The sequence below is a fragment of the Capricornis sumatraensis genome, chromosome 14 (genome assembly GCF_032405125.1).
Source record: "Capricornis sumatraensis isolate serow.1 chromosome 14, serow.2, whole genome shotgun sequence".
Classification (NCBI taxonomy): Eukaryota; Metazoa; Chordata; class Mammalia; order Artiodactyla; family Bovidae; genus Capricornis; species Capricornis sumatraensis.
The window spans coordinates 11827223-11892500 of record NC_091082.1 but is presented as its reverse complement, the minus strand read 5'-3'; the positions used below and the strand labels follow the sequence as shown (position 1 = coordinate 11892500).

At 45.7% G+C, this 65278-nt stretch overlaps 1 protein-coding gene across 1 annotated transcript; it reads left to right on the top strand.

Moving 5' to 3' along the window:
• Window positions 1-5700: 5700 nt before the first annotated feature.
• Window positions 5701-33835, top strand: LEMD1 (LEM domain containing 1). The gene is made up of 5 exons (XM_068986381.1): window positions 5701-5782; window positions 6358-6480; window positions 9244-9314; window positions 32655-32731; window positions 33637-33835. Exons 1-5 carry the CDS (start codon window positions 5701-5703, stop codon window positions 33833-33835), a joined length of 552 nt encoding a protein of 183 aa, XP_068842482.1.
• The last annotated feature ends 31443 nt before the right edge of the window (window positions 33836-65278 follow it).

The following is a 65278-nucleotide window of genomic DNA, read 5'->3' as shown; positions in this document are numbered from 1 at the left end:
GCAGAATCCCAGGGACAGGGTAGCCTGGTGGGCTGCCGTCTATGGGGTCGCACAGAGTCAGACACGACTGAAGTGACTTAGCAGTATGCACAATAAATCTCGTATACAAGACCTACAGGATACCAGAAAAGGAGTGCTTAAGATAATAATTTGTCAGCATCTAAGGGCTGCTTTGTCGTCATAAGAGAACTAGAGGATAGATTCATTTCGGTTTTAAGAAGCAGCATAGAGAACAGGGTAGATGGGTAGCTTCCTAACTTCGCACAGCAGTGAAATTCTGCCTTTAAAAGCAATCTTCAGAAAAAAAAATTAAAAAAAAAAAAAGCAATCTTCATAGGAGCCCAACATGTGAAGCTGGCAGAGACAGACTCTTCCGACTGCCCTGGAGTGTGGCTGCTCTGTACTCACCACCCGCCTCCACAGCAGCTTGGAGGGAACCTTGGGGATGGAGTATGATATCTTGAAAACCCCTGGGAACTATCCATCTTGTCTTACTTCACATAAGCAGCATTTACTAACTTGGCTGCTGAAAGAAGTGACTGTATGCACTCGATCTTATTGAAAACGTATTTGCTTTGTGTTTATAAAACGGCAATTAAGCAACTTTCTTCTCTTTGTTTCGCCCAAATTTGGTTTTGTTTTTTTCCGTTAGCCTTGTTCATGCCTTGTTCTCCTGAGGAGAAGATGCTTCTGCCAGAGCCCTCACTGCATTTGGTTAAACAGTTGTTCATTCCTCTGTCGTCCCCGTTAAAGAGGCCGCTCTTTGAAAGCAGACAGTCTGCCTTACCCACCTTCTCATCTTCGGTCTTAGCAGGGTGTCTGGTGTGCAGTAGGCGTTCAGGAACTGATGTCCCAAGGGACCCGAGTCTCTAGCTACTCAGCCCTCTCTCCGTGAGCCAGCCCCAGCTCGTGGCCTCTGTGGCTGATCCACGTGGACTGTGGGTGTGGCGTGTCTTTCTCCTGCTTCACAGCCTAAGGCGGAGCACCTACCCTGCCCTCCCCTCCCCTGCCCCCCTCTTCCCCTGCCTGACTGTCACGGGCTCCAGGAATATTAGTTAATTTTAATATTAGCCTAAGAAAGATTCATGAGGAAGGCAAATTTGCTCTTAAAAGTGTAATTAATTCCAAAGCCAAATAGAGGAGAGTTATGGATTATCTGCTTTGCTGCTGCGTTCAAGCGATGTGGAGAATCAAGAGTTGACTAGATGAGCAAAGAATAATCATTTAAGTGTCAGTGCTGTGTAGACCAAACTCCAGATGCCTCCTTGTGAAGTAGGCTCATGGCTGAGACCAAAGATTTAGGCTGAAGTAGTCCCCGTGCAAGGGAGGCAAAGAGAAACCCTCCAATCAGACATCCTGTCCAGTCTGTTCCAGCTCCTAAACCATTCGCAGACCACGTGCCTTTCTCTCTAGTCCTCTCGCAAACTGGCCTGGTCCAGTCTGAGTCAACTCTTTTCTGGACTGTTTCAATAACTTCCCTAAGAGGCCTCCGGACTCTGCTCTACGAACTCATTCTCTACTCAGGCTTAAAGTGAAATTGCATCAAATGCATAAATGCATTGTCCTCAACCCAGTGTCAAACACAGTCCTGCCATGCACTGCTCGTGAACTTCCAAATGTGCATAGAAGTGAAGGGTTAACTCCTTGGCATGGGCCACAGAACTCTTCACAAGTCGGCCCAAGCTGTCCACCAGGCTCATTTCCTTCTTGCTCACCATATCCCAGAATGACGGTCCCCAGCTCTCTTTTTATAGGGCAAACTATGGCTTGTTCTAGAAGGCTCAGCCCAAATGAAACTTTCAGCCCTTAGAAACTTCCAATTCTGGGTTCCTGGAGCACTCTGTTAACAGTTTCTCTTAGTTTCTTGATATTATTTGCTTTCTTTTCTCTTTAAGGGAATGAGCTCCTTAAAAGGACTGTGGGTTTTGCATCTTTGTATTTTCTCTTCTCTGTCTCCCTAATTTAGGCCAAGCATAAGGTCTATCCCTTAGGAGATGACCAATACATATTTGTTGAAAGACATTGGTCAGTTCATAATTTCAATAGTGATGCCAACCAGATTAGCTCACTGAAACAAACTTCCTCCTTCGTCCCTCAGTCAATAGTAAGTGCAGCTTGAAATATCTGAGAAAATGCCTCAGTTCTCCACTTCCTTGTACCTGCCTAGCTGAGGCTCAGAGGCAGGTGGCTTTGGGAGGAAGGTTGGGAGAGAATGGCAAGCGATGCATACTTCAGCCTGACAGCTGCTGATCCTTGCTTTAGTTGACTTCCCCCTTTGCAAATGGTTATTGGCAATTGAAACTGCATATCTACTCTCTGCTCCCCTATGTAAATTGCATTTACATTTAAATTGTGCATTCTTCCAAAGGATGGGGTTAGTAAATAACATCAGATTAAGCTTGAGGAGAGGAAATTGTGCCCCATGTCAAACCTGAGACTGAAGTGACATCTGGCTTTTAGTATTTCCGTTATTTCAGTTTAATAACAGCATGTGGCATTAAGGGAAAAGAAATTGGATCTACATTTTAATGAAAGGAGGAAGCTCTCAGGGTTTAGATACCTTATCATGTTGAATACCTAGTCGATTGGCAATTAAAACTTGTTTCCCTGGAGAAATGGAATAAAACATCTTTGCAGCCATGGAGAGAATAACACAAACAACAAGCTCATGACCAGGACTTCACAGATAAAACCAAGGGAAATGGGTGATGTAAACATAAACATCAAATATTTCAGGATATCGCAGAGTACAGAAATTTTTAAACAGAATCACACTGAGAATAGAATCATGCATATGCTTCAGACAGAATGGTTTGCGAATAATAGGGGGATCAACACAATCACATCATCTGATTAAATTCTTTGTCAGCCTAGCTTGTTTTAAGTTCCAGAAGTCTGACCAAGAAAATATTTTAGAAATGCTCGTGTCATCCCAAGAGTCTGTTTAAATGGAAGCAGTTCCACCTGCTGGCTGCTTTCTTTGTTCAAAGCAATTCTGGGAAATGTAAATAAAATGCTTGTGCATCCTAATAACCCAAGCCTATCATTTGTTTGCTTTGATTGGAAACAAATGTGTCAATTTTCAAAGTCTTTGTTTGGTAAACCCAGTTTCAGATGTTGGCAAATGTTTGCATTGTATGTTTGTTTGGAAACTGATGCTTTATTCACAGACTTGGGAGCCAGAGCCCTTGGAACCACATGCACACAGAGATGTTCAGTCCTCTCCCAGAACCTGCACAGTGTTGACATGACAGAGTCCCATGGGCAAGTGTAAGTGGGGTGGAGACTTCTAAGAAAGACACTGGTTGTAGCAACTTTCTGCGATAGAGGTCATGAAAAATCAACACAACAGAAAACATTTATATACTACTCACTATGTGCCAAGCACTTCATGTGCCAAACACTTCATATGCCAAGCACTCAGTGAATCCATGCAACAGCCCTGTGAGGTAGGTACCACTGTCTTCTGCATTACAGGTGAAGAAAGGAGACGCAGTAAGGTTAGTAACTTCCCCCACCCAGGGGCACTCAGCTGGTAGGACACAGAACTGGAATTTGACTCTAGCCAGGCTGGCTCCACTGTCCTCTTAAGCCCTCCTAGTGATTTCCTCCTACCCCTGGTATTTAATGAAAGTATTGTGTTTTCACGAAAGCATTGTGTTTTCACAAAGCTATATTTTGTCTTGCATAATTGTTTTTAAAGTCTCAGCAGTATTTTTTGAAATGCCCAAGCTAATAGTCTGAGGGTTCTTTCTTAAACAAAATTAAGCAACAACAACAAAATCTAGCCACTGCAATATGGATAATAAATAATATCTGTGCCAGAGGTCTTTCAGGAGTGTGCAGAGGATGAAATGAGATGATATGAGAGTGCTTTGAATAGGCCAAAACCATCAAAGTTCTGAAACACTGTTTACCAAAATACTCATTTCCCTACATGAGCGGTTCCTTAACAAGTTAATATGAGTTCCTTCTACCTTCCCATTTTCCCTAGAGCATATGGCCAAATCACCCATCTACTACTGTGAGTCTTTTGATGATGGCCTGGACACTTGAGTCTGTCTGACTTCTCCTTTATCTTCCCAATTTCTTAGCACCATTTGGTTTGGTAACAGACCCTTCTCACTTCCTATGCGTGACAGTCTCTCTGCATCCCTTGACATTTTACCATGGCAGTTGGCCTCTGAAGTTGACCAGCGCCTCCTTCTGTTTGAAGTCAGGTTAAATTCATCATCTGACTTTCACATCAGTTTGTTGCCAGGGGGATTTCTGATGTCACATGTCAGTACTATGATTACCATAATACTTAACAGGCAAAAAGGGATTGGTTACTAGTGGAAATCCTTGGGTGAAACTCACCCAGCTTTAGTAACCACCCCAACTGCAGAGACTTTGGACAACCATGTAAACGGGTAAGTGAATTAATCATTCAACTGGACTCCATTTGAATTTTTCTTCCATATGTGTGTTCCCTTTAAGCAGTTGTCTCCTGTCACTTGAAATTGATGAGGGCTCTTTGGGAGGTTATTTTTGGGAAGGTGGTGAAACAACAGACAGCTGTTCTTGGGAATAAGTGTCATAGGATCTGCCTAAGCTGGCTTCCAGTTTAAAAACTATCTGAGGCGCATCCTCCTTTTCCTTCACACCATTAGGTCATTTACTAGTGGCCCTTAAAGTGTCAACTCAGCTTTCCAAACACATAGGAAAGAAGGAAACTCACATCTACCAAGTACCTACTATGTGCCAGAATGTGACTCTGGTCAAAGTATAGCTTTCTTGAACCAATAAAGTTCAAAGTCCTTACTTAAAATTGGTCCAAACCCTGATATGCTGAGTGATTGTCTTGAAGTCATTTTCGCTGCAATATTAAGAAGACTGGAAACGTGATAGAGACGAGGTATAATAAATAAAGCTTTGACAAAGGCATCTGTCTTTTCGGAGTTTTATTAAGTAGGTAGAAGGTCCGTTTTAGGGGATACAAGAATCCACAAAATAGAGCTGATCGAACCTGAGGTTGTGTAGATTTGGAAAGCCATATCAAGAATTGCCTAAGTCTATATAAATCAATTTGTGTGCCAGAGAATGAATAGCTGACTTTTTTTCAAATGCCAATTCAGCAATTACAAAGTCTGCTGGCAGCTAATTAAAAACTGCCATCCCGTTATGTTCAGAGTTGAATTACGAGTGTGAAAAGATACTATCTGCAGTACTTAGTGCTCTGCACTCTCCGTGCTGTCATCAAAAGGAGGGCAGGAATAAATAACTTTTATTTAACTCACTAAAAAATCTCTCTCAGCTCTTTCATATTTAATTAACTTATCTTCTCAGAGCTTGTGTTTTACTCAGAGCTCCTAAGCAGTGATCGAAATATTTGTTCATTTCGTGTAGAAGATTTTTCTTACATTAGTTGAGTAGACAAGTTAGAAATAATTGAACCCCAAAGACACTGGGGAAAGTGACACTCTATCAAAGCTTTGCATTGAGGCCACTAAACCTGGAAGAGATTGACCACAGAAAAACAGCAGAAAATGGTGGGTTTTGCTTTATTGACTATGCACCCCCGCAACTGGGGAGCTAGGGCTGTAAACACTTCTGTGGACAGGTAAAGTTTTAGTTCTCATTTACAAGTCTCATGTATAACTTAATGTTTTGCTGTCTCAAGGATTCCACTGTCAGAAGAGAGACCAAACTTTTGTCACCATGGTGGAGGTGACGTGTCTGAGTGATGCCGAGTTACAGAATAAACTCAACACACTGGGACTTTCACCTGGCCCAATACTACGTACGTATGCGGCAATTATTAGACGCTACGCAGTGATTACTTGTGAGCTAACTCCAAAGGCTGAAAATCATTTGTAGTGGAAGGAACATATGCAATAAAAAACATTAAAATAGAAATAGGAAAAAAGTTTAAAACCCAGAAAACCACATGGAAGGAAGGGACCATAAGTAACCCAGTTCTTATTCACAGGTTAGTGAAGAGAAAGTATTGGTATTTTACAACCGTGAGAAGCTAGTTACTCTTGATTATATCACCCTGGGCTCTTTTTACGTTTCTAGAATGTGCACCGTGGCAACAGTTTATGTCCTTGTCCGTATTTCCCATAAAAAGGATGTACTGCTTTGTCAGTCTTGTTCTCCAATGTCCATGACACCTAACTGTGGCCAGTGCACAGAAGCCCACCATAAGTGTTGGGGGAAGGCGAGGAGTGAGCCCAGTAGGTATGGGGTCCACCTCACTGTAAGAGCCACAATTTCCCAATAATGTAAGAATAAAAATCTAGGTTGTGTAATATTTTGAATCCAGTGAGATCACATACACAGAGTGACTTAACTGCTCCCCACATTCTTTCTCAGCTTCCACCAGAAAAGTGTATGAAAAGAAGCTAGTGCAATTGTTGGTCTCAACTCCGCGTGCACCACCCAAGAAGAATCGACCCAGAGAACTGAGCAGAGCTCGGGAGGACGATGGCAGTGAAGGTACCATCAGAAGCTGACCTGTAGGTAGCAGTCTCACACTCATTCACGCCTTGCACGCTATGATTTGTGCAGCCTTAAATGACATGCCAGGTGACCTGTGAAATACCCCTGTGGCCTGTTTACACACAGAGCCAAAAAATAGGCCCCTGGGCTGCAAAAGGAATCTATTAACTCCACATCTACAGTCATGCCAGTGACTCAGCGGGTGGACTGTTGGAGAAAGGACTGGTCAATTTGCACATTCTGTTGCTAATCAGAGCCAACTCTGTATTTGATTTCTAAAACCAGAAGTTCCGACAGGTAATTTCCTAGTCTCCTTTCAGGTCTCAATCTCTGCTTTGCCTCAAGCAATAAATTTGACAATTATTTTCTTCAGACTAAATGATGACACGTCCATTCAGACGCATGAATCAGCCCTCCTGTGCCTCCTGCCTTCCTGACTTCGTGGGGGTGGACCACAGCTGGTCTCTTCCAGGCCCCAGGATGCATAGGGAGTGGGGAACTCTGGGATCCGTGGTTTTTCTTTTCAGGGACCCCTGCCCCATGTGTACAGTTCTCCTGCAGGAGTGTCTAGTTTAGGTTCTGAGCGGGTGGACTTTAAGATTCCCACAATGCATTCTGAGGCTTTTTTTGTTGAATAGACATTTATTAGGAGCCCTATGTGAACCACAGGAAAATAAAAGGAACTATCATTCATTGAAGGCCATCAGTGCATTTCTGGCCTAATATACATTATCACATTTAACCTTCACAATACTTAGGTGAAGTTCAGAGAGGCCCAGTAACTGGCTTAACGTATAGCTAGGAAGCGGCCCCAGAAAATCAGCTCCCAATAGAATGTGCCATGAAGAACAAGGCCCACCCGTCTCCATTATCACTACGCGTCCAGGTCCTGGAACAATGCTGTGCATACAAAGGGAATTCACTCTACACTTTTCTTGTAATTTCCATTATGAGGATAAGCATATGACATATTTATCCATGTCTGACCTACGAAAAATGGCAATTTCATATAGTTCAAAGTAAGAACTCGGGAAACAATGTACATGCCTGGGGCCCCCGAAGAATCCCCTGGAATACCTAGTGTTGGTGGTGGCACAGACCCTGAGGCTTTCCCTGAGCCCGGCATGACCTCGTGGAAGTGGCAGCGGAGTTTGGGGACAGACCTCACTGGCCCCTGAGCAGAGCAGTTAGCATGGGGGTCCCTCAGGACAAACGGCCACTGCAGAGTTTTTCTGGAGGCGGGATGTGTTCAGAGTCTTGATCCAGATCTGGGGCTACCTCGGTACCCTGCCAGAGACAGGAGCTGAAGGGACCTGATCAGCCTTCTGATGAAATGCAGTGTCAGCCTAGAAGATTCCAGAGAGGAAGGCTTGTACGCTCACTGCTCGTGACTGCCCAGGACTGCAGGTCAGAGCTACACAGCCAAGCTGCTGTGTTCTCAAGCCAAGCCATCCCGGTTCTCAGCAGGCAGTTTCTCCCCAGAGGTGCATTCATGCGAGGTCTAGGAGGGAGCTGGACCTGCGCTTTGCAAGCTCTGCTATTGCTTTACCGTCCGCCCAACACTAGCCGACTACAGGCAATCAGGTCAGAGTGGAAGCTCTGCTTCAGTCCTACTCTCGTAATGCAAGAGGCAATGGCCGGTGGGTAGTACAAGCAGAAAACCTGCCTCTCAAGGTCAGGTCTGAATCAGACGCTTGAATCTGCCCATTGGAGGAGTTTCATAGACCCTGGTGCAGTTAGAATGCAGGGTTGTCATGGAATTCACGAGGTCTTGTGGGCATTCGGCCTTGGGCGTTTTGCAGAGGCACACAGCCCTGGGGTGGGGTTGTGGTGGAGGGGGCAGGGCAGCACCAGACCTGAGGCTGAGCATTAGGTCGTCTGAACAATGAGCGGGTTCGGTTTTTCTTGTTGTCACTCACTGTGCTGGCATTCGGTGGATCTAACCTCTTCAGGGGCCTCCCTGGTGGCTCAGAGGCTAAAGCGTCTGCCTGCAGTGTGGGAGACCTGGGTTTGATCCCTGGATGGGGAAGATCCTCTGGAGAAGGAAGTGGCAACCCACTCCAGTGCTCTTACCTGGAAAACCCCATGGACGGAGGAGCCTGGTAGGCTCCAGTCCATGGAGTCGCAAAGACAAGACTGAGTGACTTCACTTTCAGTTTTCACAACCTCTTCAAACGTCCCGAATATTTTTGTCTCGGAGGACTCATGTAAAATCCTCTGCAAGAAAACCTCTGCTGCATGTCCAACAGCACACAGCTGCTCCAAGTTGATCAAAACAGTTCTCTGCCAACTGAAGCCGAGAGTTAACAACTACCTTTTCTGCTCATGGCGGTTCCCCTGATTTTAAAGCCTTTTTAGCACAGACCGGGCCTTCCCTCCCCTGGGTGCTCCTTTGAATACAGGACAAATTCTGCCCTGTCTTGACGATCAGAGATGCATGAGGCTTACAGCCGCTTTGAAGGGGCAACGATGATACCAAAAACACGCCCAGATGAGCAGCCAGCTCCGGCTCTGCAGCGTGTTTCTCTCAGAGGCACACAAAGATGACCGCAGTCTCCCAGGGAGGAGCCTGCAGCGTGCTTGTGTGTTCCACAAAGGCCAGTGCAGAATCTGCCCTCAGAAGGCGAAATGAATTTTCTTCCCCTCACAAGAATCTCTTGCCCTGTGATTGAGAGGATTCACTCCTGTGATTGGTGTATATTTCCTTTGCTAGCTTGTATGTTCTCATGGCTGATTTTCCTTTTGTTTCCCATGATCCAGAGTTTAATGCCACTATCATTTTGAAAAGAAATATCACACCCTCATCAGAAAAAAGCAAGGGACCCAAAAATGTATGTACAATTCTAATGAGTGAATACTTTTACACATATATTAAATATGGGAAATAGCACTTTTCATGTGTATTAGCGGAGGAAATAGCTAGTCCGCTACACTCAGTTATAATGGTAAAATCCCAGTGTTTTAAAAAGCCCCTGTTAATGCAGGTTTCTGTTTTATGAAACTATTTCCACATCCCAGTGCAGGGCCCAGAGTGACAGTGTCTCCCGCCCCTCCCTGAATAGCCACCCTCGCCCCCTCCAGCTGTCGTCCCCTGTCTCTCCTCTCGCCCGCGGTCACACGTACACCCACAGTGAGCGTGGGGTGAGTGTGAGTTCCCGTGCCCTTCTCTCTGTCTCCCGGACGCCAAGGTCTGCCCTCCACCCTCGTCACCGCTGAGACAAGCAGCCGGTTGGTGGGAGTCGCAGGTTTGGGCAAGCCCTGCTGGTTTAGCAGCCCTGCCTTTCCACTTGCTGGTTATGCGACTAGGCCCCCCCGAGTGCAGCTGGATCGCTGTGCCGGGGACACAGGGCGACTGCAAAGGGGAAAGCTCTTAGCCTTGGACCTGGAGCACCGTTAGCCCACGTAATGAACTCCGGGCCATCAACTCTAGAGGCGCTTTCTCAGCCTTCTGACCACTGTCCCTCCTTGCTGAGACACCTGTTTCCTTAGATTTTGGCAGCTCTTGGGTCTGCCCTCTTCCTGTTCCGAGCTGGGTCTTTGTCTGTTGGCCCCTACGGGCGCTGGTGCCCGAGTCTGTCTTCAGCCACTTCCGTCTCACTCCGTGTCTTTTCCCTTTCTGTCTCTTCCCCTCTGGCCTCTCTCTGGGGTGTCTCTGCATGGCCTGCACAGAGAACCCTCTCCTAGGCTTGGGTCTGTATATCCAACTGCCTGCTGTCCTGGAGAGCTCCTTCCTTCTCCTTCTCCTCCCCATCCTTCCTTCCCCATTTCTCACATTCACCCAACAAATGCTTGTAATCATGGACATTTCACAGATTAGATAGATGTGTTTATACTCCCCACTTCGGTTATATCCCAGCAGCTCATTCTCACTCACCCCGAACTCCATCTGTGGCCTCTGCTCATTCTGATGGCTTCACTGCCCTTCCTACTGTCCCAGCTCGAAACCTCTGAGTTATTGTGGGATGTGCACAGTCCTCACGTCCTACACATACATCATTGCCAAGTCCCGTGGATTAGAATTCTGAGTTAGAATTAGAATTTTGTTTTGTTTTTAATTATCCCTCCTTATCTCTCCACTGCTGCTACGTTGGTTCGCATTCATCTACTTTTTTAAAAAAATTTGAACAATTGCAAAATCTTCCTAACTGGCCTCTTCCTCCAACTTTACCCAAGTCGGGTTCAAATCTACCAGTAGAGATTAAATCATATTACTAATTTGCCTGGAGGCTTTAGAGCAAGATGCACGCGTATTCTACACCATGAGGAGACACCAGTGTCTCCAGGAACTTTATCTCCCTCATCATCAGCTGCTGCTGCTGCTGCTGCTGCTAAGTCGCTTCAGTCGTATCCGACTGTGCGACCCCAGAGACAGCAGCCTACCAGGCTCCCCTGTCCCTGGGATTCTCCAGGCAAGAACACTGGAGTGGGTTGCCATTTCCTTCTCCAATGCATGAAAGTGAAAAGGGAAAGTGAAGTCGCTCAGTCGTTTCCCACTCAGCGACCCCATGGACTGCAGCCCACCAGGCTCCTCCATCCGTGGGATTTTCATCAGACTCAACCGTAATTACTTGTTTCTGCACCTCGCACACTTTCTTTCCACAGGCCTTTGCCTCAGCTGTTCTTTTTGCGTGGAATTCCTTTCATTTTCCCACCTGCTCCCTGTTTTCCTTCCTGTTAAAATCCTGCGATGACTTAAGGCGCATCTCAAAGGCCAAGGCAACGCATCCCTTGGCAGGGGCCTTGTGTCCCCTTCAGTGGCTGCCACAGGCTCTTGCACATAGTAGGAGCACAAAGCTCACCTCATCAAATCTACCAGACAGTTTTGTTGGCAAATGGGTGAGTTTACCAGTGTGATCTAGTATGTAGACTACTTGCTGAGTTTAAATACCAAGTGAAAAGGAGCCCCCACGTAAACATTCCTGTGGTACACTGTAGCTTTAGCTTCCCACTGAAACATAATTCACATTTGATGAAGGACTTCTGATATCTTACAAATTTTCTAAATGGATTTTTAAATTCTTCTAAATGCCTCATTAAAGGAATCCTTTCCATTCAGTAAACCTCATTTCCACAGAAAAAGCCTTTTGTATAGTTCCTGCAAAGACATTTACAGAAACGATAGCAGCCTGAGTATTTAAGACGCATCAGGTGGGACCAATGTCCTTCATGCTTGGCTTTACGGAAACCTGAAATAAAACGCGTCAACATTTTGAATTAGCAATAGAATTTAATAGAAAGTTTGTGATGGCATAAGATGTTTTGATCTGAAGGATTTATATAAGCCATTTTGATTCTCGGAAGGGCCCCAAGACATCTTTTCAACTTTAAGTCTGAAAGTAAATGGAAATAAGCACTGAAATTTCCGTGTAAAATGTGGTAGAAAGTGTGTTTACTGAGACACTTGTCGAACACCAGAGACTTTAATTTCTCAAAAGCAGGGGTCTGTACCTAACAGTCCTCTAAGTACCTGCAAAGGTAGTGTTTACATTTCTCTGAAACACCAGTGAACACATAGTTCCCTCTTATTATAGTAGATTTCTAGGGGAATACAAACCACTTTGAGATTTGGATTGTGTCCATTTCTGGACACTTTTTAATACTATATGTGTGTGTGTTTTATCAAGTCACATATATGGTCCATTTGATTTGGTGATTAAGACTACCAACAAAGCCAGGTGAACATTTTTTATTGAGTTTCTTCCATCAGATAGACTCTAGACACAGTTTGTGCTCCCACTGATGGAGGAAGGAGTTAGGCCAATGTGTATAGCTCAGGCTCTAAGCCCCCGTCTCCCAAAGAGGGAAAAATAGTGTTCAGGTGGAAGTAAGGAGGCAACACAATCTACGGCACTGAGGTTGCATAAAGTGGGGTTTGAGTAGGGTGGCCATATAATCTATTATCCCTAACAGGATGCTTTTGAGAATGAAGCCAGAAGGGATGCTGAAATAGCAGGAGTAAAAACAGGGCTATTCTGGCAAAACAGGGCATATGGTCACCCTGGGTTTGGGAGTGGTTCCAAAGGGTGACGTGTTTGTGCAGGCACATGTCTAGGGGGGCGGGGAGCTGCCGTGTGCAACACCCAGAGGGCAGCTGGCCCTGGAAGGTGTGTGCTCCTGGTCCCATCTGGGTGTCTTCTTATCCTCTCCCCAACAGAGCGTGCTCTTTTCGGCCAGAAACCCCGTTCATTCTGCTCTCCCAGCCTAGAATGCCTTCTTCTCATCTTGCCGCCTCTCCTAGACTACATTCCACCAGGAGTTTCTCCTCATGTGCTCTGTGGGTCTGGTTCTAGGACTCTGCCTTTTCAATCAAACCCTACTTCCACCCTCTGCCCAGGAGTGTTCCAGGCTGTCAACTTATGAGGGTGAAAAACTGTATCTGAGTCCTCTGTTTAGTTCAACGCCAGGCATGTGTGGGTTGGGGCAGTTACGCAGTCCCTGCTGCTGACCTGCAGGGAAGCTTCGCCTGCGCTGACAATAATGATCTGGCTCTCTGGCCTCCTCGTCTGTGCCGTCTCCTAGACACACCTGACTGCAGTCTCTCGAGAGACAGTGCCTGGGTCAGAGCAAAGTAATGACCGTCCAGGGGGTCGTGACCACAGAGCTTCCACCGGGTCTCAGAGTGTGAGTTAGCGACTACTTACAGCTCCTAATGTATATAGGGCGCACACAGCTATGCCCCCCGGATACAGGCTGCTGTGCTAGTCCCTGTTTAGGAAGCAAATAGGTGCAAAAGGAGCCATAGTTTCTGTCTTGCAGAAATTTAAGTAGAGCTCCGGAAACAAAGAACATGTATATGAAAAATATGGACTCTACTGCCTGGGTTCACATCCCAGTTCTGCCACTAACTAGGACAAGACACTTGCCCTCTCTGTGTCTTCATTTTTTCACCCATAAATATGGATGATAATAATCTCAACTTCATATGATTTTGTAAGGATTAAGTTGGAGCGGGTAAAATAGAGAAGTGCTAGAGTATAATGGGTTATATAAGTACAAAAAAAATTCTTATCATTAATATTATATAAAAAGCATGATATTTAATTATCTGTGATACAAAGCAATATGCTGCTGCTGCTGCTGCTAAGTCGCTTCAGTCGTGTCTGACTCTGTGCAACCCCATAGACGGCAGCCCACCAGGCTCCCCTGTCCCTGGGATTCTCCAGGCAAGAACACTGGAGTGGGTTGCCATTTCCTTCTCCAATGCATGAAAGTGAAAAGTGAAAGTGAAGTCGCTCAGTCATGTCCGACTCCTAGCGACCCCATGGACTGCAGCCCACCAGGCCCCTCCGTCCATGGGATTTTCCAGGCAAGAGTACTGGAGTGGGGTGCCATTGCCTTCTCCAACAAAGCAACATACTTAGTGAAAAATAATATAATGGAAACGGAATCTTCAGTATTGAACTCCCAAGTGCCATAGAATGTGATTTACAGTTGCCTATAGGTGATGCTAGTGGTAAAGAACCCACCTGCCAGTGCAGGAGACTCAGGAGTCATGGGTTGGATTCCTGGGTCTCCAGACCCTCCCCTGGGTGTGGAGAAGAACAAGGCAACCCACTCTAGTATTCTTCCCTGGAGAATCCCATGGAGAGAGGAGCCTGGCAGGCTCGTCAGTCCATAGGGTCACAAAGAGTGGGCATGACTGAAGCGACTTATCACATCACACACAAATGTATTCATATAGTTAAACATACAGATATAATTAAAGATTGCTCTCCGTGAGTGCTGTGTCTTGAATGAGGCAGATCAAACTTAAAAAAAAATGTTATATGTGCTCTCTCAGTATATAGGATTCCTTCTTCTCAATCGTAGATTTAAACCTATCCCCTGCCTCTTTAAACATTTTTTGAATAATTTATTTTGAGATAAGTTCAAACCTGGGGAAAGTTGCAAGAATAGTATTGAGTTAGCCAAAAAAGTTCTTTTGGATTTCTCCATTACATCTTACAGAAAGACCCAGAAGAACTTTCTGACCAGCTCAATAGAATTCCCATATCCCAGAAAATCCAATGGTTACCTTTCACCACGTTAAAAAAATTGAACTATAGTTAATTTACAATGTTGGTTGGTTTTAGTGATTTAGTTTTTGTATATATACATATATGTTCCTCTCTTTGTAGGTTATTACAAAATATTGAGTATAGCTCCCTACGCTATACAGTAGGTCCTTATTGCGTGTGTGTGAGAGCATATGTGCACATGCACATGCATGTGTGTGTCCCACCATCATGTCTTTCTGAACCACTAAGAGCAAACAGCAGTCATACAGCCCCTCAGTTCTCCAGCACGTATTCTGCCTGCCCCTAAGGGATTCTTTCCCACATAACCACTGTGTAACATGGAAATGCACATTAATTCAGTGCTACCATCCAGTGTTCAGACCCCATTCAGACCTCACCAACTGTTCTGATTATGTCTCTTGGTTTCTGGCCCAAGGCCAATCCAGGAACACGTGTTGCCTGCAGTTGTCAAGCCTCTGCAGCTTCCTTCAGTCTGAACCAACATTGCCTCAGTCTTTCCCTGTCAAGTGTCCTGGACTGTTTTCAGGAGGATAAGCCTTTCATTTTGCAGGGTGATTCTTCTCTTGACTTCATTCAGGCCATGTATCCAGGCAGGAATTCCTCAGAATGGTGTGCTCTTGTTCTTCTGTCCCACTGCTGGTAAATGCTAGCCTTAATCACCTGGAAAAGTCGGTGTCTGTCAGGCCCCTCCACATTTCTCTCTTTGGAATTGAACAGAGTTTTGAGGGAAAATATTCTGAAATGATACCTCATCAAACCCAGCAGTCATTAGCCCAGTACTCAGAAATGACTGCCTAATTCAACTTCCATCATCAGGATGGCCCATTGAAAGTTTCTATTTCTATTATTTCTTCTACGTTTATTAGTTGGTATTTTGCTATAAAGAAGACTTTCCCTTCACCCTCATTTATTTGTTGGTTGGTTGGTTTGGTTTCCCTGGTGGCTCATACGGTAAAGAATCTGCCTGCCGTTGCAGGAAACGTGGGTTCAATCCCTGGGTTGGGAAGGTCCCTTGGAGAAGGAAATGGCAACCCACTCCAGTATTCTTGTTTGGGAAATCCAGTGGACAGAGGAGCCCAGTGGGCTACAGCCCGTGGGGCTGCAAAGAGTCAGACATGACTTAGTGTCTAAATAACAACAAGGGGTGACCAATATCCCACATGCAGTGCAGTGAGAGCAATACAAAACAAGACAAAGAGAAAAAGGCAGGTGCTCATCATTCCTTGAGCATTTCCTCAACTTCTGAAACATAACAGGATGTTTCAGACCCATCTTGTGCTTTTTCTGCCCCAGGAATGCTGGCTCCTTTTACTGCAGAATGATATTCAGAAACCAAGATCTTCAGCGAGCTTGCTGTTATTGGGGAATCATTGCCTCTAGGCCCTCTCTGTGGACAGAGGTAGAAAATGTTTGTTTCTATGTAAGCATAGACTTATGCGTCTCCCACTATTTTGATATCTCTCTATATATACATTTTAAAAGTGTGAGTCCATTATTGGCTTTCAATTACAATCCAGCATTGCAGTGTTCTTTCTAACCTTTCCCCTTTCTGTGTTCGTAAGTCACTTCTCTGACAGGGAAAAACCTGCCTTCCATTATCCTCTGTGTATTTACATTTTTGTTCAATTTTTTAATGCTCTCAGCATAAGCAATTTCTCAATCATAATAGCCAGCTCCTTGTCTGCACAGCTCCCATCACTACTTCCTTGACCCCTGGACATGCCAACACCTCCATGTGGCCCTCCCCTTGCTGTCTTTCTGTCCTGGGACAGAGGACACACAAAGCCTCCAAGCTGTTCTCTCCCCTTCGGTTCCTGTTTGTCACCCATCAGGTACCCCCAGACTCCCCCCTGTACACACATGGAGCCCCCTGCTCCATGTCCTTGACCTTCAGGCAGGCTGGCACTCTGAGTCCGTGTCCCCACTCCCCGCCTTCCAGTGCAGAAGGACACACTGACAATCCGGGGAAGGAAAAGGAAAGGAGAGAAAGCTTCATGTCTTTTCCATTTCTGATTCTGAGATCGGCTTCAATGTCTTTGTGCCGGGACTTTCACGGGATTTTTTGCTGTCTGTGTCTCAGTTACTATTGTTGCTGATAATATGCCTTGTAGGCCTGTAATCATCACGTGCAGAGCCTACCCCCAAGCGCTGCAAACAGAAGAGCCTGTATACTGAGGGAAATATGCTACTCTTAAGACTGCCGTTAACTGTGCGGTTTGAGCTGCATGTAAAGATTTTAGGAGACCATAGTTTCTTAATTAATTGAGAAACATCCTTATTCCCAATAATAGTCGTATATTCGGTTGAGTCAAAGTGAAGAGTAAATTGCATATTCTATAACTATTTAATAAGCCCTTTGTTCTTACCTGTGACGTGTGCTAATGGGAGCTAAATGTCATCTTTACAAGGAATGTAATTTAACCTTGTTCTTCTAAAAATACTGACCTCCCGGTAGATATGCTTAATAATCAATGTGCCTTTATCTATTTTTTTTTGCCTTTATCTTATTGGTTACATGCTGGTTCTTTCTATGTAGTAAAACCCAGTTTTTGAAATACAAGAGCAGCAGGAAGAGAGAGTGAAACCAAACTCTGATTATAGGAATTCTAAGCTGATAATAAAAGTAGACGTTTATTTTCATAAAACAGAATTATGAGCAGTGGTGGTCTTTTTCTAAAGGAAAAATATGTATTTGTTTAGGATGTACATCTTTCCATTCCCTTTCATCTAAGGATATAACCACACCGACTTTAACTAATTTATAATTTGCCTTATGAGTTTAGATATATGTATCCATTTGGGGGATAGAAATTGCTCACACGAGGACCCCTGAGTTATTTTAACTTCTTGGGACTTGTTAGGGCTTTGTGAGCACCAGAGTCTCTTGAGTCTAGGCATGATTTACTAGAGATAATGATTGATTATGGAATTTCCTATCTGAAAGGCTTCTTGGAGGAGGCTATATGATTCATCTTATAGATGAAGTAACAAGCAGAGAGGGGATATGACTTTCCCAAACCACACAGAGTTAGAAGAAAAGTTGGAATAGAATTCCAGCCTCCCAATTTCCATTCTATTGCCCTTTCCAGTATATCAAGCTTTCAAAGGGGCGGAAAATCAGCCAGGTACCTGAGTAGTGAAACAGCTCCCCCCAGTGTCTCTTTTGTTTGTATCGCAGAAGTTCACCCATGGAAGCAAAGGCTTTCTTTGTAAAGAGAGGCGCTTGTCATCCATCCTTCCATTCACTCATTAAACTATGCTACAGAAATTGGGAGAGTTAAAATGGGCTGACGTATGTGCATTTGGGTACCCGGAACTTTCCCAAGTGGACAAAAAATTCAAACCTGAAAAACTTTTTTTGGCATTTTATTATAACATATCTTATGCATCTAAAAAAGTATAGAGAATCACATGAGTAGTTAGAGACCCACTCCAGAGATTAAAAAAAAAAAAATCACTTCTAATTCAGTTGAAGACCCCAGTGTATCCCTCCCTGACTGTATCCCCTTCCTGCCTTTTCCCAAGGTAGCCACTAACCTGAATTTTCTACCTTTCATTCTTTTCCTTTTCTTTACAGTATCCACAAACTTTAGTTTCTCATGATTTTGGGTTTTATTTAGGTTATATCACAATGTAAGTATTCTTCTGTGGTGGTGGTGATTTAGTCCCTGAGTCGTGTGCAGCTCTTTGTGACCCCATGGGCTGTAGCCCACCAGGCTCCTGTCCCTGAGATCTCCTAGGCAAGAATACTTGAGTGGGTTGCCATTTCCTTCTCCAGAGGATCTTCCTGACACAGGGGTTGAAAGCGTGTCTCCTTCTTTGCAGGTGGATTCTTTACCATTGAACCACCGGGGAAGCCCAAGTATTCTTCTGCAACTTTCCTTTATCATTCCGTATTATGTTGTGAGTGTCACTCCATACCTGCTGCTCTAGGTCATTTTTCCTCCGATATCGATATTATGAAAACATGTCTATCCATTCCGTATTTATTGGACTTTTCAGATCATGTCTAAGTTTTTCTAATACAATCAGTGCTGCCACAAACACATGGGCACGTGACCCATTGTGTACACGCACAAGAAATTTTTTCTGATTGAATGAGTATACCGAGAAGTGGACCTGCTCCACTTCTCGATTAGTGGAATCGAAGGATATATCTCTCTTCAACTTAAGAGAATATGCTAAGTTGTTCTATAAAGTAGCTGCAACATTTTATGCTCCTACCAGCGGTGTATCAAGAGCTCCATTGTTCTAAATCTTCTCCCAAGTGTAGTATGGACAGATTTAATTTTTGTCAATGTAGTGGGCAGAAGATGGTATTTCATTATGACTGTAATTTGTGTTTTCCTCACTGCAAGTTGAGCATCTTTACACATGTGTACTGGTCGCTTGTGTTTTCTCATCTGTGAGATGCCTGTTCATGGCTCTTGCCCATTTTTTTCTATTAGCTTGTTTACCTTCTTCTTGCTGATTTGTAAGAAATCTTTATATATTTTAGATACTAACCCTTTGTCAGTCATTAAGTGCAGAATGTATCTTCTAAAGTACTTTGAGATTTTTCTCTCTTTTTGTGAGACAAGTATTTTTGCAGTAGTCTTAGGTTCACAGCAAAGTTGAGAGGAAGATAGAGATTCCCCATGTAACTCCTGCCCGTTGACATGCATGGCCTCTCCCATTGGAGAGGGACATTCCCCATCAGTAGGTTTGTCTTCTTACTCTTTTCTTGGTGTCTTTTTAAGAAATGATTTCAAACTTAACAGAAAGTTTCCAACAAAGAGTTCCTGTTTGTTGGAGTTCCAATTTGTTGGTGAGTTCCTTCACCTAGAAATACCAAGTCTCAATGTTTTACCACATTTGTTTTATAACTTTATCTATTCAGTTCACTTCAGTTCAGTCACTCATTGGTGTCCGACTCTTTGCAACCCCATGAACCACAGCACACCAGGCCTCCCTGTCCATCACCAACTCCCAGAGTTCACCCAAACCCATGTCCATTGAGTCGGTGTTGCCATCCAACCATCTCATCCTCTGTCATCCCCTTCTCCTGCCTTCAATCTTTCCCAGCATCAGGGTCTTTTCAGATGAGTCAGCTCTTCACATCAGGTGGCCAAAATATTGGAGTTTCAGCTTTAGCATCAGTCCTTCCAATGAACACCCAGGGCTGATTTCCTTTAGGATGGACTGGTAGGATCTCCTTGCAGTCCAAGGGACTCTCAAGAGTCTTCTCCAACACCACAGTTCAAAAGCATCAATTCTTCTGCACTCAGCTTTCTTTATAGTCCAACTCTCACATCCATACATGACTACTGGAAAAGCTATAGCCTTGACTAGACGGATCTTTTTTGGCAAAGTAATGTCTCTGCTTTTTAATATGCTATCTAGGTTGGTCATAACTTTCCTTCCAAGGAGTAAGCGTCTTTTAATTTCATGGCTGCAATCACCATCTGCAGTGATTTTGGAGCCCCCCGCTCAAATAAAGTCAGCCACTGTTTCCACTGTTTCTCCATCTATTTCCCATGAAGTGATGGGACCAGATGCCATGATCTTCATTTTCTGAATGTTGAGGTTTAAGCCAACTTTTTCACTCTCCTCTTTCACTCTCATCAAGAGGCTCTTTAGTTCTTCTTCACTTTCTGCCATCAAGCTGGTGTCATCTGCATATCTGAGGTTCTTGATATTTCTCCCGGCAATCTTGATTCCAGCTTGTGCTTCTTCCAGCCCAGTGTTTCTCATGATGTACTCTGCATAGAAGTTAAATAAGCAGGGTGACAATATATAGCCTTGATGTACTCCTTTTCCTATTTGGAACCAGTCTGTTGTTCCATGTCCAGTTCTAACTGTTGCTTCCTGACCTGCATACAGGTTTCTCAAGAGGCGGGTCAGGTGGTCTGGTATATCCATCTCCTTCAGAATTTTCCACAGTTTATTGTGATCCACACAGTCAAAGCCTTTGGCATAGTCAATAAAGCAGAAATAGATGCTTTTCTGAAACTCTCTTGCTTTTTCGATGATCCAGCGGATGTTGGCAATTTGATTTCTCGTTCCTCTGCCTTTTCTAAAATCAGCTTGAACATCTGGAAGTTCACAATTCCTGTGCTGCTGAAGCCTGGCTTGGAGAATTTTGAGCATTACTTTACTAGCATGTGAGATGAGTACAATTGTGCGGTAGTTTGAGGATTCTTTGGCATTGCCTTTCTTTGGGATTGGAATGAAAACTGACCTTTTCCAGTCCTGTGGCCACTGCTGAGTTTTCCAAATTTGCTGACATATTGAGTCCAGCACTTTCACAGCATCATCTTTTAGGATTTGAAACAGTTCAACTGGAATTCCATCACCTCCACTAGCTTTGTTCGTATATTACTGTTTCTCAAACTAAACTGTAGACATTATGACATTACTCCCTCCCCAAAACTTTATTATGTATTTTCTTAGACTAAAGACATAAAGGCAGGAGTCCCCAGCCACCTGTCAGCAACCAGGCTGCACAATAAAAGCTGAGTGGTGGGCAGCTGCATTTACAGCCTCTTCCCACTGCTCTCCCATCACCCCTTGATGGGACCGTCTAGTTGCAGGAAAACAAGCTCAGGGCTCCTACTGATTCTGCATTATGGCGAGCTGTCTAATTATTCCATTATATATCACAAAGTGATGATAATAGAAATAAAGTGCACAATCAATATAATGCTCTTGACTCATCCTAAAACCACTTTCCTCCCTCCCCAGTCTCCTACAAAAGTGGTCCCTGGTGCCAAAAAGGCTGGGGACCACTGCATAGAGACATTCACAGTACAATGACAGGAGTCAGACATTTTCAAAAATTGAGGTTACATTCACATAATGCAAAATTTACTATTTTAAAATGAACAGTGGCATTTAGAACGTTCATAATGCTGTGAAACCACTACCTCTATTTAATTTCAAAACATTTTCATCACCCCAAAATAAAACTCAGTACCCAGTGCCCAGTTATTCCCCACCCCACTCCTAACAACGCTTTATATGCTTTCTGTTTCAATGAATTTACTTCCGGATCTTTCGTATGAATGGGGCCATTTATTATGTGATGCTTTGTGACTGGCTTCTTTCACTTGGCGTAAGGTTTCCAAGGCTCATCCACCCTGTAGCATGTATCTGTATCTTCCATGACTGAATAATGGTCCACTGTATGTGAGTGAAGTGAAAGTCGCTCAGTCGTGTCCAACTCTTTGCAACTGCATGGACTATACAGTCCATGGAATTCTCCAGGCCAGAATACTGGAGTGGGTAGCTGCTGTTCCCTTCTCCAGGGGATCTTCCCTTCCCAGGGATCGAACCCAGGTCTCCCGCTTTGCAGGTGGATTCTTTACCAACTGAGCTACCAGGGAAGCCCACTGGATGGATATATCACAATTTTTTTATTCACTCATTCATTCATTGAAGGACATTTGGATATTGCTACTTGGAATATTCACATACAAATAGTTGAGTGCCTGTTTTCAGTTCTTTTGGGTACATACCTCGGAGTGAAATTGCTGGGACCTGTGGTAATGGCTGCAGCATTTCCCCACTACCTATGTATGAGAGTTGTAATTTCTCATATCCTTGTCAACTCTCCTTATTCCACCCCAAGTTTTTGAATAGCCATCTGGTGGGTGTAGTATCTCATTGCGGTTTTGATTTGCATTTTTCCTTAATGATTAGTGATGCTAAACCATCTTTTCAAGTGTCTATTTCTCTTTTGTGTATCTTCTTCGGAGAAATGTCTGTTCAAGCCATTTTAACCAGGTAGTTTGTTGGTTTTTTTTTTTTTAAATTATAAGACTTTATGTATTCTGAATACTAGACTGTTATCAGATATATGATTTGCCAATATTTTTTCCCCATTCTGTAGGTTGCCTTTTCACTTTCTTTATGATACCCTTCAACATCACAAAAGTTTTCAGAAAGTTGATTATGACATATCTTGGCATAGCTTTCTTTAGGTTTCTTCTTGTAAGAAATGCCGCGGGAAGAAGGAACCACCCCTATGGACCGTTGTTCAGGGCCTTTTATTGGGCGGTTGCTCTCGGGCAGAACTCCCAGGGGCGGGTAAGCAGGGAAGCGCGAGGGGGGTCTGCGAAGCAAAGGGAGTCAGTGGGGGAATCTGCGGAGTCTGCGGGGGGGGGGGGGGGGGGGGGAAGGAGTCTGTGAGGTGTGAGGTGTGGGGAAGGGGTTTTATAGCCCGGGCCGGGCCTCCCATATAAAGAAGAAAACGTGGGCTCAGCGGTGATTGGTGTCCAAGGGCTCCATGTCAGCTCCTGATTGGACGGCGAGGGCTTCATGTCGGCTCCTGATTGGTCGGCTTGGTTGCCGGCCCGTCTCCGGGGTGTGTCTGCAGCGCCCTCTGCTGGGGCATGTCCCGACATGCCCGGGCATGCCCAGGCATGCCTGACCTTGCCCTGACCTTTCATCCTGACCGCGCCCTGACCTTTCACTTCTGTTTGGAATTCATTCAGCTTCTTAAATCTGTAGATTAGTTGCTGTTGTTCAGTCGCTAAGTAGTGTTTCAACTCTGCAACCCTACGGACTGCAGCACTGCCAGGCTTCCCCGTCCTTCACCATCTCCCAGAGTTTACTCAAATTCATGTCCATTGAGTCGGTAATGCTTTCTAACCATCTCTTCCTCTGCCACCCTCTTCTCCTTCTGCCTTCAATCCTTCCCAGCATCAGGGTCTTTTCTAATGAGTCAGCTCTTCACATCAGGTGGCCAAAGTATTGGAGCTTCAGCTTCAGCATCAGTCCTTCCAGTGAATATTCAGGGTTGATTTCCTTTAGGATGGACTGGTTTGATTTCCTTACTGTCCAAGGGAGTCTCAAGAGTCTTCTCCAACACCACAGTTCAAAAGCATCAGTTCTTTGGTGCTCAGCCTTCTTTATGGTCCAACTCTTGCATCCACTCACGACAACTGGAAAAACCACAGCTTCGACTGTACGGACCTTTGTCAGCAAAATGATGTCTTTGCTTTTTAATGACCTGTCTACATTTGTCATAGATTTCCTTCCAGGGAGCAACAGTCTTAATTTCATGGCTGCAGTCAATGTCCATGGTGGTTTTGGAGCTCGAGAATGTAAAATCTGTCACTGTTTCCACTTTTTCCCCTTCTATTTGCCATGAAGTGATGGGACCAGATGGCATGATCTGTTTTTTGAATATTGAGTTTTATCCAGCTTTTTCACCTTCTTCTTTCACCCTCATCAAAGGCTCTTTAGTTTCTCTTCACTTTCTGCCATTAGAGTGGTATCATCTGCATATCTGAGGTTGTTGATGTTTCTCCCACCAGTCTTGATCCCAGCGTATGATTCATCCAGTCTGGAGTTTAGCGTGATGTACTTTGCATACAACTTAAATAAACAGGTTGACAATATACAGCCTTGTCATACTCCTTTCCCAATTTTGAACTAGTCAGTTGTTTCATGTCCGGTTTTAACCATTGCTTCTTGACCCTCGTACAGGTTTCTCAGGAAACAAGAAAGGTGATCTGATATTCCCATCTCTTTAAGAATTTTCCACAGTTTGTTGTGATCCATACAGTCAAAGGCTTTTGCTTAGTCAATGAAGCAGAAATAGGTGTTTTTCTAGAATTCCCTTGCTTTCTATATGATCCAGTGAAAGCTGGCAATTTGATCTCTGGTTCCTTTGTCTTTTCTAAGCCCAGCTTGTACATCTGAAAGTTCTTGGTTCACATACTGCTGAAGCTTAGCTTGAAATATTTTGAGCATAACCTTACTAGAGTGTGAAATGAATGCAATTGTCCAGTAGTTTGAACATTCTTTTGCACTGCCCTTCTTTGCAATTGGAATGAAAACTGACTTTTCTAGTCCGGTAAGGTTAGTGCCTTTTGTCAAATTTGGGACGCTGTCAGTCATTATTGCTCCAAATACCTTTTTTAGCCTGACTTCATCTTCCTCTGCTTTCAGTTCAGTTCAGTCGCTCAGTCGTGTCCGACTCTTTGCGACCCCATGAATCGCAGCACGCCAGGCCTCCCTGTCCATCACCAACTCCCGGAGTTCACTCAGACTCACCTCCATCGAGTCCGTGATGCCATCCAGCCATCTCATCCTCTGTCGTCCCCTTCTCCTCCTGCCCCCAATCCCTCCCAGTATCAGAGTCTTTTCCAATGAGTCAACTCATCGCATGAGGTGGCCAAAGGACTGGAGTTTCAGCTTTAGCATCGTTCCTTCCAAAGAAATCCCAGGGCTGATCTCCTTCAGAATGGACTGGTTGGATCTCCTTGCAGTCCAAGGGACTCTCAAGAGTCTTCTCCCACACCACAGTTCAGAAGCATCCATTCTTCGGCGCTCAGCTTTCTTCACAGTCCAACTCTCACATCCATACATGACCACAGGAAAAACCATAGCCTTGACTAGACGGACCTCTGCTTTAGGGACTCTAATTACATACATGTTAGACATTATAATCCATTAAGACTCTGAGACATTTTTAAAATTCTGTTTTCTCTGTATTGTTGGTTTTAGATGATAAATACTTCTATCTCCAAGGACATCAATTCTTCCCTCTGTTTTCTTCATTCTGCTGTCAAGCCCATCTAAATAAATTTTTTATTTTGGTTGTTGCATTTTCTCAATTCTAAAATTTACACTTGATTTTTCTGTATATGCTGTACCATTTCTGTAGAGAATTAAAAGTTTTTCATTTGTTTTGAACATGTATCATTGTTCCTTGAAGCGCTTTGTGAAAGTTACTCCAAAATCCTGGTCAGATGATTTTAGTATTTGTGTCAACTTGGTGCTGGCCTCTGTTAGTTTTTTTTTACCTGAGTTATGAGGCTCCAGGTGCTATTTAAGTCTTCTATTTTAGTGGGCTTGCTCGTGCACTGGTGGGAAAGAGGAGGGCCAACCCTTTGCCGTCTGGTGCGGGTAGAAGCCCAGGGTCCCGCTGGGCCTCCGCTGCTGCCCTGGTGGGTGTATACACTTCACTGTTGCTGGGCTGCGGGGAGTGAGGCCCCTCGTGGCCTACACTGACATACCCAGCTGGCCCGGGGGCTTCTGACACATGGAAGCGGAAGTCCAAGCTTCCATGCGCCTTTGTGTGGAGAGTGGAGTATGCCGCTTGGTGGAGCAGGGCTGTTACTGTCAAAAGTCTTCTGTCTTACTAGACTGCTCCTTTTCCTTTTCTTTGTCCTTTGGCTTTTGAGCGAGCTATTTGGGGTCTGATTGCAGGTTATGGCTTCTCTAGCACCCAGTCCAGAATTTACAAACTGAGAAGAAAACTCAGAGCACTCACCACATGTCATTCCTCGGGTTCCAAGGTCCCTAGCCCATCTGCTTTTCTGCACCTCTCAGAGTCTTTTTATGCTTGCTTTATTTATAACGTCCTGGAGAAGGAAATGGCAACCCACTCCAGTGTTCTTGCCTGGAGAATCCCATGGACAGAGGAGCCTGGCGAGCTACAGTCCATGGGGTCGCAGAGTCGGACACGACTGAGCGACTGAACACAAATGTGACATCCAGGGTTTGGGCTACGCTTAACCAAGAGGTGGGAGGAGCGCCTCTATGCCGCCTCATCCTCAGTGCCATTTGGAGCAGCCTGTCCTTTCTCTTCTTCTCCGCAATGCTAACTCTCATCATGCATCAATTTCTAAACATACGTGGGTGTCTTAAAATGTACACAGGATTTGTCTTAATCGAGTATGCTAAGGTGACAGACGTGGAGACAACTGCCTTTGAAAGAAGAGTTTATTGCCTACAGTCCCCAAGAGGAATGGGCACATCATGCCGTGCTCGGCCACGTGGGGAAGCATCAGTCAGGCAGGAGGCGGGAGTGAGCAAGCATGGTCTCATGCCTTGAGTGTGATGTTTGCAGGAAGGAGTGGGTCAGGCAAGGTAAGCATTTTAGGATTAGCTAGTTTGAATAACTTCAGTGGGCTCTGGGCTATAGTATAGGGTGATCCCCAGTTGTCCAATATTGGGATGGGGCTGATTCACAGCAGGAGAAAAATTAGCTTGGTGTGTGAGAGGTGGTTAGGGATTGGTGGGTTTGGACTGGTTGGTTTGCATATGAAACGCCATGCTTTACAGTCTCTCCTGGATTAGCAAGGCCCCAAGATGTCAAAGCACCATGAAATACAGGAAATAAACATCTATGATTAATATAACGGAGTCTTTATTCTGATCAGTTTGCTGGCCTGTGCTGAGAGCAGAATGTCTTAACCCCCTTAGCGTATCTTCCCCACTTTGTTGTTAAATGGTGTCTTTACTTGCTCCTTTGTCCTTCCATATAAATTTTAGAATAAGTTTATCAAGTTCCATGAAAAACGTAGACTGGAATTTTGATTGAAATTGGATTGACTTAATAAATTAATTTAGACAAAGCTGGATCTTCACTTCCTGTTCGTGTTCTTTGCATTTATTGAAATTTTCTTTGATGTCCTTCAGTAAGATTGTATTATTTTCTCAGGGAAGTTCAGGCTCATCTTTTGTTAGCTTTATTAGGTGGCTGTGTTAGGTGCTGCGCTGTGCTTAGTCATTCAGTCATGCCCAACTCTTTGCAGTTAATATTGGGAATAGTATCTTTTTAAAATTGTGTTTTAAATGGTTAGTCGCTTGTAGATAGAAATGCAGTTGACTTTGGTATATTGATTTTCTAACAACGAACTCTTTGCAATCATAATCATTTTTCTGTAAATCTCTTTAATTCGTTTTGATTACTTTTAATTTCTTTTTGTTTTACGGTGCTGCCTAAGACCTCTTTATTACAATATTAAGTCAGAGGGATAATAGTAAGAATTCTTACTTGATTCTGATCAAAAAATGTTTATGACGTTTTCCTTTTGAGTATGATTTTGGTGTTGGTGTTGGAAGAAACCTTTTAACAAGTTAAGGAAATTCCCATTCTACTCCTGGTTTGCTGAGAATTGTTTTAAAAATCGAGAATGCGAATGATCACAAGGTTTTTAACCTTTCTTTTGTTAATGTGATGCAGGTTATTAAATTAATTCAAAATCATTACTCAGGTTAAAAGAACACAATGTTTTAGAAGAGAGCTTTATTAAATCAAAGTTGAGGTAAAAACAATAAAGTACGAGTCTGAGATTATTGTAAAATCTTTTATTAACTTAATCATTTTAGTCAATAAAGGGATTTGGGCGAACTCAATTTTAAAGAGTTCTAAATCAAAAGGTTTTCTTCTGCCTCTAAGCAGGGTCGCAAACTGCCAGTTTGCCAAGTCATTGGTAAAAAGTTTGGTTCTACATATAGGCCTTTTCCAAAAAATTGCTTTAGTGAGTTAGTGAATCACTAATTGCATTAGTGACTAGGAGAGAATTTCGTCCCCACCCCCAGGAGCTGCCTCTAGACTCCCCAGAGTCCAACGGTTAGAAGTCATGGGAGGATAAGAGGAAAAAAGGGTGGGAAATCCAGCGTGCGGCACCCCTTTGATTGCCTAAAACTGTGGGTGTCAGCCTATGACATTTCTGGCTAGGTTTGGGTCTGCATTGTAAAATACACTTCTTGTGGAAATGCAAACAAACTTGCATTTCTTTATGGGCAAGTATGAATGACTTTAGTCAAGGTAGATTATTTTCAAAAGCGAATACATTTTTGGATGAGTAATGATTTAATGAGGATACAAGATGATTACTGTTCTTTCTGGCTCTGGATAATAGCCCAGTGTTTTATAGTTAGCCATAACAGAGTATGACATAATATCTCATACACAATCCACTTTCACATTCAATATGATATCTATATATATATATATATATATATATATATATATACACACGTACACACACATACATATAAGTAGCATCACCGACTCAATGGCATCACCAACTCGATGGACATGAGTTTGAGAAAGTTGGTGGTGGACAGGGAGGCCTGGCGTGCTGCAGTCCATGGGATTGCAGAAAGTCAGACACAACTGAGCAACTAAACTGAACTGATAGATAAGTAGGCCAGAATTAGCACAAAACAGTCTACCTGGAAAAAGCTTATTAAAAAGCCAATTTATCTGAAATATTTAAGAAGAGATCTGATGGTTACAAGTGTTACTGCCTCAGGAAATTAGTTGACAATTTATCAATTAGTGATATCAGTTTTCAGAAATACGTTCTGATATATCTGTAATAATGAATTTCCCCAACAGAATGATTCCAAGACTAAAAACCAGAAAACAGAGGCATCGAAGCCTGAATATCTGAATTTAAATTACAGCTATTCCTTTCGCTAACTGCGTAATTTGGGGTAAATAATTTAGCCTATAAGTCTCTATTTCTTCACCTATAAAATGGTGACGATTAGCTCTTAGAGTTGTTAAAAAACTTAAACGAACCGAGGCACGTTCAATGCCCAAGATATTAAACATTCAAGCACAGTATTTCTAATTCCCTTCCAGAGCAGCACCTTCAGTGTGCAGCACAGCATGGTGTGAGGAGGAGGGACCCTGAGGCTACTTCACCTGGGTTGGCTACCATCTCGCCAGCTGTGTGACCATGGGCATACTACTTAAACCATACGTACTTGAGTTTTCTCATCTGCAAAATGGGCATTATAAAAGCATCTTCCTCATAGGGTGGTAGGATTAAATGAGTTTATTTCTGTGAAATGCTTAGAATGGGAACTAGCACACGGGAAATGCTATGTAAGTGTTAGCTGGTATTATAGTGAGATACTCATGGTTTATTGCACTGGTATATCTCAGAACTACGACATTATATCTATAGTTGATCAGTAACATGAGGATGAAGGTATTTTTCTGATTTCGGTGCTAGGGGTGTACAGAAGAGGGTGGGGCAGCAAAGGAGGTCACGCATTCCCTCAATATCAGCGGCAAATGCTCTGCAAAAGCAGCTGCCTTTGCAGAATCTAGCTCCGGGCATAGGGAGAAAGGAGCAGAGATATTCCATTTCCCCATGGGTGCCATTTACCCTCACTAAGCCATGGCTTTAATGAGCACCAATATTTTTTAGTTCCATTGTAAATGGTGTTTACAGTGAAAATCATATTACAGCAACATTAAAGGAATTGTTCAAAGATAAAAAATAAATCAACTACAAACATGCAAAAACTGATTTAATGTTTTCAATTTCCCTCCAGTTTCTGTTTATCTGCACATGCAGTATGTATTTACACAGCTGTCGTCAATGAGCACATAGCATTTTGTACTTTACTGTGTTTAACATTAGCTGATAACTCTTTCCCTGTTATACAGTCTTTATTATTATTACTGATGGCTGCAGAGTCATGTTGATAAGCATAATTACTCTTTTTTTGAAAATCAAAAATACTGTAGGAGAACTCTAGGAATACAAGTAAGGGCAATAAATTATAGAAGAAAAGGAAATCAAAGACCTACACCTCCTATGACAAGAGGAAAGATGGGAGGGGAATATGTGATTGCCTGAGAACTGTGAAATCCTATAATTTGATTTTGCAACAGATTTCTACCCCAATGCTTTACTTAACATATCTATTTTTAAATGTAAGAGAATTAAAAAGAAATTGCATGTGATGGGTACACAGAGATTCATTATACGATTGTCTACTTTTGTATATGTTTGAAACTTCTGTAATTAAAAAAGGTTTAAAGAAAAGAATGTGCTTATAAAAGATTTTTCCAACCCCCTTGGAAATAGTTTGCGTGTGTCTTGGTGAGCAGGCCCCCGCAGCCCACACATGTGGGAGTTTTCAAAGTCCTTCTACCTCCAGAGCCTTGCTTTCTTCCTCCAGGAAATTGATATAGTGCAGGTACATAACCCTTTCTGTAGTGATGTCCTCGCTGGGAACAGTGCTCCCTCAGGTGTGGAACTCTTGTGCCAAGCACAGCTCCTACCATCTGCAGAGACCCTGTCCGGATACCACTAAACCACTGCTGAGAACATCTTGTTTAAGAAGGTGGGGTTAGAGTGGGTAGAGCGGAATGGTGGAGGCCACAACTGCCTCACTGTTGGTGGTCTCTGCCAGGAGTGGGTGACCCCCAGTAGACGGTCGTAGAGCAGGCCAGGCCCTCCCCGCCCCACACTGGGCTGAGGCCATCACGCCTGCTGACACAGCACCGCCTGAAGGTGGTTGTCCAGTCACTAAGCTGTGTGTTCTGTTGGGTGTCCTGACGACACACTTGCTGAGACCAGGGCTCTCCTGCCTCCTGCTCATTCTGACTCACACGAGTGCCCAGTGCCTCCCTCTCCTGCCCGCCCCCCATCACCCTCGAGTCAGTCCATCTCGCTCCCGCTCTCAGAACGCCTCCTTTGGACTTCCCTTCTGGGTCTTGTTCTGTTTGCTCTGTGCAGGTGCGGGTGAGTCCTCCCCTGTCTGAGGCAAGTCCCGTCTTGCTCTTGGCGCCTGACCCCCTGACCCTCAGCCAACAGCCTCCTGAGGCCTCTAGCGGCACGGCAGCTATCGGAGGCTTCTGTTGTATTCAGGGGTGCTGGGCTCCTGGGAGGGGGACAAATATCCACCCCCGGTGGAAGATAATATGGCTTGATTAAAGAGAAATAGAAAATCAAGCCATCCTGCTGTACACTTTAAATCTATACAGCGATGTGTGTCAATTATTTCAATAAAACTGGGCGGGGGGCGGGGAGAGAAAAAGAAGACAGCTCTGTGAGATCCAACAGATGGTCTGACTAGGGAGAAGGACGTCAGTGCAGAATACACACAAAATCCCCACACTCCGTGATCAGCTGTTTAGGACAAGGATGGTGTGGTGGTCCCTTTGAAAATCCTCACTGCCAGCATAGGGACTGGTACTCAGCAGAACAGTAGAAAGTTTGTTGAACAAATAAATAAAACTTCAGGTCAATAAAGTCAGGTATAGAATACGTATTTGAGGGTCCAAGAAATATAGACCAGATGAGTGATCTGAGTGGATAAGAGCAATGGAGAAGACTTCTTGTAGGAAAAGAGGAGTCTGGTGTAGAGTTCCATTGATAATACTGAGTGACCTTAGACAGCTTAGCCTTTCTGTGCCTCAAACATACACTCTCTAACATGGAGCAATGGGTGTCTACAAAGGAGGGCAGGGTGGTCGAGGAGGCTCAGTGCATTCATGAGAAATAGAACTTGATAAACAGTGGTCAGCGACACCACCTGACACCACATCTTCGCCTTCCTGGGGCTCACCCCCTGGACACTGCAGACATTTGAGGATGATGAGGCCTGAATCCTAAGTGTGAATGGACAGTCAAGGAAAACCAGACATATGAGGAGAAACGACAGCATGAAATTAACAAGCTATCATTCTCGCAATCATTATGACTAATGTTTGTTGAATGCTTACCATGTGCCAGAGCTTTTCATCACTTCATACAGTTTAAATCATTTAATCTTTACAACTCTATTTCACAGAGAGGGGACAAAGGCCTAAAGGGCCTTTTGACCTTATCAGAAATATACCAGTATGAAAGAAATTTGGGGGAAAAGGAAAAAACAAAAATGCTATGATTATCTCTCCTTCTACCCCTCTTACAGAACATTTTCATTTTCCTAAATTATTTTCTAATCCATGTTCATTGCCAACTGGTCTTTTAAAATAACTTTATTCTTTGTATAAAAATGATGCAGGCTCGTTAAAAAAAGTTTCAAGCAATATAGAAATACAAATAAGAGAGAAAAGAAAGAGCTGGCATTTAGGAACAGCGTGCTTCTGGCATCACCGGACCCTCGTCACCAGCACGTCTGCTGTTCGTGCTGAGTCACTGCAGAAACATATTACACTACAGAGCTTGGATGTTTTTACTAACTGTTGAGTAAAGGAAGGTTAACTTAAAGTTTGTGTTATGAGGTACCAAACTACCCAATGGGCTTCCCAGGTGGCACAGGGGTAAAGAATCCACCTGACAATGCAGGAGATGCAAGAAGCGTGGACTCAATCCCTGGGTCAGGAAGATCCCTTGGGGCAGGAAATGGCAACCTGCTCCAGTGTTCTTGCCTGGAAAATTTCATGGACAGAGGAGCCTGGCGCGGGCTACAGTCCATGGTGTCACAAAGAGTCAGACACGACTGAGTGGCTGAGCACACACACACACACACACACACACACACACACACACACAAACTACCTGATACACCAAAAAGTTATCAGTTCTCAGATTACATGACTTTTCCTGGAAAAAAAATTCTTTGTATAAAATATTGGAAACTATAAATTTTTGATATTTTTTTTCTGTTCATTAGAGATGCAAGACTTCCACCAGTAAACCAAAAGCCGTAGAAATCTTCTGCTCAGATTCTAACCATACTAAGGGAAGAAGGTAATGCTTTTCTTAACATATGAGAAGATATGTATGTACATAAGATATGAGTCTTATGCAACTCCTGGAAAAAAACTCATTATTCAGATTTCTGTGAAGGGTTTGAGTCTGAAAGGAATGTGTTGAGAAAGGAGAAAGATTGGTGATCTCTCACAATTTCGAAGTCTAAGGAGCCTTACAGACTCTGCACTTCACTACTCGTATTTAGAGAGAAGGAAATGGGCCGGAGAAGCTGAGGAGGATAGCATAAATCATAGAACCAGAACCCAAGTCATTTAGAAACATTGGTAGTCATTCAGAAACCTTTATTCCTATTGGTGGGGAAGGGAAAAGAAAAAAAAAAAAAGAGCAAGGAGTTGAAATAAGAGCTCAAAACAGGATGTTTTATGGATCAAAACAGTAAAGCCTTCTGGTATAGTTCCTAACTTCTGAATAAATTTTGGCCGATTGCCAGGATTTGACTAGCAAATCAGAAATTCCCCTCTTTCCTTTGGCAATGTAACATAAGCAGATTTCAAAAGTAGTTCCCATCTCCTCCCTGAAAAATCAGTGCTTATACCTGTGGAGGAAAGGGAGAGGGCCAATGTGCAGACGCCCCCTCAGCGAGTGCCCATCCCCAGTGGGCACCGGGGCACTGTAAGGCCCTGAGCCTGGCCTCGCACCACCATTGGAAGATGCCACACACAGGGTGATAAACACATGTTCCGTGGGATTTCAGAGATCTCACACCTTGGTGATATCCTGTTACTATTACTCTTTGAAATTAGCTTAGGTTTTAAATGAGCAGAGGGTTGCTTCCTGAAGTCTCACCATGGCCGCTCCCTTGGGCCTGAAGCCCCGCACATTTTAAGGGGTCCTTGAGTAGCAGTTGTACACAACCCTAAAGGCCACTACTGTTTTCACAGATGTGCTGCAAGAGTGTCAGACATCAGATGCAAAGCACTGAGGAGCCTCAAAGAGAAAGCCTGCTGCAGAGTGAACAGGGGAGCTGGAGACAGGAGCCTGGAAGCGTTTCCAATGAGCTTGATGCTCGCTGTGCTTGGCATCTTCATTATCGTGATATTTGTCTACCTAACTATGGAAAACAAGTCACTCTTTGGTTAAGTGCTTTAGAAGCAGAGTGGTGAGCACGTGCCTGAGTACCGCTCCGAGCCCTCTGCTTCAGGAGGGAGCAGAGGCTACTCTCAAGGTAGAGACCCAGCCCCACAGCCGGGTAGTCTTCCCTTGCCCTGTGCTGAGCTGAAGGGTCTGAGGCCAGGCTCCAGACAGGTGGAAGGGATGAGGGAGTGAGCCAGGCATTTATGTCAAAGAGCTTGATAGTAGGAAGTTCCCCGAGTCAGGTCGGCCATCATTAAAAGTACTTTCACGTTTGTGCAGACCTCTCAGAAGGAAACTGTGCCCGGAGCTGTCCCTTTTAACTATGGTGATAAGCCATGGACCACATTTTATTCATTCTTCAAATTGGGTAGTCAACTATGGGAAAGGCCACAGCAGGTGGTAAACAGGAAAGGGAATGTATCTGCTTTGGCAAACCCAAAGAACTAGCCAACATCACCAGTAATGAAAAGAAAATCACTCAGAACAAGATTACATTTTCACCATTGAGCTTAGAAAGGTCTGAAAAGATTAGGACCTGGTGAGGAGTGTAGTGATCACGGCCCTGGGGGCGGGCAGGGCTGAGCAGGCACCTGAGCGCCTCTGTTCATTGGCTTTGTGAGCTTGGGGGAGGTAGTTGTCTTCTCTGAGCTTCAGTTCAACTTCTGAAAACACGGATAAAACAGATGCTTAGGGTGACAGAGGATGAGATGGTTGGATGGCATCACCGACTCAGTGGACAGGAGTTTGAGCAAGTTCCAGGAGTTGGTGATGGACAGGGAAGCCTGGACTGCTGCAGTCCATGGGGTCACAAACAGTCAGACACAACTGAGCGACTGAACTGAACTGAACTGAAACTCTTAGGGTGATGAAGAATGTGAAGAAATTGCACATATAAAGTATTGATATAATACTTATTGTTGTCCACAGCTAACTGGTAGAAGCCCTCAGTAAATGTTCAATAAATGCTTAGGCATTGTTACACTTTGGCATAATAGTTCAGCTTCTGGGAAGAGCTACTTCTAGACAGAGAGAAGTCTTAAGTACCAAGGAGTTAGCTGCAGCAATTTTCATGGCAGTCAAACGGTAGAGCCAACTCAAACATCCAACAATAGGGGAAAGGCTTAATAAGTTGAGGTTTATTTCGCCTCTCAATAGATGACTGTATAAGAATTAAAAATATTAAAAAGTTTATCATAACAGAAAATGCTTATTTAAAAAATTTTAAGCAGCTTTATTGATATAATTTACATGTCATACAGTTCACCTACTGTGTACAATTTAATGATTTTTAGAGTATGCATAGTTGAACAACCATCACCTATTCATATTCTAGAATAAGCATAGGTATACAACCATTACCACAATCAATTTTAGAATATTTTCATCACCCCTAAAATGCTTCTTTTTAATGGTAAGCAAAAAAAGATGCAGATTCATTACTATTGTATTATCACAACTAAACAAACAACACTGGAAGAAATATATCAAAATGTTAATAGTACTTCAACAATGGGACTCTGACTTTCTTTATTTCTACTATTCCATGTTTTTAAAGATTTCTATAAGCAGAGTGTGTTGATTTGTGTTAATTCAGGAAAGTTTTAATTTTAAAAAATGTATACTGTATTACATTTTGGCTGTAAGGAACATAAAACTCAGTAAAGCTGGCTTAAACAAACGGATTTATTTTTATCTCTTAAAAAGAAATTTAGAGCTTAAAGCATATAATACTATTAAAAATAACCAAATGTAATATGATCCTGACTCTAAACCAACTGTAGAAAAAATTACAATCATGAAAATTTGAAACTGACTAGATATTTGGTGATATTTAGAGATGCTTGATCTTATTAAGCATCAGCAGCTATTTTGTGACTACAAGTTAAAAAGCATAAGAGGAAGGCTAAGAGAATCGCAAAGATATTGGCCTGCTGTCTTTAAACTCCTGAAATTAGTTCTGAAACTCAGCCCATTTCATTAGTATTTTAAGGCAGAACTTAGGAACTCATCACCTCCTATCCCCAGTTTGTGTTAACAGTAAGGCTTCCCAGGTAGCTCAGTGATAAAGAATCCGCCTGCCATTAAAGGAGACCCAGAAGACACAGGTTCGATCCCTGGGTCAGGAAGATCCCCTGGAGGAGGGCAATCCACTCCAGTATTCCTGCCTGGAGAATCCAATGGACAGAGGAGCCTGGCGGGCTATGGTCCATAGGGTCTCAAAGAGTTAGACGTGACTGAAGCGACTTAGCACGCAGAACAGTAAGGGAGGCTAGGAGAGTGGGCATTCGAAATTTAGCAGCCTCTGTTAGACACGGGAGTATAGGACTGAGCATAAGAACAGGAGAAAGCAGCCTACAGTGACCGCCACTTGTTTAGTTGTCAATAAGATAAAGCATAATAAATAAATCTCTCCTAGAAAGCCTTCTTCAGTATTTTGAATCTTTGCCAATTTTTTCCTGTAAATTAGAATCCTGGAATCAGTCTCTGGAGACTGAACAAGACCTCTAATTAGTGCCTCACCACTCAAGGTACGGTCTCCAAACGGCAGCATTGGCAGCTCAGGCCCTACCCCAAACTACCAAGCTGGAATTTGCATTTTAACAGGATCCCAAGATTCCTACACATAGTAAAGTTTGAGAAGCACTGCTGTGGCTCATGAGCATCAGGTGCATATGTAGGAGGAAACCTAGCTCAAGCCTCAGCCAGGCTGACCCTAAGAGCCAGGCCAGAAGACCAGCAGAGTGGGTCCATCAGGGGCCTGTGCACGCTGGGGACTGGCTCAGTTCAGTTCAGTCGCTCAGTTGTGTCCGACTCTTTGCGACTCCATGAATCGCAGCACACCAGGCCTCCCTGTCCATCACCAACTCCCGGAGTTCACCCAGACTCACGTCCATCGAGTCAATGATGCCATCCAGCCATCTCATCCTCTGTCGTCCCCTTCTCCTCCCGCCCCCAATCCCTCCTCCTTGGAAAAACACGTCTTAAAGGAAGAGACTCGGGGGGGTGAGTTTGATCTCAGGAAATGTGTCACTATTCATCCATCCGATAATTTATCATCTCCTGCACCTTCTCAATGGAAAGGCAAATAAAATCAGTGTAAGATACAGCCCTACTCTTAAGGGACTGGTAGGGGAGAAGGAGATGCCAACAGACACGGCAATGTTAACTGACCTGATTTTGACGGGAGGATAGGGAGTACAGAAGAGGGCGCCTTTCTCCAGTGTTAGGAGTAGACATGGGTAGCTTCCTGGAGCAAGTGGTATCATAGTTGAACCCAGCAAGAGTAGGATTCGATCAACAGAAGTGGGAGGAACCTGGGTGAGGCTAAAGGTGAGAGGACCGTGTCCAGGCGGAGGACACAGTGTTTCTAGAGACGGGTAGGTGAGGCAGGGCAGGCGAGCAGCACCATGAGACTGAAGGGGGTGGTGAGGAATGGGCTGGAAAGGAAGGCAGAGTTCGGATCATAGCGAGTCTCGGAACCGTATTAAGGTCTTTAATCCCGGGGCTAACGCAGAAGAGGACCTAAGAACGAATCATCCCTGCCTCCCTGTCTTCCTCGGCAGTTTCCATCGCTTCCATGGCTTCGCCTGAGAACTGGGTAGAGAAAGGCTTCTAAAGAGGCATCAGACTGAAGGAGCCACTTGCCCAGGCCCCAGAGAGACTTCGGGCACACAGGGCAGTTAGCAGGGTGCTGGGCCCAGGCAGGGGCAGGAGCAGGAAGCCCTGCCTCGGTGGGAGGGGGGGCGCACGCTGACATGCACTTCCTGTGTCGCCCTTGGCGAGGGCACCGTGCCCCGCAAGGCTGCAGGAGCGGGGGCAGGAGCGGAGAGGCCAGGGGGCGCTCCCTGCTGTTGGCGCGCAGACACGAGGCACCTTCATGGAACTCCCTGGAGGCGCGGAAGGAGCTGCTGCAACTGACCCGGCAAATAGGGTAGGGGTGGCGGGGGCCGCTGAAACCCCTCTGCGGAGAGAACGCACACCACTGCCTGTGAATCTTCATGATGTGACCCAAGTGCTTCACGATCGTCTCTGTAAGGCTCCCCTTTCCCTGGCGATCCGGGGAGAGTGTGTATATGGAGGGGAGCTGTGTCCTCCCAGAACCACTGTCCTCTGTCTCCAGGAAACTGTTGCCACCAAACTGACCTCACGGAGCCGGTGCAGAGGTTGTGTGCGTAGTGGGCTTTTCTGAAAGTGTAGACATGATGCGGAATCTGAAATGCGGAGAGGAAAGAACTGGGCCTTACTTTGGTGCCCTTCCCAACTCCAAGTCATCTACCTGCCGCACCCCACCCTCAGCTAGGCACCACCGCGGCAGAAGCGTGACCCTGAGATTGTCTTGACTTTAGGTCAAATTGAATTTCCAGGCAGAGCCCTACCCCCGCCCCCCCTCTTCCCCACGCCACACCACTAGTCTCACTGATAGGAAAGGAATTGGTGTAGAGATTTATTCTCTCATCAAGGGCAAACTCCAAGACATCAGGGTGTTTTATTTTCCCAGTTCCAACTACCTGTCTGCCTCTGCTACAAATCTTGGAGCTCTTTGGGTTGGGGACTGTATCTTAATCCTCTCTGGATCTCTTCTTAAAAGTCCTGACTCATCCAGAACAAGCCCACTTCCTTTTCAAGCCATTTCCAACCCAAACAGACATTTGAAACGACAAAACCAATACCCTAGATTTCACCTCCTACTTATCCCTGTGAGAAGTTCCTAAAATGAGCAAACTGCTGCTGAAAGGCATCATTATGCATGTTTATTCCTGAGCAGTCTGTCCTTCCTGGGCATGGGCAGTGCTCATGGGCAGGGACATGGGTTCAATGTCACTTACCTCTGGGTGAGACCTGGGTGCCGCCCAGAGTGACTGTTCTCCCTCTGATCACCAAGCAGTTAAGGGGAGCACTGGCTCGTGACACAAGATTTAGCTCATTTCATGTCCCAAGGGGCGTTGGATTTTGTGGGCATGTGTTCTGCATATGGGGCAACAAGTCCTATTCTGTGACGTGTGGTGTTGAAATCTCTATGCAGCCAACGTTAAGGCTGGCAGATGGAAGAAATTCTTAAAGGTTCTATTTCTGGCTTTCAACATTCAAAGAAATACTGTGCTCCCTCCCACCTCTTAAAAATAATTGGTTAAGCACCAAGTTATATTCATTGCCACAGTCATAAATAAAGAAGTGCCAGACCACATTATTCACATCTAGGGTATTGATAATAATTCTAACATGCAAGAAATAGGATTATTGCTGTTTGGGAGGTCTTTCTTTTTGCTCCCCCCACACACACACACTTTCCTTCTGTCCTCAAACCCCACCACTACCACCCAGCCAAGAAAAGCCTTGCTGATTAGAGTAACATGAAGAGGCTCATCTCTGAAGTAAAATTAAACGTTACTCTTTTCCAAATCAAGAAATAATCTCAAGACTAAAATAAGAAAGTGCCAAACCAATTTAGCATTTGATTCTGAGGAAGATTTCCCCTAGAATCTTGGATGGCAGAACATGAAAGGGAAGGCAATTAGCTTGTGTGAAGCCACACTAACTTTGAGCAAGCTTGCTCCAGAAGAAATGCACCCAGGAAGAAGGGACGTGGAAGCCAAAGCAAGTGCCATCAGGGCATCTTCCCGTCGTTGCACACAGACAGCTTCCTGCCCCTTTCCTGCTGGCAAAGTAGGTGAGCGCAGAGCAGGAAGAAATACGCAGAGGTGTTGCAGACACACAGCACCCAGCACTGGTTCACGTTCACTGAAAAACGATGGCTCCCTCACAAGTGCTCCTGTGTGGGTGTAACCTAAACACAACCCTGCCTAATGAATCACTCCGTGGAGAGCCAGAAGGGGCTATTCTAGGTACGCCGCAGGCGTGGACGAGGGTGCCTCGCTGTCTCCTGACAACGGGAGAACGCTGTGACAACTCCAGTTCCTAGAGAGCCACTGTTAAATTCTCTTCGGAGCTGAGGGATTAGCTAAAAATACGCTGAGGGGACAGGAAGAATTTGCTTTGCTGTGGTTGCCACTAGGGTTTGTTGGCCTCTCAGGGAATATGGGTCACTGACGTCTACTACTGTTCCGATCAGAGTGCAGTTCTTCTGCTTTCCCCAAGACTGGTGTGGGGCAAGCAAGAAGGGCACGTTCACAGCCTGCCTGAGTCAGGGGGGCTCTGCTGCCAGGAGAAGCACATCTTTCTTCCTGATGCTGCTGGAACGTTGAAACTGGCCCAAAGGGGATGACATGGGGGATGGTGCTGAGATGGAACTCAGGGCATCCAGATTCCAATTTCACCATGCCCCTGTGGGCATGGAATGCTTGCCTGGAGCCTCAGTTGCCTCTGTAAAATGAGCAGTATATTTCTGAATTGGAAACTACATTGATGAACCTTAAAGACAGAGTGCTAAGTAAAATAGTCCAACCACAAAAGGGCGAGTGCTGTGTGATTCCGCTTTTATGATTACCTAGAATAGTCAGACTCATAGAGACCAAACGCAGAATGGTGGTTGCCAGTTTCTGAGGGGTGGGGGAGTGGAGAGCTGTTGGTTGATGGCTTCTGAGTTTTAGTTTGGGAAGATAAGAGAAGTTTCAGAAATGGATGGGAGTGATGGTCGCACAGCAGTATTTAGGATCACTGAACTGCATAGGTAAAAATGGTTAAAGTGGTACATTTTGTGTTATGTATGAAAGTGTTAATTGCTCAGTCGTGTCTGACTCTTTGCAATCCCATGGACTGTAGCCCACCAGGCTCCTCTGTCCATGGGATTCTCCAGGCAAGAGTACCAGAATGAGTTGCCTTCCCATCTCCAGGGAATCATCCCAACCCATGGATCGAACCTGGGTCTCCCACATTGCTGACAGATTCTTTACTGTCTGAGCCACCAGGGAAGCTATGTGTTATGTATATTTGCCACAGTTTTAAAAAATAAAAAAGAAATGAAGCGATTATTCATAACATTTGCTCACAACATCAGAGGTCTCAAACTCAAACATCCATAGAGAGAAAGTAAGTGAAGTCACTCAGTTGTGTCCGATCTTTGTGACCCCATGAACTGTAGCCCACCAGGGTCCTCCGTCCATGGGATTCTCCGGGCAAGAGTACTGGAGTGGGTTGCCATTTCCTTCTCCAGGGGATCTTCCCAACCCAGGGATCGAACCCGGGTCTCCTCCATGGCAGGCAGATGCTTTACCATCTGAGCCCCAAGGGAAGCCCAAACATCATGGGCCCAGGCAAATTGTGTAAGTGAATGAGTGAGTCCTGTGACTTGCTCAATGCACATCGCCCCGGAGGGGGCAACAGCTCCCCAGCCCAGCCAGGACACACCATGCAGGAAGGTGAGTCGGTATTTCAAGAGAAGTGAAAATTCTGGATATTTAGGTGAAATCTCTGAATTCTTCAAATTGGCAACGAATTTAAGAAAGATTTTAAACCCTCAAAACTGTGAGCCAAACAAAATACATCTACAGTTTCAATTCTGCCTGCAGACTCTTTCTCCCCCTGTGTAGGTGACCCCTGTGTATCATCTGGCTTCCTTTCTTCTGTGCATCCCAGCCCCACTACCCCCTCAATAACACACTGTGGCCACGACAAGCTGCATCGGGGTAAGTCTCTTGACTTTCCACACCGTGTGCCCGTGGAAACCCAACCAGAATGTGCCAGAACAGGCAGGATATACGTCACCGATAACAAGCAGGTAAGCTGGAGTCAACACTGACGGCTCTAACAGAGTCCATCAGAGATGTGGGGGTACTTATATGCATAGTCTAGCCCCAAACTCCACTAACTCTTATGATTTTTTTTAACTTTCCTCAACGGAGGCCTAGTGAAATAGACCCTGACTCTCCCATCGCACTTGATGCCTTGCATCTCTTGATTTCTGCTTTGAAACTAATCCACTCCCTTGCTACATCTGGTGTCCATTCTCATTACCATATTCAAAAGTCAGATGATATCATGTATCTTTCTTAATTTTTGGTGAGTGTGGAAAATACATCCCAGTATATGAGACCCCAGGGTAAAGGGATTTTATGTTATCAGAGTAGTAACAGCTATATAGATGCTGGAGGCTGCCTTACTATATTTCACTTATAAGCCCAATACTGCAACTTGGCAAAAGAACATAGGCAGTTTTCTGCATTTGCTAGCAGCTTTATTTAAAGGTGGGATATTGCTTGCAAAAGTAGGCCATTTGGAGACGTGCAAGGAATACACCACTAATCACCTGCCAGTATCTTTCTTGCTTATACCAATTCTGGTAGCAAAAAGGAAAAATTGGGGCATTTCCTTAGGCAAGGCTTTCTACAATTAATTCTCAGTGACAGCACATACTTCCAATTGTGAGAAACCATCAAAAGGTTCTTTTTGAGGTGATATGCTCTCCCAAAGTGGGGAGGCAGAAGTATTGCTTAGATGAACAGATCTGCATTCTCGGCAAACCCTGCTGGTGATGGGAAGGTCGTGCTTCTGTATACAGTGAGTCTTTCTGCCTGCCTACTCCTGTGCGCCAGTGTGACCTTATGCTCAGCGATTCTTCATTCAACTGGAAACTTTTTTGCAGATAACTTCAGTTTACCTCTTTGAGAGGTAGCAACTTCCTTCCTAACAGGGTGTCATTCTGTTGGCATTTATGAAGGGCTTACTGTGTCCCAGACCCTGTACTAGGAGCTGAGCTGTAATGATGCTCCAGCGGGGGAAGCAGAGGACTTGCCCAGAGTCTGTGTGAATGACCGCTCTGCCCTGAGCCCCTTCCCTGCTGTGTGGGTTCCTGCCAGACTCACGGGTGCCACTCTTTCCCGAGAGTTGCCTTCAGTTGATGGGGTCTGCTTCTCCTGATCAGTGAGACCCACCTGGGTAGCCCAGAGCCAAAGACTAATCTGGAAAATCAAGAAGCCAGCCCTTTGGCATCAAGGAGGGGAAGGGACACCTCTGTGGTACTGATTGTGCTCCAGAGGTCTCCATGTCCCACCCATCCTCCCTGAATCAGGCCAAGGCCTAGCTGTACCTGGGACCACAGACCCATACAGGTTTTCTGAGCAGTGCTTCTGCAATAAGCCACAGGGCTCAGACTCTGATTCTAGGGAACCCAACATGTGACAGGGGTATGAAGATGATATTTAATAGGAATCTTCATGAAATATTATACTTCTCTTTTGCCTTTTTAAGCAAAGAATCCGTGTATATAAGTTTTCAGGAGAAAATATTTGCAAATCACATATCTGATAAGGGCTTAATATCTAAAATATATGAAGAACTCATAGAACTCGGCAGCAATAAAACAAAACCAGCATGCCTAAAAAATGGGCAGAGGGTCTGAATAGACATTTTTCTAAAGAAGACATACAGATGGCCAACAAAGACATAAAAAGATCTCAGCGTGACTAATCGTCACGGAAATACAAACCGAAACCACAGTGAAATATCACATCACACCTGTTAAAACGGCTATTATCAAAAAGACAAGCAATAACAAGTGTTGGTGAGGACATGGAGGAAAGGGAATCCTTGCGCACTATTGCTGGGAATGTAAATAAGTGCAGCCACTATGGAAAATGAAATGGAGATTCTTAAAAAAAATTACTGATAAAATAGAACTTACCATATGATACCTCTAGGTATTTATCTGAAGGAAACAAACATTAATTTGGAATTATACATGAAACCACTGTGTTCACTGAAGCATATTTTTACAATAGCCAAGATATGGAAACAACTTATGTGTCTGCTGGCGGATGACTGGATAAAGAGAGAAAAAAACGTGTACACACAACACAGTGAGTACTATTTGACCACAAGAAAGAATGGATCTTAGCATTTGCAGCAACGTGGATGGTGCTAGAAGGCTTATGTTAAGTGAAATGTCAGGGAAAGACAGATACTTATGTTACTTATATGTAGAATTTTAAAAACAAAAAACCTGCCCAAGTTCACAGATACGAGAATAGATTGGTCATTACTAGAGGCAGAGGTGCATAGTGGGCAAAATGGGTGAAGAAGGTCAAAACACAGAAATTTCAGAAATAAATGTCATGGGGATATAGCCTATGGCATGGTGACAATAGCTAATAATACCATATTGCATTTTTAAACGTTGCGTGAAGAAGGCTGAGCGCCGAAGAATTGATGCTTTTGAACTGTGGTGTTGGAGAAGACTCTTGAGAGTCCCTTGGACTGCAAGGAGATCCAACCAGTCCATTCTGAAGGAGATCAGCCCTGGGATTTCTTTGGAAGGAATGATGCTAAAGCTGAAACTCCAGTTCTTTGGCCACCTCATGCGAAGAGTTGACTCATTGGAAAAGACTCTGATGCTTGGAGGGATTGGGGGCAGGAGGAGAAGGGGCGACCGAGGATGAGATGGCTGGATGGCATCACGGACTCGATGGAGGTGAGTCTGAGTGAACTCTGGGAGATGGTGATGGACAGGGAGGCCTGGCATGCTGCGACTCATGGGGTCACAAAGAGTTGGACACGACTGAGCGACTGAACTGAACTGAACTGAAGAGAATAACTCTTAAAAGTGCTAATCACAGGAAAAAACTATATGGGGACAGAATTACTGTGGTTGTCATTTTGTGAATCATTATATTGCACAATGAAATTAATATGTTAAATTATACCTCAATAAAATATATAGAAATATAATGTTCATATTTTTGAGTAACTTCCTCCTCAATGAAAAAGGGGCATTGAATGAGACATTTTCCCTGCCAATTCTTATGTGTCTTTGACTTTGTAACTATGAACATCACTTTGGGAATGGAACGGAGACAGACAGACCTGGGTTCAAATTCTGACTCCGCATCTAACAGCTGAGGGTCCTTGCAAGCTGTTTGGTCTTGCTGAGCTGCAGTTCCCTCATCTGCTGAATGGGAAGTGGTGTCTAGCTCAGCGTTGTAGTGAGGACTAACGAAATAATCTATACTGAAGCACACCGTGCAGCACCTAGCAAGAAATCATAGCTATTAATACTAACATCTTACTTCTGTATTAAAACAGGGACATCTCTACAGGCTTACAAGACAGCTTGCCCTGTCTCGCGTGGTCCCAGGCCACTGTGCCCTTTGAGTTGTTGAATTTGTTTCTCCCTCTGCCTTCAGGTTTTCAACTATCTGGAACGATTCTTTCCCACATTTGAATTTTCTGACTCATCTGCTACAGATCGTTCAGTTCAGTTCAGTCGCTCAGTCACGTCCGACTCTTTGCGACCCCACGAATCGCAGCACGCCAGGCCTCCCTGTCCATCACCAACCCCCGGAGTTCACTCAGACTCACGTCCATCGAGTCCATGATGCCATCCAGCCATCTCATCCTCGGTCGCCCCCTTCTCCTCCTGCCCCCAATCCCTCCAAGCATCAGAGTCTTTTCCAATGAGTCAACTCTTCGCATGAGGTGACCAAAGTACTGGAGCTTCAGCTTTAGCATCATTCCTTCCAAAGAAATCCCAGGGCTGATCTCCTTCAGAATGGACTGGTTGGATCTCCATGGAGTCCAGGGGACTCTCAACAGTCTCCTCCAACACCATAGTTCAAACACATCAATTCTTCGGCGCTCAGCCTTCTTCACAGTCCAGCTCTCACATCCACACATGACCACTGGAAAAACCATAGCCTTGACTAGACGGACCTTAGTTGGCAAAGTAATGTCTCTGCTTTTGAATATGCTATCTAGGTTGGTCATAACTTTTCTTCCAAGGAGTAAGCGTCTTTTAATTTCATGGCTGCAATCACCATCTGCGGTGATTTTGGAGCCCCCCAAAATAAAGTCTGATACTGTTTCCACTGTTTCCCCATCTACTTGCCATGAAGTGATGGGACAAGGTGCCATGATCTTCGTTTTCTGAATGTTGAGCTTTAAGCCAACTTTTTCACTCTCCACTTTCACTTTCATCAAGAGGCTTTTCAGTTCCTCTTCACTTTCTGCCATAAGGGTGGTGTCATCTGCATATCTGAGGTGATTGATATTTCTCCCGGCAATCTTGATTCCAGCTTGTGCTTCTTCCAGTCCAGCGTTTCTCATGATGTACTCTGCATAGAAGTTAAATAAGCAGGGTGACAATATACAGCCTTGACGGACTCCTTTTCCTATTTGAAACCAGTCTGTTGTTCCATGTCCAGTTCTAACTGTTGCTTCCTGACCTGCATACAGATTTCTCAAGAGGCGGGTCAGGTGGTCTGGTATTCCCATCTCTTTCAGAATTTTCCACAGTTTATTGTGATCCACACAGTCAAAGGCTTTGGCATAGTCAATAAAGCAGAAATAGATGTTTTTCTGGAATTCTCTTGCTTTTTCCATGATCCAGCAGATGTTGGCAATTTGATCTCTGGTTCCTCTGCCTTTTCTAAAATCAGCTTGAACATCTGGAAGTTCACAATTCCTGTGCTGCTGAAGCCTGGCTTGGAGAATTTTGAGCATTACTTTACTAGCATGTGAGATGAGTGCAATTGTGCAGTAGTTTGAGCATTCTTCAGCATTGCCTCTCTTTGGGATTGGAATGAAAACTGACCTTTTCCAAATGTGCTGGCATATTGAGTGCAGCACTTTCACAGCATCATCTTCCAGGATTTGAAACAACTCCACTGGAATTCCATCACCTCCACTAGCTTCGTTCGTAGTGATACTTTCTAAGGCCCACTTGACTTCACATCCCAGGATGTCTGGCTCTAGGTAGTGATCACACCATCGTGATTATCTGGGTCGTGAAGATCGTTTTTGTACAGTTCTACTGTGTATTCCTGCCACCTCTTCTTAATATCTTCTGCTTCTATTAGGTCCATACCATTTCTGTCCTTTATCGACCCCATCTCTGCATGAAATGTTGCCTTGGTATCTCTAATTTTCTTGAAGAGATCTCTACAGATTGTAGAAACCCTCTAATCAGACTTATTAGCTCTGACTGGGTTTATCATTAATAATATTAGCATCATTATTAGATTCCTTGGCCTGTCCGAGTAGTCTTGTGGTAAGTTGTAGTTGGGCAGCTTGCAGCTAGACCATGGCCCCATAGAGCTTGAAGATGATACTGGAACCATCTATCAGTCTCTAACAGCTAGTCTAGGGCCAGCAGATAGTAGAGATCCAATAAATGCTAGTTAAAATATGCTCTTAAGGGTTGAAAATAAAATGTAAGTAAAGAGGCTCAAAATGAGGGCCTAAACCTCTGCTACAAAATCAAGTCCACACTTTTTTTTGTTCTGGGTGGTTGAAGCTTCTGGTTAAAAGATTTTGTGATCAAAAAAGGTTTTATTACATAAGTGGACACTGAAAGGGGAAAGGAGAAAGTGAATTTTATCTCCCAATTAATGTTAATACAAGGACTAAGTGCTGAATGCTGAAATTCTGCTTTTCTTTTCCACAGTCCCCACAATGGGCAGAGTGTCTTAACATTACGGGCTTTGCAAACAATAGAGAAACCCAAGGGAACAGCCACATGGTGTTTGCTCCCTGTGGCTCCTAATCACCCTCCTACCATTCTCTTTTGATGTCTTCCTTGTCCATTTCCCTAAATGACATAGATCCTCCTGGCCTGCTCTTGGGCAGAGTTGTCTCTTGCTTTTGGAGAGTCAGACAGGACCCAGATGAGAGAAAGCAAGGATGCTTAATCAGCTGTCTTTACTGCTCAGGCCACCAGGCAGGGATGGGAGGGGAAATGGCCCCTCTGAGATCAAACTCTACAAAGTGCTGCAGTGGTACATTTTGTTCGCACAACAATTAAACTGGTTAAACACTGCCTGACCCTAGGATTGCTGGCTGGGAGCCCGGGTTTGGTCCTCTTATCTGTCTAACAGGAGCCTACAGTGCAAGAGTCCTTCTGGGCTGCCTTTAGGCCTAGTAGGGAAATATATTTCTTCCTTATCTTAAAGGTCCAGCAACTTGTGCACAAAATTCATCTGGCCAAAGCTCAGTAGAAATGGAGGCATCTCCTTTCAAAATCATTACCACACAGGTTCCCCAAATCCAGCGGCCCTCAGCCTTGTAGCTCATCAGAATAATCCTGGGTCTGGTGCCCAGGCTGTCCCCCAGACCAGTTAGCTCAGAATCTCTGGGGGAGGGACACAAGTAGCCAATGTTGGAAATGAATTGCCTTGGATGAAAATCCCCGCAGAGAAGATTAAAAGATTTCCAAAGACTGAGCTCAGAGTGGAGCAGGGAGTGTGACCTTAAGATTTCTGCAGGACTTCCCCGGTGGTCCAGTGGTTAAAAATCTGCCTGCCAACATAGGAGACATGGGTTCGATCCCTGGTCGAGGAAGATTTCACATGCCTCAGGACAGCAAAGCCCCTGCGCGACAATTACTGAGCCCACACACCGCAATTCCTGAAGCCCATGCACCTTAGAGCCGAGCTCCGCAACCAGAGAAGCGCCGCCAAGAAGCCTGTGCACCGCAGCTAGAGAGAGCCCGCGCAGCAGTGGAGATCCAGAGCAGCCAAAAGCAGAAACAAGTAAGCAGAAAGGTTTCTGGAGGCCCCAGTGAAGGAGTAGAAGAAACTTCTACATGGCGTCAGACTCACGGGGCTCGGGCGCTGGCCCTGCCACCTGCTACCTCTAGATATTGGGAAGCAAACTCCGGGCTTCGATTTTCTCCTTTATAAAATGGGTATCGTGCAGTAGACAATACATGGAAAATGTCAGTACGTAACAGGTATTCAAACAGTAGTCATTATTAGACTCACAGAAAGCAACCTTATGGTTACCAAAGAGGAAAGGTGTGGGAGGGGAGAGCGAAATTAGGAGTTTGGGATTAACATATACACGCTACTGTATATAAAGGAGATATCAACAAGGACCGATTGTGTAACACATGGAACTCTACTCAATATTCTGTGATAACCTGTATGGGGAAAGAACCTTAAAAAAATGAATATTACATAGTATAACAGGACCACTTTGCTGTATACCCGAAACTAACACAACATTGTAAGTCAACACTATTCCAATATACAATAAAGATGGAATTCGAAAGTAAAAGGAGGCTAAATAAGAGGCTATATACATGTGTGTATATATATATGTTAATAGTTATTATTAACACAGGCAGCGCTTCATTAGCCAGATTGAGCTTTTTTTTTTTTTTTTTTTTTTTACAGGAAGCTAATAGCAGTTTCATTTAAAATAACACACATAGGAAAAAAATTAATAAAACAAAATTCCATCAAAAGGAGAACAGGCCATCAAAAGGAGAATGCCCTCTGGGCATGGCCTGGTGTGCGTGGCGCACCCTGCCACCCGCGGGAACGGGGCCAGTGCTCAAAGTTCTTCCTCCCGAGACACGGAGACATGACACGAGGTGCTGCGGGGAAAGGCAGCCGCCCTCCCCACCCCACCCCTGCAGGTCCCGCACCGCACGTTCGTGGGGAACCTGGTGCTGAACCATTCACAGACGACGACCTGCTTCTGGGTCGAGGTTTGGAGCTCCCTCACTGTAAGGAAGTAATAAAGATATGCTAAATCTCTTTTAAACAATATATAGAAAGGAAATAGATACAAAAAAGACCAAAAAAATAGAATTTAAAAAATAAAATAAAAAGGAGAATAAATAATTCAATTTTGATTCCACACAATGGAATGCCACAAATAAAGATTAAACTACTTCCCTGGTGTAGTTCCCTGGAAAGGTTACCCATTCCAGCATTCTGGCCTGGAGAATTCCATGGACTGTTTAGCCATGGAGTCGCAGAGTCAGACATGCCTGAACGACTTTCACATGGGGTTCTCAAGGCAAGAATGCCGAAGTGGTTTGCCATTCCCTTCTCCAGTGGACCATGTTTTGTCAATCCGAATCAGTCCTGAAGGACTGATGCTGAAGCTGAAGCTCCAATACTTTGGCCACCTGATGCGAAGAACTGACTCGTTGGAAAAGACCCTTATGCTGGGAAGGATTGAAGGCAGGAGGAGAAGCGGACGACAGAGGATGAGATGCTTGGATGGCATCACCTCCTTGATTGATGTGAGTCTGAACAAGCTCGGGGAGTTGGTGATGGACAGGGAAACCTGGCCTGCTGCAGTCCATGGGGTCACAAAGAGTCAGACACGACTGAGGGACTGAACTGAACTCCTGGAGTGGGGAAGTTACCGAACCACCCCACCCCCGCATCACGTGGGGAATATACATCACGCTTGAAGAGACCCCCTTTCCTTGTCTTTTCTACACTTGCGAGCCTTTCCCCATTTAAACTGGGGAGGAGGGTTAGGAAAAATTGAAACTGGTAAAGCTGATACTCTAGACACTCTGGGCTTTCTTTTTTGCTACATCCTTTTTTACATTATTTTCCAGTCGAACTAGTTAACAGTCTTTCCATATGTTCATAGGCAGTTACGCTTTCATGGCACGACAGGTAATTAATTTTCACAGTTCATTTAAGTGACAAAAAAAAACAAAACACCTGTGTGGAGGCCACGGAAATTGTGATAGAACTTTTCCTTGCTGTTCCAGTCCTAGCTCTACCCTCTCTTCGTCAGTCAAAATTACCTTCATAGAGTTCCACTCAAAGGATGTGAAGTTGATATAAATACTCCCTGCTAAGTTTGCTGTGAAATCTTTAACCAAAATTAGTTTAACTCACGGTGTCTTCTGAGTTTTTTAATTCTGAAGATTGTGTTTCAACAACCGAGGGGAATCTTTCCTAATTTTGTCATGCTATATGAAATCGCACGGTTGTAACGTCCTCAGATGTATAAACAGTTCCATAAAGTTTTCAGAGAATACTTAACATGCTAGAATTAAGGATGGTCTGCGGTCACCCACAAAAGTTGGTACTCATCTAAACATGGTTGCATAAGTAACATTAATTAAATGCTTATTATATGCTTGGAACTGTGCTAGGTATTTTACTTGCATTATGTCATTTAACTCTCTCAGCAACTGTGACATAATACTATTATAATATTATTGTAAAGTAACTATATTCCAATAAAAACTGATTAAAAATAATGATATAACAATTCTGATTTGACAGCTAAAGACATTGAGACCCAGAAAGTTGATTTATTCAAGATCAGGTGGAGAACTGGGATACAAACCCATACCCATCTGATACTAAAGTCTGAGCTTAAGACTTCACTCTTTACAAAAGAGGGCTTTATTAAGATATGACTAACACACCATATAATTCAACCACATAAGTCATGCAATTCAATGACATTTACCAAACAGAGTTGCATAATCCTCACTACAATCAATTTTAGGACATTCTTGAAAGGGAAAAGTGAAAGTGTTAGTTGCTCAGTTGTGTCCAACTCTTTGTGACCTCATGGGCTACAGCCCACCAGGCTCCCCTGTCCATGGGATTCTCCAGGCAAGAATACTGGAGTGGGTAGCCATCCCGTTTCTCCAGGGGATCTTCCCAACCCAGGTCTCCTACACTGTAGGTGGATTCTTTAATGTCTGAGCCATCAGGAAAGTCCAAAAAGAAACTCTATCAATTAATGAATGGATAAAAAACATCATTCATACAACAGAAGGTTATGAGGGAAAGAAGGAACAAAGTTCTGGGGTAGAAGACTTGTTTCTTGGCACTGCTCCTCCTTTTGGTATCATGTCTAAGAGTAACGGTACCGTCATGTGCATTATACACTTGACAGTTGATGGAGAGTATATTTTAACTGTTATTACCGCACACGCTCACAAAAAGGAAGGAAATCAGTGTGAGGTGATAGTCTTAACTAACCTTATTGAGCTCATCATTTTGCAATTTGTGTGTGTATCAACGCACCTGTACACCTTAGACTTACACAGGTTATGCATCAATTCCACCTCAACGTCTTCCCTTCACCTGAACCTTCAGTACTTCAAGGTATCACCAGCGTTAGACCTCGGGGGAGTCCTGTCGCTGTCATGTATTAACTGCTCCACTAGAGCCACAAGTTGTTTCAACTCTAGAAGGCTTAGTTTTCTCACCTGTGAAATGGGTATACTGATACTCACTTTACAGAGATGGTTGCAGTGGGTTACAAATAACACTTCTGAGCATCTGCAGTATTGCAAGGACTTGATGGATGAGACTAGACTTGACTCCTGCCATAAGGCTACCAGATTTCATAAATAAAAATGCAGTATACCCACTTAAATCAGAATTTCAGATTAATGACCAAATTTTCTAGTTTACCTAAATATTCTAATTTAGCTGAGTGTTCTGTATCTTACCTGTCAACCCCCAGTGGTTTTTTTCAACCACACCCCAGTCTGCACAAACCTGGACCTATTCCTCTCTCTCTGCTTGGATGCCTTCCACTCTACTTTGCTGAAATCTGCCACCTGTTTGAAGGACTGGCTCCTCTCTCTGGAGGTCTTCTCTGGCACCCTCAGAGCATTGCTTTCTTCTTCCTCTCCACTCTCAAAATGCAGAGCAGACTGCTCCTGCATCAGTTACCTGCTTCTACTCTGGACATGTATATCCCGTGCCTTATTTCCCCTGGAGCTAGAAGCTTCCTGAATCCACAAACCAGACCTGAAATGCCACCTCATGCTTTGCATTCAAGAGGTGCCCCATAGCTATTTGTTAAATGAAAAAATGAGACTCAATTGTTCCAAATCAGAGTTGCTTTCTATTTTCATTTTCAGAGTGGGTTTTCCCTTTTAAGTCTAGAATCTGGGCACCACTGCCATATGGGGCTTTTAAAAGACTTAACTGAACTCTTCCAATTTAGGATAAAGGGAAGAAATGTTAATCTTTTTCTTCTCTGGACAAGGAAATAGAGTTTGGCTGGTGGGAGGTAGGGGAAGACTCTGAATAAGAAAACGAGAGTTTGGGGGGCGGGGGGAGAACACTCAGCATTGGCAAACCACTGGTTACAAAATGAAATAAATACAGCATTCAATGAAAATGTCTCTACGTGAACAAAGTTCTCTTTTCTTGCTTGCACAGGCAGACTGATGTATTCCAGCATCCGCCTGAGTAGGTTTGTACTGAAAAGCAGAAAAGTGAAGTCTCCGGGGCGCTGTTTGCTGAGGGATTTGCTCCGCTTCTTTGTCTGCTCTGGCTAATCCCAGAGTGGCTGAGAGCTGCCTGTTTTGTTTCTGGGTTCAGGCAGAAGGGAGAAATGTTTTCCAAAGTCGCCCATGAGATGGCTGGGCTCCCTGAGACAGGATTTGAGGAAGGACAAAGGCATCGTGCGGGCATTTTGTGAAGGGTGTCTGGACGGGGCTGTCGTCGGTAGGCGTCCGCGCCCGCCATTTGCACGTCCGACGGTAATCCTCCATTGACCGCCGCCGGCGCGCCTTCCTGCCCACGTAGACCGTCCCTCCCCGCCGGGCCTTGATGTCAGGCCCCTGTTTTACTGCTCTAATTCAATGGCTGCTAATTGGATGCTCTGCCGGCCTAATGGCTTCTTCCCAACTGCAGAGCTGACATTTACTCACTTGATTTCCACCCCTCCCCGTGCTCTCTGGCCTCCTTTGTGAGCAGAGCTTAAATTAGGCAGGATTTCAGACCCAGCACCTTTTTATATTCCAGCTTGGGCCTCTTTTTCGGGAGGAGGGGATGGCTAAATTGAGAAGAACCCTGGAAATAGACCCTAGGCTGGTCAATCCTGACACCTGCAGATAAACCCAGCTTTGTGACTTATCTGTATCCCAGGACACCAGCTGACTCTGGGCTACCTTCTTTTGTTTGCCCTTTAACCTGGACCCAGCCTGCTAATTTCACTTGGAACTCGCTCTATTTCGTCACCTAACATCAGACCGCTGCCAAAAGACCCAGTGCTCGTTTTCATCATTGGCAAGGTTTGGGTTGAACATTAGACCCTCTCATCACTAGGGTTTCACATTCAGAACTGCAGTTTAGGGCTGTGATTTTAATGGCTATCTTAGTTGTCACGATCCCAACTTGTCCCCTTTTCTTCCCTGTCCCTAGACATAGCATCTTTGGAGAGATGAAGGAAGTAACCCTAAAAGGATTTCACGTTTGAAACCTCTTCAGCATATCATCATCTTTGCATTCGTCTCTGACTCAGTCTTGTATCCCCAAACGATACAGAGAAGCAAGAAGAGCCAGTGCCCGCAAACATTTGCTTAGAATGGGCAGTCACAGATTGAGTTTAAAATTATTCTCAGATTATGGATTAGGGATATGTTTATTTATAGGCACCAATCCATAGGACAAACAAACAAAGGAGATTCTGGGGCCATTTGGCACCGCGGATTCTGTCTTCAGCGTCATCCAAGCAGCTATCCTTCAGGCAAGCTGTTTGCTTGTGGCCTATAATCTGTCTCCAGGGGTCAGTTTTATTTGATTCTTAATTGTGTTCTACTTTCACCCCCTCCAGTCCCTTTACACATGTGCTCACGCATACACACACGCGTATACACACACAATGCCTCTTTAATTGGGCTCTAGCAACCTCTCTCAGGCATTTCTAATGTGGCACACAGGTCCTTCTTGGGCTGCTCTGATGGACAGCTGTCTGCCCGGGCCAATGTTTCATTAGGTGTGACAGCCTGCAGCCAACCGTCGCCATGCCACCCTGCTCAGGGGCCAAAGTGCAGCTCCGGGGAGTCTGGGAGACAAAGAGCAGAGGCAGTGGAGGGGAGATGGCCCATGGAGGGGCAGGTGAAGCAAGCTGGAGTGCAGCTCCCTGTCTTGTACCAGGTTATGACATTAGGAGCTGGGTTAATAAAGGAAACTCGGTTACCCAGGTGTTGCCTCTGTAACTGAGAGACTGACGTTCAAGCCTCAGGAAATATCCAGAATAACTGAGTCTCCACAGGTGGTCCATTACCTCCAAAATCAGTGTGGCCCGTGTATGGACACCCCCTCCCTATGCAGCCCTCCTCTCCCAGTATTAGCTGTCTGTCCGCCTCTGTCTTCATGGAGAGAGATGGGGGAATAAGAATATTTCCTGTGTTCTAGACACTCATGACTGATGCACTTGTTTATGTAAACTCATATAAAAATGAAAGTGTCATTTACACACAATAAAATCCATAGTTTGATGGGTTTTGGCAAGTGTATACCCTGTGACAATCACCATGCCACCAAGTATAATCTCGTAATCCTCCCTTTTAATTCCCATGAGAGATATTGGTGTTATTGGCTCACTTTTATAGCTGCGGAAACAGAAGACCAGAAAAATTACCGACAGTAACAATAGCAATGGTAAACACTACAGGCCAGGCACTATTCTAAGTACTTTACTCACATATTACCTCACTTAATCCCCTCCACAGCCCCGTCAGTCCCATTTTACAGATGGATAAACTTTTCTATTAGGGCTTCCCTAATAGCTCAGCTAGTAAAGAATCTGCCTGCAGCGCAGGAGACCCCAGTTCAGTTCCTGGGTCGGGAAGATCCCCTGGAGAAGGGAAAGGCTACCCACTCCAATATCCTTGGGCTTCCCTTGTGGCTCAGCTGGTAAAGAATCCGCCTGCAATGCAGGAGACCTGGGTTCGATCCCTGGGTTGGGAAGATCCCCTGGAGAAGGGAAAGGCTACCCACTCCAGTATTTTGGCCTGGAGAATTCCATGGACTGTAAAGTCCATGGGGTCGCAAAGAGTCGGACACAGCTGAGAGACTTTCACTTTCACACTTGTCTAAAGTCTCACAGCTGAATAGCTGGTGGGATTTCTGGGGCTCAGTTGATGGTCTTACTCCAATAGTACCTTCTCCTCAGAGAATAAACAAAATGTTACCCTAGTTAGATTTTCTTTTACCCAGAGAGACAATCCTCCCAAACAGAAGAGCCGTAGAACGGAGAAGCCGTGTGTGCGACATCTCTGCGATTGCCCCCGCTGTCTGTCTTCAAGCTCTGGACAGTCTGCTGCAGCCCATAGAGGAGATGGGGCTTAAAATGCAGCCTTATCTGGCTACCCCTTGGGACACTGCACTTTTCGTCATTTCTGCAAGCCATCTCCTCAAGCAAAGTGATCCAAAGGGCCCTGAAAGGTTGGCAGCCTGTGTCTAACGTTTCCAGCAGTGCTGGGTGTTTTTGAGGGAGCTGCTCTCCCTCTCTGAATGCTAATGCCCACTCTGTGCACAGAAGGACAAAGGTGCAGGGTGGCTGTTTGGGGCTCTAATACCAAAAGGTCAACTCATGCCTCTGCCTTTTACCCACAGCCCAGAACAGGGAAACTGGCCATCACTGGATCAGGGCCTAAGTGGACATGTCACTTTTGCATAAAGCTCCTGCCACAAAGGGCGGCCGCTTTCTCTCTTCCTTCCTTCTCTCCCACCCGGCAGAGGAGTCCGTGTCCCTAAATCCTCTTGCTGGTTAGTTTCCATGGCAGTCATTGTCTGTGTGTGCGAGTGGTCCGCCCCGCACCCTCTCTCCTCAGAGATCCGGCCCTGGCAGCTGAGGCCCACAGAGGGAGAGGCCGGCAGAGCCGCCCGGCTCCACGAAGGGCCGAGGCTCTCGCGGTGGGGGCTCACGCCTCCTGAGCGGAGGACCCCTCCCAAGCGTTGGAGGCAGCCCTCTGCGTAGGACGCGATCCTAGTCCATCAGCCAGAGGCGGCCGCAGGGACTCGAGTCCCGGGGGAAGCCTGGGATCCTGGGGCCCCTGCTGCCCTGCCCCAGCCTGCTCCTCGAGGAGCCCCGGGCCGACCTGCCCAGGCCTCTCCAGCCCCGTCTCCTCCTGTGTCTTTGGCAGACGATCACTGATACCCTTTTCCCCGGGTCAGGTAAGTTTTATTTTAATCCATCTCTGCACTGTCACCCTGGCATTCCCAGCGCCTCTGCTGGGGAGACAGGCAGCAGTGTCAGAGACGGGCTGGCAGGGGACTGGGCGGGGTGAGCGTCCCTAAGGGCCTTTCTTCCTCAGCTGCGCCACTCTAGCTTTGCACTTAAAGGTGTGCTCCCAGATTGGACCACACACAACCAATATCCAGAACTTTTAGCTACTGGTCTGAATTCAGCTCAACGTACTGAGTACCAGCTATGTACAAGTTGCTGTGCTTGGTTTTGAAGGGATGGCAAAAATGACACAGAACGCTGGCTCCCACCTGCAAACTGCTGATCGTCTGGGAAGTCAAATAGAACCTCTACCCAAGTGGTATGTGGACTCTGAGGTCAGCCAGTCTGGGTTTCACTCCCTCTTCTGGCTCTCTGACCTTCAGCAGGTCACTTAACCTAAATCTCAGTTTCCTCATCTGTCAAGTGGGGATAATACTGACTACCTTATAGGCTAAATTAGACACATACATATGTATAGAATTATAGTCACTATAATAGTAATTATCTTACAGGCTAAATTTTACACACACACATATATAAAACTGTTCACAACACTAATAATCACCATATACTTGCTAACTATTATTAAGTTCATATAAAATTTGAATGATATGAAATATGTAAAGAGTTTGGAATAGCGCTCTGAATATCAGTGGTGGTTATTATCATGCAAGGCAATTGTTGTAAGTCACAGATAAAATTCTACAGAAACAGGGGGAGATTGCTCTTGCCTGCCAGGATCACGAAAGGCTCCTGGAAGAGGTGACATTGAGCTTGAGCACTGGGGAAGGAACAGGACTTCCACAAGCAAGAATGTACAAACGCAGCAGAGAGCAGCAAGCCACGACCAGGCCCTGAGCCTGGCCGAGAGCCTGAGCTGGGCTTTGGGCCCCAGTATCTGGGGACAAGGGCCAAGTTGGGGTGTGACACTGTGAGTTCTGGAGTGTAACCGGCTCAGCCAGAGAAGAGGGGAGTGTGCCACTTGAAAGAGATCCAGGCTGAGAGTCCCGAGACTAAGGCTCAGGCTCTGACTGAGCTTCCCGTTGACCTGGGTGCTCTGAGGCTCATGTCTTCACCTCCCCTGGGTTTGTTTTCTCACCTGTGAAATGGGAATAATAAAACTTGGTGCACCTCTCAGTTTTGCTACAGTTATTAACCGTGGCATAGGAAGGCGAATTTATAAATCAGTCTGTAAAACACAAAGCACAGTTCTTCAAGACAGAGAAGAACTAGTGTATCATCGGCAGTGCTCTGAGGGCAATGCAGAGGAGTAAACTATTTAACAAGGAGGCTTATGAAGATCACCTAGTACAGCACCCGAGTCATAACGGTAGTTGAATGAATGATCTCTCTCGTAGCTGACTGACTGGCTAATTTACTCAGTCACTAAATTAGTAAGCATTCCTGGAGTTTCCACTGCATGCCAGGCATTAGGCTTGGTGATGGGAGAGAGTGGTGAATAAGCAACTCAGGGAACTGGCAACCTGAAGACACCCCTCTGCCCGATGCTAGCAGCTTCATCCTGCTGGCCCTCTTCTCCTTTCTTTCAAGAATGATTGCTGCTGGTCGTTTATTTTTGAGTGATTTTAGGTTCCCAAGACACACATCCTTCCACGGGTCTTGAGAACGCCTCCTCTCTGCCCTCTGCTGGTGGGGAGTTGTAAGGGCTTTGCAGTAAACAGCAATAAACACCGCGCATTCCTGCTGCCTTCCATCACCCCAGAGAGGTACTAAATGCTTTAATATTTAAAGAGGAATGAATTTGTAATTAACACCTTAACTGCTATATCAGAGCCATTCTGGAGGTTTTCTATTTAAATGCAAATTGAGCCTTCCCGAAGGAAGCCTAATAGGTGATGAAAGAAGATGGCAAGAGGTGAGGAAACGAGGAGGGAGGCGCTGACTGTGCGGCTGTACTGTGCGGCTGTACTGTGCGGCTGTACTGTGCGGCTGTACTGTGCGGCTGTCCGTGGTGCTGTTGACCTGCTTCCTTCGTTCACACTCCTCTCACCAGGTTCTGACGCCGAGGGAACCTGAGGAGAGGCTGGGTCCCCGAAGCCAGAGTCTCATCCCCCTGTTCATGGGGAGGCCCAAGACAGCAGCCACGGGGGTGGGTCCTCTCTGGGCTGTTGGAGTCAATTTAGCATCACGCTGGCGGGGATGATCCTGGCTTTGGAAGAAAGTATTTTCAGACAGAACTGGGTTTGAATCTAGAATCCTCTTCTGATCAGCCATAACAGCTTGGGTGGATTTCTGAAGCCCTCTGAGCCTCCAGGCCTTCGTAATGTAAGCAGCCGTTAGTGCTTGCCCCCCTCAAGCCTGCTGTAAAGCGCTTGCCCCCCTCAAGCCTGCTGTACAGAGGATGTGATAAACAGGAAATGTGCCTGCTAGACAGTAGGCGTCCAGCAAAGGTTAGTTTCCTTCCATTGTCACAAGATATTTCTGTGCCAGCTTAACATGTCAAAGTAAGCGAGAAGCAGGTTGTCAAGAAGAAGGTGGTATCCCTCAGTTTCCCTTTAAAGGGGCCTAAATGGGAGGGCAGTGCACAGACACTTTCTGTAAAGGACCAGATAGTACATATTTCACACTTTGCGGGCCACGCGCTCTCTGATGCAACCATTCCACTCCCCATTTCAGAGGGAAGGCAGCCACTGACAACATATAAACGAGTGAGTGATGAGCATGGCTGTATTCCAATCTAACCTTATCTATAGACAAAGAAATGTGGATTTCACATAATTTTCATGTATCACAACACATTTTCCTTTGGATTTCCCCCTCAACCATTTAAAAATGTGAAGACAGTTCTTAGACCACAATGTCATACAAGGACAGGTGGGGCCCTGGCTGTGGCCCAGCAGTCATGCTTGCTCAACACCCCCATGCACAGCCCCGGAGTGTCGTGAGAGACCTTCACCTGCGACTCAGGAGAGTCTGCACCGAGAAAGCCCTCAGATCAGGACTCCCGAGGCTGGGACACAGGGGAGCGGTGTCATCCAAGGGAGAAAGCAGCCCTCTGGGCCAGGACCGTCAAACACGAAAGGACACACAGGACCCTGGGCTCTGCTGGGGTGTCCACCCAGGGTCAGAGTGTGGACAGAGGTGTCACTCAGTATACTTCCCTGGTGGTGTCCTGAGCACTCGTGGGCACTGAGCAGGTGGCCATCCTTGGTGACAGGCTAGGGATGGGTGCTCACGTGTTCTCGCCTCAACTGGGCAAGCGGTGCAAGCTCCCTGGGCGCCTCAGCCCTCCCGGGTGCCCACCTAATGAGGACAGGCAGAAGGTCTGATTCACCCCGGCTCGGCCTGCGTCTCCCCTCTGCTGGGCACTCATCTCTGTTCCTAAGCATGCACACACACAAAGCCCACTTGCAGCCAGCCTGTCCCACCTCTCCCTTCTCTCTGTCTCCAGCAGAGAGAACGCAGGTCACCACGCCAGATGGCAACCTTGCTTCTGCAGCAGATTGCCGGTCTCCCATGGGAGGGAGGGTTAAAGCAGGGCACAGGGTGATGCCAGCTCTGCCGTGCCCACCCCGCCCCCAACGTGCCTCCGCCTGGTCCCTTCTCCAGAACCTCTGGGGAGGAGGGTGTGTGTGTGTATGCGCGCTTGTGTGATGTGGAGCACAGAGGACAAGGGGAGGAGGTGAGGAGAGACACTGCCAGAGGGAAACCACCCTCTTCCTCCATAATGGTCCCAACGAGGGTGGACAGACACTCTTTCCAGCTGGAGGATGAGCTAACCCTGCTTCTCAGGCACCCGTGGGAGATGGTGGACTCCTGGAAGTGGAGGTGAGAGCCACAGGCTGGAGAATGAGGCTGCTCAGCTAATAATAGAAGCTGCCTGAGGCCTGGCAAGAAGGCAGAGGCAAAAAGGGCTAGGACCTCTGACGGTAGCTGCTCCCAGCTCCCAGCCCTCTAGAGGCCCCGGACTGAGTGCCATCTCCCGCCGGTCCAACCCGTAGACCCCGGTCCTCGTCCTCCCAGCTCCATAAACAGCCCCAGCACCTTCAAACCCATTGCACATCAGGTTCAGACAAAATCTGGGGCTCCAAGGGAGGAAGGGAAGGAATGTCGGGCCGTGGGAAGCCCTCCTCCTAATGCAAGCAGCAATGACCAACAGAAAAGCAGTAGGTGTGATTTGCTAGGTGAGCCGTACTCACCTCTGGGCAGGGGCCCTGGCTGAAGGCAACAGCCTCCAGCCTGAGCATCTGTCCTCTCATGAGACAGTTTCGCTGGGGAGTGGGGGCCCCTGCAGGAGGGGAGCAGGCGAGCCTTTTGTTGAGGAAGGCCTTATTCCTGGGACCCGACTGCGTGCCCGCTGCCCTGCTCACTGAGAACCCGCCAACCGGAGAGCCAGCACCCCCCACGGGGCCCCCAGCGCATACACACACACACACACACACACACACACACACACACGTGCACGCCTGTGCCCGCCCTGCCAGGCAGGCCGGCCCATCTGCCAATCAATCTTCCTCGCCCAACGCCCAGCTGGAGCAGCGGGACTGGTGTGTAAATCATTCAGAGCCCTCTCTCAGCTCTGCCAGGACATGGAGCTCTTTTTAATTAAGAAGAATGGAGGACGCGGCTGGCTCTGAAAATGGCGATATTAACTTACTAATGGGTGTTTAAAAAGCTGTGTATGAGTGCTCCACGGCTGCCTCCCCCAGCCGGCAGCCCCCAGCTCCTCTGCAGAGCCCCTGGACCCCCGTGAAGGCCTTGCTATCCTCCAGGTCAGCAAGGGTGTGGGATACGGCCCACCCCAGCCCACCCCCAACGCCCATCCAGGCCGTGGCCTGGTGACCTGGGATAAACGCACTCATTTTTTTATTTTTAGAGGAGGCGCCAGAATCGGTGTGTCTTGAGCCCTGAGTCCTCTGCCTCCTGTTCCTGCAGCCTGTGGGAAGGCAAGAGGCACCCCAGAAATGTCAGGGTCCAGGAGGACAGGCTTCTGGGTGGGTGCCCAAGGTCTACCAGGAGCCAGCCCCTTAGCAGCAGTGGCAGCTCGCCCAGGTCCCCGGGTCCCTGGCTGAGCTGGGGGAATGAGGCTGGTGGCCACAATAGCGTCAGGGGAAGGTCCCTAGTATGGTCCCTTCTGGGGACAGAACCCTGGGCAGTGGGGAGCACCCACGAGCGCCAGGGAGGCCAGACCTCTGTAAGGTTGCCCCACCCAGAAGAACGTGAGGATGTCCATTCTGGAACTGTCTGCTTTGTCGTTCTGGTTAAACGATGATTTCTCTAGGGCTTCCCACCCTGCATGCCCGCTGCGGAAGTACGCTCCAGCTGGGAGAGACCTCAGGCCACTGTCTACTTCCCTCCTCTCTCATTTTACAGACACCAGAATAGATATGCTTGGCCCAGAGGTACACAGCCTGGTTATGACAAGATGTGAGTTGGAACAGAGGTCTTTTGACTCTCAAGCCCTGTGTCTTTCCTATTTCCAGTACCTCCCAGGGGAGGTGACACCAAGGTCTCTCACCTCACCTCATGCTGGCATTTTAATTTTCTGATGCTCCCGGAGCAGGAAATTCTTCCTTTTTATAACCCAGATCCTCAGGCTTTATTACAAGCCCCATTTTCTCTTACAATTTCCTCAATAAACACAGAGAAGTAGCCGAAGTCTTTCCGAGAAGGCTCCTCTTCCTGCAGTCTTTATCATCTGATGCATTAAGGAGCAGAGGAATCTGTGCTCCCCAACTCTTCCTTCTAAACTGTGTATCTTGTGAGTCTGAAAATCAAGATGACCACCCTGCCAATGCCTTATCTGTGACCCACTTTCTAATGTCCCGGTTTTACCTAAACGGGCAGAGGTTGCTCCCAGGCAGACAGAGGCGTGGATGGTGACCCCCGTTTCATCCCTCTAGGCTCCAGGCTCTGTGCTGAGTGTCGTGCTGCGTGCCAAGCTCCGGGCACTGCACTCCGTGCTATGGGGGGGCGGGTAGCGGAAGGAACGTGGCCGACTCAGCCCTCTGGTTGAGGCTGCATGGTCAGGAGGTGAGGCCCTCTCTCTCATTCGAGGGCATCCTGAGGGGCCCCAGACTGCCACCCCAGAGGCTGGCGGTGCCGTGGGAACAGATGCGGATGACGGTTGTGACTGCTACCCCGGCGCTGCCCTGGCTCCACTCAGGTCCTCTCGAGCCCTGAATCCTTCCTTGGGGCTGAGCAGGAGGGGGCTCTAATGAGGCTTTTCCAAGTTGGGGAAGGGATCAGCCCTCCCCCTTAGTCTGCTGTGGCCTCTGTCCTAATTCGATGAGTCATCCTCGCCCCCGGCTCCCTGAATCCAGCCCAAGCCTCAGATGAGGAATAAGAAGGTGATTACCTAAAGGAAGAGCACAGGCTGTTCTCCTGCTCAGAACACTGCTCAGACTGCAGTGGAGCAGAGGCCAGCGCAGTTCAGCCACTTCAGTCGCTCAGTCGTGTCCGACTCTTTGCGACCCCGTGAATCGCAGCACGCCAGGCCTCCCTGTCCATCACCAACTCCCAGAGTTCACTCAGACTCACGTCCATCGAGTCCGTGATGCCATCCAGCCATCTCATCCTCTGTCGTCCCCTTCCCCTCCTGCCCCCAATCCCTCCCAGCATCAGAGTCTTTTCCAATGAGTCAACTCTTCACATGAAGTGGCCAAAGTACTGGAGTTTCAGCTTTAGCATCATTCCTTCCAAAGAAATCCCAGGGCTGATCTCCTTCAGAATGGACTGGTTGGATCTCCTTGCAGTCCAAGGGACTCTCAAGAGTCTTCTCCAACACCACAGCTCAAACGCATCAATTCTTCGGCACCCAGCCTTCTTCACAGTCCAGCTCTCACATCCACACATAACCACAGGAAAAACCATAGCCTTGACTAGACGGACCTTAGTTGGCAAAGTAATGTCTCTGCTTTTGAATATGCTATCTAGGTTGGTCATAACTTTTCTTCCAAGGAGTAAGAGTCTTTTAATTTCATGGCTGCAATCACCATCTGCGGTGATTTTGGAGCCCCCCAAAATAAAGTCAGCCACTGTTTCCACTGTTTCCCCATCTATTTGCCATGAAGTGATGGGACCAGATGCCATGATCTTCGTTTTCTGAATGTTGAGCTTTAAGCCAACTTTTTCACTCTCTTCTTTCACTTTCATCAAGAGGCTTTTCAGTTCCTCTTCATTTTCTGCCATAAGGGTGGTATCATCTGCATATCTGAGGTTATTGATATTTCTCCCGGCAATCTTGATTCCAGCTTGTGCTTCTTCCAGCCCAGCATTTCTCATGATGTACTCTGCATAGAAGTTAAATAAGCAGGGTCACAATATACAGCCTTGACGTACTTCTTTTCCTATTTGGAACCAGTCTGTTGTTCCATGTCCAGTTCTAACTGTTGCTTCCTGACCTGCATACAGGTTTCTCAAGAGGCAGGTCAGGTGGTCTGGTATACCCATCTCTTTCAGAATTTTCCACAGTTTATTGTGATCCACACAGTCAAAGGCTTTGGCATAGTTAATAAAGCAGAAATAGATGTTTTTCTGGAACTCTCTTGCTTTTTCCATGATCCAGCGGATGTTGGCAATTTGATCTCTGGTTCCTCTGCTTTTTCTAAAATCAGCTTGAACATCTGGAAGTTCACGGCTCACGTATTGCCGAGACCTGGCTTGGAGAATTTTGAGCATTACATTACTAGCGTGTGAGATGAGTACAATTGTGCAGTAGTTTGAGCATTTTTGGCATTGCCTTTCTTTGGGATTGGAATAAAAACTGACCTTTTCCAGTCCTGTGGCCACTGCTGAGTTTTCCAAATTTGCTGGCATATTGAGTGCAGCACTTTCACAGCATCATCTTTCAAGATTCGAAAGAGCTCAATTGGAATTCCATCACCTCCACTAGCTTTGTTCGTAGTGATGCTTTCTAAGGCCCACTTGACTTCACATTCCAGGATGTCTGGCTCTAGGTGAGTGATCACACCATGGTGATTATCTTGGTCGTGAAGATCTTTTATGTACAGTTCTTCTGTGTATTCCTGCCACCTCTTCTTAATATCTTCTGCTTCTGTTAGGTCCATACCATTTCTGTTCTTTATCGAGCCCATCTTTGCATGAAATGTTCCCTTGGTATCTCTAATTTTCTTGAAGAGATCTCTAGCTTTCCCATTATGTTGTTTTCCTCTATTTCTTTTCATTCCAGTTAGCTAGGAGGAAATATCCTGTTCAAGACACAGACCCAGAAATGGCTGGATTTCTGGATGGGTGTGGGCTCTGGTAAGGTGCCTCCCTTGTGAGACTGGCACCTGCTATTCAGGCTCTCTGGCCAGAAGTATGGAAACCTTCCGTCGTAAGGGGAAGAAAGCACACTATTCTTTACAGAGGACCTGCTGCCTGCCCCAGAGCCATGCCTGGCGTCTTGTTCCATGCATCATGCTAGAAAGTAGTTTCCTTCTTCCCTTTCTCACAGATGAGGAGCTGAGATTCAGGACATCAGGGATTTATTCAAGGTCACACAGCCAGGGGTGGCCGAGCCAGGATTCAGCCCTGTCTGTCTGACTCCAAAGTCCACACACCTTCCCAAGGCCGCCTGCCTGCAGAGAGAGAGCTGCACCGGGGTGGTGACGCGGCCCCAGTGGAATGCAGGGTGCCGTCCCCCAGCATTGCACCCACCGACGGGAGGGTAAACTGTGTTTCTGAAGACGGAGGAAGAAGTTACTGCAGCACTTAAGAGCTACACAACTCCCCTTTCCCCACCTCCAGCACAACTGTGTTCTACGCTGCACCAGCCCCTTGAGGCCCTGCACACACATACGTCACCCTCAGTATGTCTGGCTGGGACTCAGCCTACTTTCCTGGGCA

Bases quoted from the DNA above. Each gene is read 5' to 3' on its own strand.
- LEMD1 (XM_068986381.1), top strand. From the start codon at position 5,701: ATGGTGGAGGTGACGTGTCTGAGTGATGCCGAGTTACAGAATAAACTC. The intron at 6,481-9,243 runs GTACCATCAGAA...CCCATGATCCAG, and splicing joins GGAGGACGATGGCAGTGAAG to AGTTTAATGCCACTATCATT. The intron at 9,315-32,654 runs GTATGTACAATT...TCTGTTCATTAG, and splicing joins AAAGCAAGGGACCCAAAAAT to AGATGCAAGACTTCCACCAG.